We start from the raw sequence: 71,318 nt of genomic DNA on the forward strand, positions 1-71,318 counted from the left end.
GGGAGAAGATGGAGCAAGGGGATGGGCGTGTGATTTGAGAGGGAGGCGTGTGAGATGGGTTTAGGGTTAGGTTTTTGGTTTTATTTATAGAGTTAGGAAATAATATATCCACAATTAATTGAAGATTTGAGAGAATAAATCAAATAAAGATTTGAGAGATTTGGGGGGAGGGAAGCTTGAGTTATGGGGAGAAATAAGGGGAGGATTTTTGAAATCATAGCTATTTAATTAGCTTATGATTTAATTTGGTATTTCACGGAGTAGAATAAAATAATACGGAGTAGAGAAATTTGTAAAATCCTTCAAAAATAATGAGAAGTAGGCGTGTGGTTTAAGGTTCCTCCCACCAGAAAAATTTCCAAATCTTTAATAGAATAAAGTAAGGCAAGATTGGCTAGAATATTCCAATTCATTCATGGAAAGAAATAAGTAAGAAATCAATTATAGAATACTTAATTTCTCCTCTCCCAAAAATAGGAGATTTCGAAAATCATGGAAAAATAAATAAGAATATTTTGGTTTTGGATTTAATTTGGATAAATATCCCAAAATAATTAAATAAATCCAAGAAAGAAGATATTACTTCCAATAAATAGAAAGGCCGAAAAGAATTCGAATAAAGTGGCTGGCACAAATATGCATGATCCTATTTAATTAAATCCCCCATTGGAAAACATATCATATTATTCCACATAACTCTCAACCATTAATTTCACAACGTTAACACAATCACATAGAAATCAATTTCCAAAAAATCATTTCCAAATCAACCTTCAAATTATTAAAACGAAATAAGTCACAAATTTTAGGGGTGATACATTTTATTTACTGATACAGAAGAATGACTTGTGTATACATTTAATACTAGCACTGAATACACAAAATTATTGTAAAATAGGAAAGTGGAAAATATATACAGCTGCAAGCCTGCAACGTAACTTTATTATATACTACATATTTAATCCGTGTCCTGATTTTTGGATTTATTGGCTGGCGACAGCCTGTCAGCAACAAAACTCCCACTCTCTCTCCTGAAAGACTACTCTCCCCTACCTTTTATTATTTGATTTCTTCTCTCTCTCCCTCTCCTCTTCGCTTGCATTTTGTTTTCTCTCACTAGGGGTTTTCTGGCATTTCTCCGGAATTTCAGATTCAACGTCGTAGCTTGCCGGATCATTCACAACTCGTAAGCTTTCTGCACTTCCTCCTTTTTTTTCCCTTTTTTTTCTATTTTATATGTTCGATTATTGTCCCTTTTTAGGAAATTTTCTTCGAATTGAAGTGGCTATTTCTAGGTTTAGCGATTTTCACACGAATGGGCGGATGGTTTCGTGGCTGTGTTTTTCCTATTTGTTATTAACGTTTTAATTGTTGTTTGTAATTTCCTTTTTCCGTGCATGTTGCGGTCTTTGATTTCCTAGACGTTTTTATGTAGATATATTATTAATTCAGATAAATTTATAGCTTGGAGAGTTGGTTGGTTAATCCGTTGCTTAAAGAAGCCAGTATTCAACAATAGAGAGACTAAGTTTCTCGTTTGGCATTTTTATATTTGTTTGGATTGTACATGTACCTTTTGTTGTACAAACAGTTGAGGTTGATGCGCTCAGACTTGCAGCTGCAGGATAAAATATATGCATGTCAAGTGAATTTTGTAAATCGTTTTAATGAGTTGCCAATTTGTAATTTAGTTTGATTTAGGTGACTGCTGCTTTATGATATTATCTACTTTGGCTGTTGGTCTCCTGACCATTTTGCTGGATAATATTTCGGATATAGGAAATATATCAGAATTTTGTGTCTGGTTAGATCAGATTAGAGTTCAGCTGATGCTTAATGGATAATTCTATCTGATACTAGGCACTAGCTCAGATTTGGTTCTCATCACCTGTTGATACCAATGAGGAATGTCCAATTCCATTTGAAGGTTTCTGGATCTTCTCTCATTTTGTGCTTCATCTGCAGCAATTAGTTTATAATAAACAAATTCTCGTAAGATTAAAATGAGGTGGTCGAAATATAGCTTTATCTATTTGAATATCTATTTTTTTAGCAAAAGGTGTTTTAAATAAAAAAGAGTTATTGGAAAGTGTAAATTTTTCATATTTAGAGACACAGTTTCCAAGTGTAACCCTTGACAAGCGAAACCTAGTTTCCCATACTATCCATTGAACAACTTATCCTGGACTGAAAAGTTACTTGATACAGTAATTCTCTATTATGCTGATAGCTTAGTACTGGATCATGGTTTATGGCTCTGTATAAAGGTTTCCATGCTCTGTCAATCAGTCTTCACTCTTCACCTAGAGTATACTTAGGTTGAACTTAGCCAATGTCACTTGTAACTGTTTGCTAGGAGCTGAATGGTTTGTGTTTGTAGAGACATATGACATACTACTGATCAAATAAGCTGCAATTTCTGTGTTCAATTGTCTGATCACATGCTTGGTTTATCTCATTAATTTTTTTTTATATTAGTTCAGCCTATAAGGTGTTGCTACTTTTGTATTGGAATTTGATTTGTTGTCTTGGTGTCTGTTGACAAGTTACACTATCGTGTTTTAGTGGACTGAATTTCTGTAATCATCGTGGTGAAGTTTTCTTTACTGAATTGGTTGCTCTGGGATCTTTTGCTCACATTGCATTGCATTAGTTGACATGTTATATCTTCAAAAGCTCCCCCCATCTTTTATTCCTTTGCCATCTGCATTATTTGGTCAATGCTTTAAGATACTTCAAAAGAAGAAGTTATTCTTTATTCCTATGACTACTACAATTTTGAATAGTATTTTTATCAATGAAATCCGTGAAAGCTATTACCCCACTTGCCCTGTGACCTGTTGCTTGTATTTTCCTGAAAACTGCTTGCCAGTCAATGACTTCTTCCTGTTTGACTGACTTTGGTGTCGTTGTCATTATTGTTATAGTTGTTTCAGGTATTATTGACTTGTTTGCTGGTCCTGTGGAGTCCCTTACTGAATAGAAGATATTATTGTGTCCATGCTGGCGGAGAGCATGCGTGGAATCTGTGCTTTGGGTAATGCCCCAGTCGAGATTTGTTGCTGATGCACTTGGTGTGGTGACAATTGGCCTTGTTGCTGTGTTGGTCGTTCTGGGGTTGTTCTGTATCGTGTACTCATTTTACTTCCGCAGTCAGATCCTTGGGCAACGTTTCAGTCAGCTTAGTTATTTTAGTGGTCCTTGGATTATCAGAAATACATACATCTTCTTTGCAGTTTGGTGGGGTGTTGGTGAAATTATCCGGTTGAATTTGTTGAGGCACCATGGAAGATTCTTGGATGCCCTCACTTTGGAATGGCAGGAAAATGTCTGCAAATGCTACATCATTTCGAACCTGGGATTTGCAGAACCATGCCTGTTTCTTACACTCACTTTTCTTCTTCGCGCATCTCTACAAAGGTCTGGACCTTTAGGTCACAAGTGGAATGCCAAAACGACCGGTTTTGTTCTTGTTTATTGCATCCCGTTGTTCATTCTTCAGCTAGTAGTTATCTTAATTGGACCAAAGTATAAGAAGGACCATAATCCGAAATTGCCTTCTTATTTTGTCAGAGCAGCTTCTTCTGAGGCAAATCACGATTCAGCCTTCTGCACGTACCCTCTACTGAGTACCATCTTTCTTGGCCTTTTTGCTACCATCATAACTATCTACTTGTTATGGCTTGGTAGGAGAATTCTTCATTTGGTGATTAATAAGGGTTTGCAGAAGAGAGTGTACATGTTGATCTTTTCTATCTCCGGTTTCTTCCCATTAAGAGTTGTTCTGCTTGGTTTGTCGGTCCTAGCTGATCCAGAAAAACCTGTGTTCGACGCCATATCATTCTTGTCCTTTCTTTCCCTTTTATGCTGTGCAGGGGTGGGTATTTGCATACTCGTATACCTTCCTATAGCAGATTCTTTATCATTGAGGAATCTGCCAATAGATACAGAAGCTAGGAGGGGGGCTGCTGGTAATGAGTGGAATGATACAAATTGGTTAATTGCTAATCAGAGCCCAGTTGAAGGAGATCTTGTTAGTAGAAACTCATCTGCCTCCTCGGGAAAAGGTGGATCAATTTCTTTCCATGCAAATGAAACCTCAGGAGCAGCTTTTGTGGAACTAAGCCTCTTCAGTCCTAGCCAGCATTCAAGTCCACCTGGGTCTCCTAGAGTTGTCGGCTGGTCTATGGTTGCTCCCGCGCAAGGTTAAATTAGCTGCTGAGAGGCCAGGCCTGATGCCGAACATTTTTGCGCTCAACTCAGTACTGTCTGTAAAGGATGTAGCTCTTTAATAATGATTGCTAATTTTGCTTCTGGTTTTGAGATAGTTGTTTGCTTTTTTATGTTCTTTTTTTAGTTTTTTATCCACCTTCTTTTTCTTGGTGGCACTGTTAATCTGTATCTCCTAAGTTTGGTTTGTTGACGATTTTACATCTTCACTAATGATTGATATGCTTCTCAAGTTTCTGTTTCTGTATTGATGATCAAATTCGTTATCTGCCCAAGTTTGTTTGATCTTGTATAGAATGTTTGTCAGAGTATGTGACAATCTTTAAAGGGGTAATGAAAGTTGATTCATCTAAGTTATCATAGCAAACAGTGATGATTATATGTGGCAAATAAATTACACACCAAATTCTTAGGGCATCAATGGCGCCAGTCTCGGCGGAATTCGACCGGCGTGCCGGAATTCCGCGGCGGACGTCCGCCATTATGGAATTCTGTCGAGGACACCGCAGTTCCGCGGCGTTACGCGGAATTTCGTCGCGACGGGCTTGCGGACATCCGCCATTGCGTTGACTCCCACAGACTTCCGCGCGGAATTCCCGTTTATTGCATTAATTTTTTTTTTAATTTCTATATATACGGCTCGTTGAACTGCATTTTATTCGCACCACTTGTTTTAACAAGTTTCTATATATATATATATATATATATATATATATATATATATACGGATCGTGGAATTTTTTTCCCTATTTGTGTTGAAATTTTAATTCCGTAAATTGTTTAATTCCGGAAATTGTTTAATTTGTGAATTTGTGGTTTTTTTAATTGTGGGAAGTCCTTGGGGATGTACGCTACTGTGCAGTGGTAAGTTCTTATGACGTGGCAGTGCGGTGAAAAGTCCGTATGACGTGGAGTGGTAAGTTCTTATGACGTGGCAGTGCGGTGGAAAGTCCGTATGACGTGGCATGCGGTGTTTTTGGGAATTCCGCGGAGAATTTTGCGCCACTGCTGATGCTCTTAAGATTGAAGAGAAATTGGAACTTAAATTTTGTAATTATTAAAAATTGTGAAATTAAAATCCATTAGATCGTAAACTTCCTTCTACATTTAGCTGGTCGCTTCTCCATGAATCCCTCCACACTTGTCTCTCCCCATTGATTTCTTTATTTTATTTTTAAATTCAGAAATAGCTACATATTGCTTGAGATTTGTTAGGCGGTTGCACGGAAAAAAGCAACAACACAAGGAAAGAGCGATTGCTGAATCGTTTGAATGGCGACGTTCAGCGAAGCACCGGCTGGCGACGCGAAATCCGGCGAGAAGATCTTCAAAACTAAGTGCGCGCAGTGCCACACCGCCGAGAAAGGCGCCGGCCACAAACAAGGTTTCTCGTTCCACGCTTGCTTCATTAATTCCCATCGCTTATTCCTTTTTATTGTTCATGATACGCAATATATCATCAAATGTATGTATTATGTGTATGTGATAACCTAGATTATATTCGTGTAGTATCAGGCCAGGGTCTCTGTTCAGAATTCTTCCAATCACTTTTAAATCTAATGAATCGTTACTATTTTTTCCCCATTTTCTTCTATGGACTTCTCGTTAAATCGTAATGTGTCTCGAATTGATTCGCATCGCTGACCTCTTGGAGATCTATTTCCAGTTTCCATATAATTGGCTTCGATGATCCAGTATTCTCATTTCGTATGTATGGAATGAAATCTGCGTTTCTCTGCCCTTCTTCTTCCATGATTGTACTCCATTCCCGCGTTTTTTTTCTGAAATTCAGATTTCTACATAGAATTTCCCTGTAATCAAATAGGATTTGACATTGTAAGCTCGTTCATATATACAGAATTTTAAAAGTTCATCATATTACATATATATGTGCAAATATGGGCGATGATGGCTGTGGTTCACTGGTTCTTGTATGGTTTGTCATTGGTGTAACGTTGTGATCTTACATAATCATAAGCCGGCCACATATATATGCTTATTGGTAGAGGATTTACGTATATTGACTCATTGGAACTCTCCAGGTCCTAACTTGAATGGCCTATTTGGCAGACAATCCGGTACAACCCCCGGTTATTCTTACTCAGCTGCAAACAAGAACATGGCTGTGACTTGGGGAGAGAACACACTATATGACTACTTGCTAAATCCAAAGAAGGTATAAACACATTTGTGATGTGTTTTTTTGTTTAGTAACTTAGGGATTTACTTAATATGTGACACTATTCTTGCCTAAACTATCTGCTGTCTTGCTCCTCATCATGTTGCAAATGAAACTATGTTCTACACCTATGACTGCCATGTATATATGTGATCTTTTACTTCTTACAAAGAGGTGGATTCTTCTTGTAGTTACATGAAATAGTGCAGCCTAGTTTCATTATGCCTGTAATTCCACTTTGAACTATTTACTATTCCTTACTTGCCAGAGATGCAAAAAGATGAAATGTGTGCAGTTTTAGCTGTAGCTTAGCTTCAATCTTTGGTACTCTAGTTTGATATATATAAATATCATCATCAAACAGTAATGCTTGGATTTCTACCGGATTAGCTAATGTGATCTTACTTTAACCTCTTTGCTAATCTTGATGATTAATGCAGTACATTCCCGGAACTAAGATGGTTTTCCCTGGGTTGAAGAAACCTCAAGAGCGTGCAGATCTGATTGCATATCTCAAGGAGGCTACTGCTTGAGAACTCAGAGCTAGTGTTTTTAGTTTCCTGATGAGCTAAGAGATACATAAATTGTTGTTTTTTTCAAGACAAATTAAGTACTTAGTTAGATGCTTTGGTAGATGAGAGCATCATATTTTTACATGGCTTTCTTCTACATATTGTTCATGCGGAACCATTGGTGGACATCCATCGCAAAATATTATTATCTCTAAATTTAGAATATATAGCCTCTATTAATATGTTTTTCTGCGTTCACTTGTTTATGACATTGAAATATGATCATACTATAATTTACTTTGAAATTTTAACTATACGTATGAATTTTTTTCAAAATATTCAAAAGATACGTTCAGTTTCATGTATGGTACTATAAATTTTTATCTATTAAGCACAAACTTTATTTTTTTTGAATTTTCGTTTTGATATTTTGCCTATAGACTATAGTGGTAGGTGTTGCGGTCTCCTTGAAAAACATACTCCTACTTAACAATTTAAGTACTCCAGTTTTTCTCCTATGAGCCCATTCTTTTGCAAACTAAGTACATGCAAACTAAAATTTGCATCTTTACATTTTTAAATTTGATGTCAACATATAACATCAGTACAAAATACAATATTTAAACATATGAATGTGTTAGACATTTATGTTTATATTTTTCAAGTTGAAGTCATTTAAAAATATCAACCGATATTTAAACATATGAATGTGCTTACATTTGTGTTTATATTTTTTTAAGTCATTTGTAATACATCAAATCTTTAAATTTAATTGTCTAGATTTTAGTTTGTATATTTCGCAGGAGAGATGCAGTTTGCCGTATAGTAGGACCCTATACTATAATATAAATATATTTGGACTTTGGATTACTTCAGATTGCAAAATAACTATAAGTATTAAATTTTGGTTTGGTTCAAATCATATTTTTGAATCTTCTGATATTTTGCTCACCCCTATATATATATATGTCTGTCGTTATAATCTATGTTATGTTGCTCAAGAATAATCGAGATGATTTCAAACAAAAATGATGACAGACTACTAAAATATTGTAAGAGTGTCCACAATAAGGAAGCTCCGGCGGCGCCGCGGCTCCCTATTGCGGTGGACAGAAGCGCCGGGCGGGGAGGGGCGGAAAGGCCAGCGCTGAGTAGGCGGTGTGGACTGGGCGGGGTTGATGAAGGAGACGAAGAAGCACCAATGGAGAAAAGTAAGCCTTGCTTCTAAATGTGGATGTTGCGAATCACCGAGAGTGGAATCGAGGGAGCACTTATTTTTGCAAGGAGAAGTAGCAGGGGAAGTGTGGAGAAGAACTGCAAATTGGTTCCCTAACTTACCGAAATGGAATGAAAGAGTGATTGATTTCGAGGCTCGAATAAGATTTTGGCACCGTAGGCTATGTCAATCGAACAAGCTACATGTCAGCTCGGTCATCCCCTGCCTCATTCTATGGTTCATTTGGACGGAACGTAACAACTACATACATCGAGGAGTGAAGATGACAGCAGAAAATGTGTTCCAAAGAATCAAGACTTACTTGCAAAACATGATCAAAGCAGGTAAATTGGGAAGGAAGGAGTGGGAAGGATGCAACAATCTAGAGAATTTTGATACAACCATTTGGATCGAGAGACCAAGAAAGCTCATTAAAACAGTCAGACGGATTCCGCCGGACACGGGCTGGTTAAAGCTCAATATCAAGGGAGTGTGGACCCGGTCAGGCGCAGGGGCGGGAGGAATTTTCCGAGCCGCTAGCAGCAACATTGTCCGAGGCTTTTTTTGAAAAGTGACAGCAGCGTCGGCTCTTGATGCGGAGCTGCAAGCACTTTCCCTCGGCCTTGAGATGGTTACAGGTAGGGGTAGAAAAGTGTGGATTGAATCGGACTCTAAAGAAGTGATCTCCTTAATTCAACACAACAAACCCGGGCCGGCACATCTACGACATCAAACGACATTCATCCGAAACAAATTGAAGGAGGTTGTTGCCAAGTATTCCCACTGCTATAACGTCGGAAACAAAGCAGCGGAATATGCAGCGAAGCTAGGGAGTCCCGAGAATGGCCAGCAGGAATTTGACCGTGACACATCCCCGACGATGATCAAAGCGTTGGCAAGAATGGATCAACTCAACATGACGAATTTCCAATTCCTAAGGCACTAGTAGGATGGTGAAGTTTGGTGAACATAGGTTGACCTTACTGTAATTTTTGAGGTGGGTAATTTGGTGTCACTCACATGTGTGCGGAGGGGACAACAAATTACTCCCTACGTGGGCTCCATGTCACTTTTGGGCATAAAGCGTGTAAATGGTCTTTTATGATATGAAGGGATGAGGGACCCACGAACACTCCACCACAATGGTGTTAAAAAAAAGATGGAATTTTTGATTTTTTTTTGTTTTTTCGTTTTTTTTGGGTTTTGACTTGAAAAAGGGAGCTGAGTTAGTTCAATTAAAATTTTTATTCTAACTGAATTAAAATATGCTAATAATTGATAAAATAATGTGATATATAGCTTGAGAGTGTCCTCTATTACTGTGAATACTTTTTTTTTTGTGACCGTAGACAAATAAAAAATGGTCGTGGACAAAAAAAAAGTGGCTTGTCGTGGACACTCTAACATCGTTGCAAGGTTGAATTTGACATCTATTCGGCTTCATACCAATTCTATCGTAGACTATTCATGTTAGGGCATCCACAATGGGACGGATGTCCCGGCGGACATCCCGACGGGCTTTCCAAAAACACCTCCTGCCACGTCATAAGGACATCCCACTACACAATGACGGACATCCACAAAAAACAATAAAAAAATCGGGACGTCCGCCGGGACGTCCGTCGTGTCAACGCAATGACGGACATCCCGACGGACGTCCCGGAAAGCCGCGGAACTCCGGTGTCCTCAGCGGACGTCCGTATCCGTATGCATGTTGCCTAATGGCGGACGTCCCGCGCGGACGTCCGGCACGCCGGTCCGACGTCTGCCGGGACATCCGCCATTGTGGATGTTCTTGCGCGGGACGTCCGCCACGCCGGTCCGACTTCTGCCGGGACATTCGCCATTGTGGATGTTCTTAGTATAAGCTTTCAACTGTAGCTCAAAACTTTCGGATTTCACGCTAAACTGTCCGGCCAATCGGCTCAATTTTTTTTATATTTCTATAGATAAATTTATATCTATATAACTCAATTTTTTTTATATTTCTATAGATAAATTTATATCTATATAACTCACAAATGTATAAAGATAAAATAAAAAAAAAATACTCCATGATGTGTATAACTTTTAAATAATATTTTTAAATATATTTTCATTTGCATATAATAAAAATATATACGTAAAAACTATTTGGACTATGATATTCGATCCTGTCACATTGCACGCTATTCGATTTCGAGTGATTTTAATTGCTAATTATCAATGCCATCCCTGTAAAATACTCAGCCAAGAGTGAATTCTAGATTGTTGCGAGATTAAATGGAGTATATAAACATAGAATTTTATTTACACTGTAAGTCTATTCTGGAGCAGAGCCATAGACCCATAGATAAGCCTCAGAGCATCTCCAATGGCGGCGTCGGCACCGACACGCTGATTTTTCGCGGACGCCGGTGCTGACGCCGAACCATTGCGAGCGGCGTCGTCGAAATCGGCGTGCCCACGCTGATTCTTGGGCTGACGCCGATTCTCACGCCGATCCTCACGGCGCCATTGTAGGCACCGGATCGGCTTCAGACCGGCGTCGGACGGATACCTGCGTGAAGAATTGGAGGGGGTTTCAGAGGGATACCGGCGGGAGTAGCCGCGGCGTTGGTGGCGACGACGGAAGCGAGGACGGCGGCGAGGAGTGATTTTTTATGTAATTTTTTTATTGTACTTTTTAATTTTTGTACTTTTTAAAAAATTAATGTAATTTTTTTAAAATTATTGTACTTTTTTAAATTTTAATAGTATTATTCAATTTTCCCGTATTTGTCTCGTAAATTAAATTCTGTATGTTGCTACGATTGTAAATTAAATTATATAATTGTTATTAGTGATGTAGATAGACTATGGGAAGACTAGGTGAGGGCTATTGTATGTCCAGTTGCATGTCCAGATGATGTGGCATGAGGATTTTAGTGCTGATGATGTGGTGAGAAGGATAGGTGAGGGCTATTGGACGTCCCCAACCGTTGAAGATGCTCTTAGATGCTACTGCATTCCATTGGTATTTGAATTTCTCTCTCCTCTCTCTCACACACACATATACTCCTTTTGTGTAGTCTGTGTAAGAGGCATGCAGGATAAAAAACCCTCCCACATTTGAGTCAACTTAGCATCACAAGTAGTACTAGCTTTTTCTCCAAGGGATTTACGCGGAAAAGAACACGAATTTGTACCAGAAAAGGGCTGATGAGGAGCAAAGGCAAGGGGAAGAAGAAGAAGACAGTCGTAAACAAAGAAGAAAATGCGGAAAGCTGGTGCTTCGTTTGCAAAGACGGTGGAGATCTTATCATATGTGATCACGCGTGCGTGTTTTCTCAATTTCTTTTTCCTCCTTTGCTTACCTTTGTGTTCATTTCCCATCTCTTTTGCTGCCTAGAAATCCTGCATTCGGTTGCTTTGGAATTCTCCCTGTCGATTGGGGCTACTGCTTCTTTGTCGTTTTCTGTTTGTTTCTCTGTGTATTTTTTTTACCTGTTTTTCCTTTTTTTCAATTTGTTTACAATTAGTGATTTAATTTTATTCATTGCACATACAATAGAAGGTTACATAGTCCAATTGCATAAATCGAAGCAGCGATGAAAGGTGGAAGAGTTTTCAATAAATCATTTTGTTTGGACCTGATGTGAATTTAAGAACATTCGACTTCTTGCCATGTATAAACATTTGCATATGATGATTCTTCTGTTTCCAGGGGATGTCGAAAATCTTATCACCCTTCTTGCTTGAAGAATGATGACTCGGTTGTAGGAAGTGAAGCCAACTTTATTTGTGGTAAGCAAACTACCATCTCATTCATCCCTTAAAGCATCGCATTCATCGGGATCGAACGGATTAAACTAAGCATATATGTATGCCACTCTTCCGGATGACCTCTTACTAGAAATGTCTGGTTAGCTGGCTACTGCTTATTTCCTAGTGTTCTCCTGAAACTGCTCACTTAATCTGGACGGTGACTTTCTGCATAACTAAATGATTTTCGACTAGAAGCCGATTTCTGAAATAGCGATAGTTGCATCTATTTGCATGCTGAAACTATTTTTTTTTTATGATATTAAGAAAAATGATCCTCCATTACTCTACTTGTACGTGACGATGCAGTACTGATGGAATACGGTAAACAGATATGCGTTGCTGCATGGAAGCTAAGGTGGCATTCTGCATCATCTTAGCAAGAATATAGAGAACAAAATATGGAAATTGAAGGCTTGATATTTAGGATCTAGCATATAAGAATAGTAATTCAGCTAAAGAAGATCAGCAGAGCTACCTTAAACTTTGCACTGAAATATAGTTACAGAATATATAAAGGGGTTGGTTGTACAAATATGGATTGATGATGTATCCTGTAAATATGCGATACATAAGAAATAAATGGTACTATAAGTGATAGGATTGCCAAATATTTGCTATTGATCTATATGGAGAATGATAATAAGTATGTCAGATAAGTTTCTAGAATAGGACATGCAATTGAAGAGTCCTTTGAGATTCAAAGCTCCAATTGTTGGGAGTTGGTACAAAATTGGATTTAACAGTTCCAAACTCTATATCTCCGAAGTCATACTATGATATCAACACCCTTTACTTCTATATCTGACAAGATCATGCTGCATGGTTGTTATCTGTATCTCATTACATGTAAGTTTGTAACACAGTTTGTATGAACAAGAATTAATCAATCCTTTCAGATTGGCATACTTGCTCAATTTGCTGTAAAAGGTCCAGCAGCCTTCACTGTTATACCTGCACACGTGCTGTTTGTCGTCGCTGCCTTCACCATCTAGAAGTTTTCCGAGTCAAAGGAAAATATGGATTCTGCAAGCACTGTCTGAAACTTTCTCTACTTATTGAAGGCGACAAGGATTATGACTCTGATGGGGTAAGATTATCATTAAGTTTAAATTAATGCAAATGTAGTAGGATTTAGTGTACAGTGTTTCTGGAAACAATTTTTGAATGTCTATCATCGTGGACTCTCTAGATTAGGATACACGTGAGAGAAAATTTGATAAATAAGTTTGGCATATAGACCCACTTTTTATGGATGAAATATGAATGATATGGGGCCATTCTAGCATCATGAAAAGATTGTCCTGAATTATGTTAAACTGACATCCATTTTGATGAGAAGCAACCTAGTTGATGCCTCAGAGTTTAGAAAATATCTACAAGAAGATTTAACTGGAGTTGATTTGTAATCACTGATATTATCCTGATCTGGGTCAGTATTTCTCTTTGGGCCTGTTTCAGATCATGCTTACTTGACCTTTTTTTTTGCACTTGTTAAAGCATATAGTAAAAGGATTAAGTGCTACCTTCTATTGTTTCAACTTCCTTCGCAATATTTCTCTTCTGAGTATAGCTCTAGCCTCTAGAAAGTCATCTTATAGTTCACTTAAGTCTTTTTATGCATAGAAAGTATTAGCCTGTCTAGGGATTATGGCCCCAATCCATATGGTACAAACTACATGGACATTGTGTAGCCTTGTAGGTCATTACTTTGTTTTTAACATTTTGTCCATGGTGATAATATCATTTGCAGTTCATGTTGTATACATTGTGCACTTATATTAATCTGCAACATGAAGATGATTAGAACAATAGATAACTATTTCTCTCCAACCCAATGAAGTGGAATATGGTGAGAGATATAATTTCATAATTTGTAGTGAATATCACTAAACCTTTTTGTGAACCTCAGCATTTTACATAATGTGGTTACATAAGATATTTCTCTCTAAACTTTGTAGTTTCATTTTTCTCTGTTACTAGAGAGTCCCGATTTATGTGTTTATGCATGCATGTACTAATTATGCCCCATAGTACAATTTATCCTATTATGCATGGAATCTAAGAAATACAGGAATCTTGCCATCGATCAGTCGTCGTGATAGATTAATTTGGAGGCGTTATAGAACTTCTGTTTGGTTTTTCTATATGTATCATCTAAACTGGTAGATTATTGGAAATGATCAGGTGAACTGGCTTGTATTTTGCTTTCATTTAACATTAGTGGAAACCATGAGAATGCTTGTCCGCTTGCAGGAAAAGGTGGATTTTGAAGACTTGAATACAGTTGAGGGTTTATTTTGGGAATATTATATGATCATCAAGAAAGAAGAAGGATTAGAGCTTCAGGATCTTTATGCTGCAAAAGATGGGGTGAAGACTATGAATATATCCGAATCTAGCTCAGAAGAAAATCACGAAGAAGATGAGATATCTGATTATGATGGTGCAGAGCATGTTAAAAAATGCAGGAGAACATCCAGTGAAAAGAGATCTGGGAGAAAGAAGCTTGGTTTCCAGATACCCATGAAATTAAGTAAAAATGATTTTATTGGCTGGGGATCAAGAGCCCTTATTGACTTTCTCAGTTCAATTGGTAAAAGCACTGACGAACAATTGTCTCATGGTGATGTGACTTCAATTGTGTATATGTACGTAAAAGAAAATAAACTAATGCATCCAGAGAAGAGGAAGATGATATCATGTGATGCTCTTTTACAGTCTCTTTTCAGGAAGAAAACAATAACTAAGAATAAAGTGCATGAGCTTTTGAGGGACCATTTTGCAGAGTACCATGATGAATCAGAAGAAGATGGGATGGGATATGATTCAGAGGATGAAAATGCAGGCATTTCAGATGTATGTAAGAAACAAAGAAAACTCAACACAGAGAGAAAACCTCCAGAAAAAGAGCTAGTAGACGATGTGCCACTGGGTTGTTTTGCATCCCTTGTAGGCGAAAATGTAAAACTTGTCTACTTGAGGAGGAGCTTGCTAATTGATTTGCTGAAACAGCCTAAATCGTTTGCAGAAAAGGTTGTTGGATGCTTCGTTCGTGTTAAGTCTGATCCATATGATTATTGTTCTAGGAATTCTCATCAACTAATGCAAGTTAGAGGTTAGTCTTGAAATATTTATGTCGAGTCAATCCATACCTTTTAGAAATGAGTTTTGTTTTACATTATTTTGTTTGACAATTATGTCACTGTTATATGTTTAGTGATATACTCCCTCCGTCCCAGTTTAAGAGTCCTATTTTGTCATTTTCGCCCATCCCAGTTTAAGAGTCCCATTTAGAATTTACCATATTTGGACATAAAATTTAACCTCATTGTTGATGAAATTTACACTCAAATGCCATTACTTTCATAAAAATAAAACAAAACAAAATCCTAAACAACAAAAAGTCAAAAGGGTCCCACTTTCCGCTACCTCGCTTCAATTATTACACACTCCAACAATTTCTTAAAACCCGTGCTCTAACTAAATTGCACTCCTAAACTAGGACGGAGGGAGTAATATACTAATTCATCTATATTAATATTATAAAAAGTGTGTATTCTAACAACTTTAGGCTGTACCATAATATTAATTTTAAAAGATGTTTTGGTGTATTAGAATATATAGGTTTTTTTACATTCAGTGCAAGATAAGAATCTTGTTACTAAATTTGTGATAAGGTTATCTACCTTATATATTTGTATTTGAATAAATACTTTAATGTGTTTTGTGTACCAACCTGATGCTAGTTATATCTAATGAGCCATTGATTGGGATCAAGTATTTACAAGAGTAGTTTGGTTTTCCACTGAAATAAACTGAACTTCTTTGTTTGTTGTTGAAAAAGTGTAAAAAATTTTGGTGAAGATCAAAATGAGCTAAATTATTTGTAACTATGAAATTCAATGAAGTAGAAGCAGTTTCTGTTTTGCCCTGGCTCATGGTAGACAGTAATATTTTATCAGGAACTTTGTTGTTTTAGATGGATTCAACTATTCTATATATTAGAAAAAGCAACACTACAAATAACTTGTAGAAATTCAAGGATCTCTGGGCCTTAGTATGCATTTTTTAGATGGCAAGTTAGAGCTACCCAGCTAGGTTCACTATTATAAAGATTAAGAATTTAAGACTTATTTGTATAAATATGCTATAAAAAAACCTTAGTATAAGGTGCTGCATTTAAACTGCCAGATAAGAAAAATGAATAACAAAGTACAGCCATAAGAATCCTGCAAATATGGAGACAGCTCATCCAAAATCGTAATACGTTCCTTAGTGATACCATCCTTTACATAGAACTAGTATTTTGGTTCCAGGTGGTTAATGCAAGGGGATGCTGTTTCTACTCCATTCGTGAACTGAAAACAATTGTTATTTTTTCGCCATTCATCTATTCGTCATTTATTGACATGGATAAATACCTAAGTTTCAATTATTATTGTACTTTTTACTGTGCAACTTATTGACTTGATTTCCTATCAGAAATTCTTGAAAATTATCTTATATTAATACAAAATTTGCAGGTGTGAAAAGAGATTCAATTTGTCAAAATAATATTGAGGCAGAGGCCATCCTTCTAATCTCTGCTCTGCCTGGAGAAATTAGCACGAGTCAGCTTTCAGATGATGATTTCTCTGAGGTAATCAAGTTGATGCTTACTACACTTTCTAATCATAGTTATGAACATGGTGGTCTATAGGTAGTATACATATTTTCTACATACAAAAAAAGACTATGTCTATCAGTATGTTTATTGGTAACTACTACCATTAATTAAATGCATTTCAACAAGCCAATAGTCCATGATTGGTTGAATTCACTACTAATATTCGTCTATTCAGGAGGAACTATGTCTGTATGTTTATTGGTACCTACTATTAATGAAGATAGTCAATTGAACATTTCCTGTCATTAATAGATTGCAACTGCCTTATCAACAATGATATCAGCAGAAAGTATTTCCAGTGATATACTGGTAAAAATTTGGAAAAACAATCTAAGTATTAAGCAAAGTTGCCAAATAACTGCCATGATGGTGGCCGTTTTGGAGAATTCCACCACCACCAAGTAAAAACTGAGTTTACACAAAACCCAATCCATTTTTGGATAAAGTCTAGGGTTTAAACTTGAAAGGCTTACTGCCTCATCTTTAAAAAATCTTAGGAAACTTAGCGAGACTTGGAGACGACTATTGACGTGCAGCAGTCTCGGGTAATCGCTATTTCTTTTCTTAATGTATTAGGGATGAAGTAAAATAGAGAGGGTTTGATTATTACACTTAATTCAACCATTAAACCTTATTAAAATCATTCTTTATTCATTAAAAAATGTGGTAAACTAAGCAGCAGATCCAGTACATTAATTACCCATCCATCATTCTTTAGCAAATCAAATACTCCTATAACCTTTATTAAATCATTCTTTTATGCATTAATATGGAATCTATACCCATCTAGCCAGCTTAGAATACAAGAACTCTCCAACAAAGCATGTTTTGTATTAAATCAAACATCTTTTATAGATATTTTGGTATTTATTTCATTTCTTTTGCATCTAATTCTTTTTTTGTTCCTTTTATTTTTGAATTTTTGTCTGTTAGTGCATCTGATGATTTTAGCATAATTACAACAATGTCTACCGATCAAGATGATATTTCTTCAATGGAAATTTGTGTTCCATTTGAAGATAAAAGCACAATTTCTGCAGCCGTTTAACTTCTTAGTTCTTACTTGTTATGTACTCCTACTTATTATATATTTTGAGTTTAATCTGCCATAGGCCGCTATGCCCTCCGCCACAACCTTGTGGTGGATTTCAGTAAACCACTATAAGGCATCTGCCATCTGCCATTTATGAACGTACTACCTTGTGAAGTAACTTTCGGAAATTGTTGATCAAAGAAAACATTGCAATCAACCTATTATTGTAAATGATAAATTCTATATATTTTATTGTAATATATTATTTAGGAATTTCAAATGATCAATAGTGAAGTTTCAAAAAAGGAGTCTTGTTAGTATTAATTTGGTGATTACTGCTAAAGACCAGATCTCAATTTACCATCTCACAATTCTATGTGTCACATTCTCCAATAATTCTTAATTAATTCTTCATCCATCTTGTTTATTGGTATAAGTTTGGAGTCTTTAATTTCAATACTGGGAATACGGAGATGATTATAAACATGACCAATTAAGTCTTCCGTTGAAACATTTGAAGGGTGCAGATAGAGAGCCTGTAACCACCTGATTTCTTTCAGAGAATCCTAATGTACGGATGTCGCATTAGATGTTACTTCATGTCTATTAAGTCACATTAACTTTGTCTTTAAGCTATTATGCTCAAATTGGTAGCATATTAAGAGGACATTCTCTCTCCAAGACCAATTATAGCACCATACTCAGTACAGAATATTCTCAAATCTTGCACTTGACTAGAAAATAGAAAAAGTTGTTGATCATCATCCACTTGTTTCAGGAAGAATGTGAAGACTTGAGACGAAAAGTATTAGCAGGTCTGCTTGAAAGGCCTACAGTGGTGAGTACTACTATGACTTCAGTGAGCAGACCTACTGCAGTTGCACTCGCAGTATGTTAAAAGCTCTATATGCAAGACTTTGTGTAAATTTTAGCCTCTAAGTTAGAAGGAATTATCTTTTGGTCCCATCATAATAATGCTTTGGTTATAACATTTTTTCTAACCGTTAAGACTAAGATTTATATATGTGATATATGGTTAGTAAAGTTCGGTTGATGGTTTTATCATAGTTTTCATACTTTTAATCATGTTATTTTTCAATCTGCTTGACCTCAATCTGTACTTTACTTCATTTAGAAGATTATACTGTTGGATTTACAAAATGTTTTATTCCTCTGTTTTGAGCTAATCTTTAACATGGTTAAAATATATTGTTAGTTAAAATTATATTTAAAAAATACTTCGGTTTTATTGTTTTTGCTTGTCCACTGTGTATTTGCTAATTTTTGTGGACTGCATGTTCATGATAAGGGCCTGTAGCTGCCTCTGTCCTTAAAAAATGCATTGGTTGTTTTTTGACATATAAAACTCACTTGAAATAATGATATTCTGCCATTGCTACGTAATTCATAACTCTGTCTGTTACTGCATCCTTAAGCACTCCAGTAATGGAATAGTGGATTTATGATTTCTCTGAGTCATCTGTGCTGGTTCAGATTCTTATAGTCCGCTTAGTAGTAACAGTGGCTATAATCCAGAACAAGAAAGATATAAGTTTCTTGTACTTCTTTCTACTACATGACAGGTTGAAGTGGTCATTTCTAAACACATGACCTTATTATATTTATGTGCAGGAGTATCTTCAACAGAAAGTCAATATTCTTCATGAGGATCTGATGAAGCATGTATGTCTGGTCTCTTTATATTGTACTATAAGCTCTACAGTTATGATTGATCTTATTGGCTTTTATCGTAACATTTTAACTCTGTAGTGAATTCTTGAATTAAATTTTTTAATTTAGTGAATGTTATTGACTAGAGCAAAGGATAATCCACTCAAATAATAGAAAATTGGAAGAGAATTGTAAGTAAATGAACACATTCTCAAATAAATCAAACTATCAGAAGAGAGAATTTTTCATGCCCAAGCGCTACAAAATCCTAGATCAGTTTTATTGTAAGGAGAAGACCTCACACTAGGCCATACTAAGCCCACGAAAGGAGCCATAACTAAATAGAAACTGAACAAACATTAAATAACAATCTAAAAGAATCAGTAACGGTCCCAGTAGGGTTACATATGCACCTTCAACTGATGATAAACTCCATATGCAACATTACCCTAGTTATGCCAATTCAGTCTTACAGACTCTAAATTTGCAGTTGTAAAATTCCTATATCATATAGTTTCATCTTTCAGGATATTGATGGTGGTTCTGCATGCATGTGCCATCACTAGCCATGTATTGTGTTCCACAAGTTATAATCAGAAATTTATTAGTTAATATGGCTGAATGGTTGTTGCATCAGAGTATGTTTGATTTTGCTATTAGCTTTACTGCATCAGATATATTTCCTTCCTTAAACCGAGTATGGTTTCATTTGATTGGTTACTATATAATTTTTTGGTGCATTCTTCTTACATTTTTAACAAAAAGAAAATATTGAGCTTTGCCATAGATACAAAAATGACATCGAATTCCATCTCATCTTTCATTGTTTGATGATTTTAATTGAATTTAATGCAGTGGGTAATTAAAGAGTTAGCCTTGCTGAAAAATCTCATTGATCGAGCCAATGAGAAAGGGTGGAGACGCGAATATCCTTTAATACTATATGGGGGACTGGTTTTTAAGATTTTGGACAGAGCATGATTGTCAATATGAATTCTTAGTATCTTACATACAATTTCCACTTCCACCAGAAAATATTGGCCTTGTTAGGTCCTCAATTAAAAAGATAGTAATAAACTTTTTTGAAAAATTCAACCCGCAAGGTTTAAACTACATAGTCTGGTGATAACTGATAATATACTCAAGTTGAATGCACTGTGTTTTCTTTTATTCAATAAATTAATACTATGAATGCTAGTACTAAAAGATCAATAATACACAACATGGGAATTATCTTGAACAGATTTCCAACTTTAGGAAACTGCCATTTTTCTTTCTGTTTTAAAGTAATGAGTTAAAAAATTTAACATATCACGCTGTGTCAGTTTCTATATTTATAGGAACCTAGACATGCATATGAGTGATACCAAATTTAAGTACCATTTGTTCTCTGGTGACTACAATGAATCATCATCCTAATGCTTTTCTGCTATCCACTTTGGTTCTGCTTTCTTGGACGGAACTAACAATTGTTAGGCAACTCTAGAACATGTGACTTTCTGGTTCATGATCTTAACTCTATCTCTGCTACACTTTACGAGTACCTTGAGAAGAAAAGGAGACTACAAACTCCATCCGAAGTATCAAAATTGCTGGCAAGTGTTCCTAAAGTGATTCCTGATCGATGTGAGCTTCATCACAATCCCGAAGATACTGTAAATGACATGAGCATTGAGAAAGACTCCCCTAAGGCAAACCTTGAATGTAATTCCCCTGTTACTAATCATGGATGGCAGGATGACAAAGAATCAGGTATGTCCAATGGCTGAAGCTCCTTGAATTTATTTTAAAATCTTTTAAGTCCTGGGCATCCATCACTGCTTCCAAACTAGTGTTATTTCTTTGATTTGTGTAAAAACCTGATTGATCTGTTTATTGGAGAAAATTGTCTTCTTATGATTAGCACCATAAGTAGGGGACAAATCAGTGCTCAACTATTCTAATGTCTTATACGTTTAGGAGGCGTTTGGTTTGGTGGATGTTATAATAGGATTGATAAAATTGGAGGATGGTTAAATAATCAACCCAATTTTGAGGAGATAATAATCATTCACTTGGTTAATTAGAGTGCGGGCCGAGTAATCCACTACGGGCTGAATAATGCAAACCAAAGATTTGATTAAGTTGGATTATTTTATCAATCATGCCTTCTCACTCAAACCAAACGCCTCTTTAGTAGATTTGAATTTTGTTTTTCAGTTTTATTACATGCAAATAGTCATTAAATCCCCGTTTGCGTTTCTTTGACATATACAGTGAAAAGCTACTTGTTCATGCAGAGTGTTGTGCACTTATGCATGTAACTGAATGAAAGTTTTATCTACTACTACCAAACTTTAAAATGCAATGAAGAACTTGCAATATTTTTATTTCATATGTTGTATTTCTATGTGGATGTAGTATGAAAACCTCAAGGAACATTTTGTTTGTGAGATATGAGATGAAACTTTCAGGGGTATGCATATGCAAATGAGGCACACACTGCTCTGGATGCATGATGCATCCATCCTAATTCAATCCCAATTGTGATGCATACATCCTAATTAGAAATTACTAAACCCTAATTGGAGATTAGTGAACCCTAATTTGGATTGATACATGTACACAATTTCGTTTGCATAATAAATAATCTTGCAATATCCAAATATTTGCTAAATTTTGATGTACTGGCTGTGAAAAATATATGCTGTGAGAGAAGACCTACTGATAAAGTTTTGGATGAAGGCTGGCCAGCCGTGGCCCAAAACTAAGTCGAGCTGCAAAATGCTCTGCCCCAGCCAGCACCCAGACCAGAAACCCACTACCTCAAAACACATGTGATTAAACTTGAAAGCAAATTCTAAAATGTTAGGCCTAGGACTCGAATCATGTATCAAAAGGATGTTAGGTTAGCAGGATCACTGCATCATCACCAACAACCTTATATCTCATGGTACTCTGCAAGTAAAGCTCTTGCGGTATGTGTTACATTGAGTCATTATCAGAAGTTGATCTTGTGGTTCTACTTTTGCATGTATAACGTATTGCATAATGTGCCTGAACCATTGACCAATATAAGGTGTTACCAAATACTATATCAGCTCATATCAAGTTACTGGTTTGCAGCTAAATGTAGAAAATATGAATGCTGTCATATTATTACTTTGAACTTGTTGGCGTCAAATAAATATTGCCAATAATTATTTTGTTATATCCTCTCAAAAAAATTATGTAATATAACTAAACTGTAGTCGTTCAGGATTTGGTGGAACTGGTCTAATATGTTTCTGTTTCGGCGACAGATGAGAAGACTCGCCAATGCAATCCATCGCCTCCAGCAAGAAAGGAATCCATATTCAAAGAGCCTGAGGATGACAATATGACCAGTAGAAAGGCATCGCAACCCACTGGTGAGGCGAGACAAATTAAGCTGGGGGGAGAAGAATTGAAAACGTGCTCCCAGATGACAACCTCTCATGAGCAGGCAACAAGAACCGGCTGCAAGGCTTCGGACATGGCTGTTATTGAGGTACCCAGTGATGTTGATGAGGGTGGCGAAGCTACAGTTGTTCAGGAAGATGAGAATACTGATGACTCAGAATGGTGCCTTGAGACCCCAACTGGCGAGCGGAGAAAGTTCCAGTCGTCTGTGTTGAAAACTTGGAGCCAGACCTGCCTGTATGCGTCCAAATTCAAGGTGTGGAGGGAAGGTGAGAATGAAAATACTGCAGTTTGGTTGTTTGATGCCTTTCCAAAGAAATAGGAGTAGCACTTTGGACTAACACTATTGCCTTTTCTCTCTTACAATTAGAAGATTAACAACTGTGTGTGAATAGTATCTATTACCGCAAGATGGATTTGGCTCCCTTCCCTTCTAAGTTGTTAGGTTATGAATTTTCGGGCTGGAAAATTTTGTTTTTCTGCATTTTTGCATCATAAAGGGAAACAATCTGACGAAGGAAAATGAGGAGTACCAGAGTCCCCAGGGCAGAGCCAAAGTTTAGTTGTTAAGAAGTTTTGTATTTGGTTCAAGCCACATGATCACATGTGTAAATAGAAAATAATTGTTAATCCTATTTAAAAAATGTCATTTGGGATGTAAGATCTTAACTGGAGCCGGAGCCGCAGCCGCACAAATGCGTTGCGGGAATGGTTGTCAGTCCGGTCCGTAAATGGCGCACCCTTTTTTCCATTTCTTTTTCCTTTTTGTTTTCTTTTGTCCTTTTCATTATTTTGGGGGAATTTTTTATTTGAGAAATGGGAGATTTTTACTTTTTAGTGTTGGATAATACTGAGTGGTTTTAATTCGAAGGATGTAAATTGATTTTTGCAATATTCAGTGATTTATATGTTAATGTATTTTAGTTATAAAATTTATTTTGATTGTAATTTTTATAATTTTAATGAAATTGTTATTTCTATTTTAATCATGTAATTTTAAATTATAATTTCATAAGAGTACAAAATTAAGGTTTAAGTATGGTAGTTTGAATGCACTATCTAAGGATAGAAAATATGGTTAATCACGACGACTAAAGGTGATTAAAGAAATGAGAATGAAAGTGGAAAAAGTGGTACAACTTGACCATGGCTCAAAATAATAGAAGTAATTTGGATAAAAATCAGGGTATCATCACGTATGAAGACAAGATGCATCCCAACATTATCAAAAGACACCAACCAAAAATATTAGGTTCCTATAGGGTCAACCCATTAATACGAATCCAATAAAGTTTGACTGAAATCCACTTTGGAGCGTGCTTGTGTCGAATTTTTATATTGTGCCAAATTTTTACGTTGTGTTGTAATTGATGGTCTTAATTTAAATGCTTTGATGAAGTGGTGCCACATTAAATTACAATAATATTTAAAATTGTAATAGCTTTGAAACTCTATACACAAAAACTTATGTATACCATTATAAATAAATCGTATTCCTTTTTTTTTGTCGTTATGTTATAAGTGAATATTTTTTTACTATTAGAGCATTTTCAAAGGGAGAAGATATATAAAAAATGTATATTATGTATTTACTTTCTTAAAAAGTGAAATATTCCACTCGATAAAGTAACACATTCCAAAGGGAAAATATATATAAAATAGTAAATTACTTTTTAAAAATAAAATAATAGTACAAAATGAATTAAAAAATATAAAGTGTAATAACTTCTCAAATACCTTTCCCATTAGAGAAGGTTTTTCATGAAAAAAAGAAAAATGTGGTAGTTATAAGATTTTACCTCTCCATTGATGGGGAGGTAAAGATACCTCTTCAAAATGAGAAAAGGTATAATAACTTCTCAAATACCTCTCCCCTTAGAGAATGATTTTTCATGAAAAAAGGTAAATATGGTAGTTATATTAGTTTACCTCTCCCCTTGAAGATGCTCTTAAGTAGTAGTAAAAAGTAACGCATTTACTCTTTTAAACTTTTTTCACTTCTCTATTTTATTTTCTGTTCATATCTTACTCTATTATCTTTCTACTTATCTCATTAAACACTATGTTTTAATGCACAATTAATAAAGTAAAAGAGAGATAAAAAAATTAAAATATTAATATTAATGAAGAATGATTTAAAATAGCAAATTTTTAATATTAAACGAACTAAAAATAAAAATAGTTGCACATTTAAATTTTGTGCAAAAAAGAATGTTTTGGCTTGGGGCTTATCTGCAATACAACAATTTCCGAAAGAAAATTACGAGATAGATTTTGAATCACAATTTTATACACACGTGACACGAGATCGGTTGAAGAGGCCATGACCACACCTCTACCGCCGACCGCCATGAACAACGTTGCAGGCGCCGCTTCCACTAATCTCAAGACTGTGCTAATTACAGGGGTCAGCCGCGGCCTCGGTAAAGCCCTAGCACTTGAATTGGCCAGTCGCGGCCACACCGTAATCGGCTGCTCCCGCTCGCCGGAAAAACTCTCAGCTCTCCAAACCGAGCTCGCCTCCGCCTCCGACGGCCGGAGCAACGCTGACAAGCATATATTCATGAATGTTGACATGGTAATTCCTCGACTAATATGCTTCTCATTTCTCTAATTTTCTTATCTGCTGTGATTGTTTACTTCTTTTTTATTTTTTCTGTAATTGCTGTTAGTTAGAGGTCTAATCGTAGTGTTGAGGAGTTGGCGCGTGCTGTGGTGGAGAAGAAGGCTATTCCTGATATCATTGGTATGATGGGGCATTAACGATTTTGTTTGTTTTTGTTGTTTCAGATAGTTATTTTGTGGAATTGGTTATCTAGTTATGATATTTTTTCTTCGCTACAAACTAGCCTAGTTTGTTTGTGGATGAGTTTCTTATAATCTCCTTTTTTATTTTATGTAATGTAGGCTGAATACTATCATGGCATTTTGTATAATGCTATTGAAATGTCATGTTTTGTTATACTAAAACGCTTCTGCTATTTTTGAAGAACAAATAGTTCACGGAATGTATTGAAATGTCATGTTGCTAGATTGCTTCTCTCTTCCCTTCGGAGGGAGGGAAAGCGTCTCACTAATTGGCTTCCTTTCATCATCGGCAAACATTATGAAAGCAGCTAAGACAATCATCCGCCATAATTTGTTCTCTTAGTTGAACTGGACGTGTATCCAAACTATACATATACATATAAATTATACATATACATATACATATACATATAAACGTACGACTCTTATCCTAACTTGGGAGTCGATTATTGGTATGGCCTGGTTTATACAACATTTACCTTCATCACAAATACACATTACCCAAAATATGAAGCAATCAAATAAATAAGTCTCTCAGAAACTGGCATGTTTTTCACAACCGAACCTTAAAGGCTGTCTATTTGTGGTGAAGAAGCTCAGGGTAGAGCCCCAATACATGCTCCGGCATAAAATCGTGCCTTGTCAAGATTCCGACCACCGGATGTCTCTGCAAAATACCAAATATTGATGTCAAACAATCCAAAAAATCTAAACGATACAGTGGAAAAAGCAGAAGATAGTAGGTATTACTACCCCGGGCGTTTTGGGGATAACGCACAAGTGTCGGAGGGCGAGTTGTCGAAAGAGGATGGCAGCTTTGGCAAGAGACATGGTCTCTACAACCATGTAGGGGGATGAGTTGGTAATCGGATGGAGATCAACATACATCTCCATTTCCTCCGGGGTCAAGTCGATGTCGCTCACTTTAAGCCCCTTCCCCAACCCAGGCTTAGCAAAGTCGAAGGCGTCATACATCCTCAAAACTTGCCCTCCACACACCGCCCTGTTCTTGGTGAACTTCTTCTGGTTGAGCAGCACCAGTAGATGAGACCTCAGCACAAGGCCACACAGTTCCGGTGCATCCGTGAATGGAGGCTCGTCGATCACTGGAAACCCATTGTGTCCGGTCGTCTCCAGAGCATGCATTATGTTCCCAACCTTCTCAACACCAGAGAAGGTGATCAATGGACCGGAGCAAACGTCCCCAGCAGCCAGGTGCTTCATGTATGGCTCTGCATGGGCTTCCAAGTAGGGCAACCCCTTCATCTGCACAATTTGGTCGTAGACCCCGTGGTTGAAACTGTCCGCCACTGTTTTCGATATGAGGAGGACAAGCATTATCAAGGGGAGCATCAGTAGATTGTTGGTAAGCTCCAGGAGTATGACACAAAGAGACACTGTCATCCTCATGGTGCCACCGAGGAAAGAAGCAGCTCCCAGAACGGAGAAGAGGCCGAGGTCAAGGGTAGACAAAGAACCCAAGAGTCTTCCAACAAGGCGCCCGTACGTGGCTCCAGCAAGTATGACAGGAATGAAAAGCCCAGATGGGATAGCAATGCCATAAGTAACAATTCCTAGGAAATATGTTCCAGCAAAGAAAATGATCAGTGAGGAGATTTCAAACTCGTTTCTGTTTGTCGAACTCAACAGGTTACGGATGGCATCATCGCTGGTGTTGAGAAAAAGGGATGCCAGATCATTGTAGTGTCCAGGCTGACATTGGAAGCTCTTGTAGTTTCCAGAGCGACCAATTGTCGGGCACTCTTTCTCGGAGCCACTAGGGCATGGTATGCACTTTGCCAACCATGGCAGGCCGAAGGCGAAACAGGATGTCAGAAGGGTAATAACTGCGGCAAGTAGGACTCTGTAAGAAGGGCCTCTCCTGCAAGGAAGCGAATAACAATATTTGTTAGTAAGCTTTAGAATTGTGACTTATAATGGATCAATTAATCATCGACAGCAAGGACAGAAGCAGTTCTTTGTAAAGGTGGAAGAAAGAGAGGGGTCAATCAGCTAAATAGTAAGTTGTGCATAAAAATCAGTTAGCCGGAAGAAAAACAAGAGGTTATACAACTGTTGTTCAACAAGTATGACAAGAACGTTTATGATGATACTAAATTGATCTTTGAGCATGATTTTAAAATGTGATCAACAATAGTTTGCAAGGCATACAAAAATAGTGGAAGGGGAGAAGGCTGAAACATACTCGTTAACCAAGGTATATGCTCTCAAGACTTTGTCCACAAAAAAATTGTATAGGCTTCCCAAAAGACCTCCAAGAACTCCAATTAGTACAACTGCGAGCAGATCTGCATTGGTATAATTAGGAATTGCAGAATGCATTTCAAACATAATGAGTCCTCCTTGTCCGAAGAGTCCACAATTGCCACCGCGGCAAAAGTTTATGAGACTTCTTAATACAACAGCTACAATAGCAGTTGTGAAGAAGGTCCTCCAAAGTAGAGCACTCCGCCACCTGGAAAACAAAATAACAAATACAGATTACCCATATTATAGTGACAGAAGAAGGTCTTCACGAATGTTCCATATTATATGGCAAGTCAAGTTGTTTTACAAATATTTTCGGGAATTAAGAGATGCAAACAGAAAACAAATGGAGACTGAGAGATACTGTTACTATCCAAAAATACAGGCACAAGCTAATTCCCAAAGGAAAAGTACCAAATCATTTACTCTATTTTCATACTGAGCATGCATGCAACCCATCTAATTGCCTAAACATGATGAAATGCTTCATATGTACCCCAAATCAAGAATAGTCATTCACATTAGGTAAGGAACAAAGTAAGACTTGATATTTTCAAAGAAATTCATTATAACCTTCTCATAAGCTTCAGATATCACCAAAAATAGCATTAATCCTCAATACACTTTAACTTAGCAAGTTTATATATGAAATTCAGCTGTTATATCTCTGAAAGCGGAAGAGGGAATGATACCAAGAGGCAGCTTCTTCAAGGGCAAAAAGCACACCACCAACTGGGGCGCGAAAAGCTGCAGCCACACCAGCAGCAGCCCCACAAGTAATCAAATCCCTTCGGTCTCTATCATTTTTGAAGTATCTGAGCCACTTCCAAGTTAAACGGTATTTTCGAGAACCTCCTTGCCCAAGTAAATTTGCTATGCAGGCACCGGTATGTACCATTGGTCCTTCCTTACCAACAACCAATCCAGCAGAAACTCCCAGGATGGAACCAAAAATCTAGAAAATTGGAATGTGAATTAACACACCAAGAAGAATAAATCAAATTCAGAAAAAAAGGAAGAAGAGGCGTAATTCAGTTCCTTGAGATTATAAATTTGTAAGGTCACAATGAAGGTAAAACCATTATCTCGATTAAATCAGACAAGGAACCATACAATTTGTACAGACTTAAAAAACATTAGGTAAACACTAGAGGCTATTGTACAGTGAGCCATCTAGTCAATTAATTACAAACATAGATGATGAGCATGAGTAATTAAACTCATAGCTTTGAGCTTGCTATACATTTCATACAAACCTCACCATGGCTCCTTTTAGTGAATTGTGAAAAGGATCTTAAGCATAATTCCGATGCCTGTGCTTAGGACCAGATTTACTGGCATTAGGAAAGTGCAATTTTATATGCATCATTTATCAGAGTACATGTTATATAAATAAGATTGATCCACTATTCCAAGCTTTGATCACCGGTAAATCTACTCTCGCTCAAAAACCTATGCACAGATTCCTCATTTCCTTCGGTTTATCATTTCATCACTGAAAATCTGACAATTTACTAATCGGGAAAATCAAAGCAAGTCGAATTCAAACCTTCACAAATAGGGTACTTGGAGCGAGGATGGAATGAGCGTCAATGCCGTTAAGATAGGCTTTCACTTCTGGTATGCCAGAACCAGCTGCAGCAGGGGCAATATACGCACATAGCGCCCCAGCACAAATAGCCAGAATCACATTAGTACCAGCAAATGCAGCAAATGCCGGGAGATACCTGCAGTGGAATAAGTTAATTCAGGCTTATTATCAAATATTGATGGTGAATAAAGTATTCGTCAAACAAATTCAAAAGAGTTCATTTTCACACTCCCAATATCACACAAACATGATTTGTATGATATAATCAATATTGTGGGGGAACAATATGGAGGATTAGACATCAAACTCATAATAGGTCTTTGCTAACAGTTTCCATACCATGTACAGGCCAAGTAGATGAGGCCTAGGCTTCATCAGAAGTTTGGAAGTAATTTGTTAGTTGACACCAGAAAATAAGGTGAATACCAGCAGAATATAAGATTAAGATGGACATATTAGTAATAAATTGGACCACCGGGATCGACTTTTCAATATGTGACAGATGGCAATGCAGCTCTTGTACATCCACCAATTTTGGTAGGAAGCAGATGCTCTATGTGACTACTCACAAGATTAAATCAAATATGAATGGAATTAAAAGATCTCTGGTCAGAATTGGTCTTACTTATCATTAAACATCAAATCGCTAGTGATCACAAGCTTGTAACCAGCAATATTCTCAACCGCCATGTTATTTAAGAAACCAACAAGTCCTGTGCACAATCCTATGAGAAGAGCCAGTGTCCATTTGAGAAAAATATACTGAAAAATCTGAACTCGTTTCCTAGATCTCCAATCCTGCTTAAAGAGATCATTCTCAATCATCCTGCAAAAAGAGATTGCCAATAAGTGAACACAGATACTAGTTGATCATTCACTGTGCTTTCAGATCCACTAATTCAAGTAAAAAAAACTATGAGCACAACACTAAAATTTGTAGGTAGTCCTTTTACTGCAAAGTGCATTTTGCCATGGAAGTAGCCTAATTCATGAAGCAGAGTTGAACTACTAGGAAAAACAGAGTGGCATACATAGTTAACCAGTTCTAAAGCCATACTCGATATATAGTTGGCTCAAATGCATTGAAGATCGAAAAAGAAGCAACAGTCAATCCAAGTCACAGAAAACTCTCGATTGAAGAAAAGCTAAATCAATCACCAGGAACAAGGCAAAATTTACCACAACGATACTGATACATGAAAAAAAGTTCGAAAAGGAAATATTCATACTCGTAATCGAGGCTTTCGATTGGATACACCTTGGCGCCAACAATAGCAATCTGAGAGGTGGTATTGATTCTACTCTTGAGATTCAACAACGGTTCCCTCGCCTCCGTAAACGACGAAGCATCGCTGCCTCTTCCGTCGTTCTCTATGTCTCCTCCTCCATCAACGTAATCACTTTCAGGCTGACGATGATCCATCAATCAGACAGATAAATAACTGAATTAAGTTCAAAAAATCGCGATTCCTCGAAGAAGTCTCTCAAAAATCACGACGATCTCGTAGATTCTAGAATAGCAGCGATGATATAGACACACGGGAAGTACATGCTATATTTCTGTAAAGTAAGACGAAAGGGAGAGAAAGAGAGGGATGCGTGATAGTGATAGTGGTAATGGTAGAATGAGAAATGCAATGGCAAGAGCTTGAAGCTGCTATAATGGCGTCTGAGTCTCTACTTCAATAATAGTTGGCATTCAATGCGTTGTCTCAAATAGATAAGCAATAATTCATTGAATTGTTTGGACTTTTCGTAACTATATGTATGGGGAAATATCATATGAAACTTGCACAACTACTTTCCCTTTTTATCCATAAGATCTAGTTCAATTCTTACAGCAAGATCTGTCCCTCCGTTGCCAACTGCACAACACCCATGCAGGCAGATCTAGTTCAATTCTTAATAATAGATATCGACAAGATTTAATGTATCCCTAATTTTCGCAATATTTTAAAGATAATTCCCTCCATGAATAAAAGACATGTAAATAACACTATGAATTATGAAATTTTCAATTTTACTTAATTATTTTTTAATAATTCTTAAACACATTCTTTTGTTAAAATTAAAAAAAAACACTTATTTGTTATATTTTTTATATGGATGAGACAAATTGCAAAAAAAAATAGTAATTCATTATTTAATAGTATTCATTTTTAAATATTACGAAACCAAATTTCGTGGTTTGAACGACGTTTCTCTTTAAAATATTTTCTAGTAAGAATGTTGGTAAGACCTCTCATTCAAATGTAAAATAGCTAAAACCTATTTTTGATACTGATTGAAAATGAGGGAAAAAACTTAATATCTAGTCGTCAAGTAACTTCTTTTTTGTGAAATGGGGTATAAACTTACTATATTAATATACACTTATTTTTAAGGGCTAAATAAATTACATGAATTTTGAAGTGAATTTTGTTTTGTACATGGATAAACAATTTTCAGAAAATGTCAAATTCTTCATGTTTAAGTCGTTAAATTGCAAAACTTAAAAAAATTTATATGATAAATCAAAAGTTTATATGCAAAATTAAAATCAATTTTGGAGTATATATAAATGCGTGTATCCCTAATTTTGATGTGATGCTGTGAATTGAAAATTAGAGGCAATATTATTTTGAAACCGACAATAGTATCAACAAAAAACATGTAGTAAGATATTATTCTTTTATAACTCATTATATTTACAGTTGAAGATTGAGATATTTGAAATTATTAATTAGCAGTTCAAGATCCGTGATCCATGATTCACGGTGAAGTTTAAATTTCAAAGTCGTAGGATTTAAATTCAGTCGAGAGTTTGTTAATTAACTCTTATCCGTAATACGAAAGACCACGTTGATGAATTATGAATTACTGTGACAGAAAAAGGAAATTGAAATCATTCATAATTGATATTTGTATCAAATTAAATAGTTTTTCCTTTCTTACTTTTTTTTATATCTTTTTGTTTGTTGTGATAAGATTCTTATCTATGTGACAATGTCCTTTGTTGGTATCGAATTTTCATATGAATTGACTGGTTAGTAAGGAATAATTAGTACTCGACACGTACAATACTGATAATCAAATGTTTTATATGCCGATCTCATATGATTACCTTACGAATATGTTGTAACTTTTAAAAAAAAATTACCTAATAAAATGTCGAAAAGCACTCCAGTCTCCAAACATGGAAAATGAGCAATTTAATTTTTCAATTGAGAACCGGCCAATTTTATTTAACAGTGTAATTGATTAGTTGTTGATTAGCAAGATATATACTATTATCACTTAAATAAAATGGGTCGGTCGCCGCCAACAGCTCGAAAACTATTTACCAAGTACTCGCTATAATCGGTTCAAATAATATACATAACTCACGGGTTTCATTGTTGATGGAATAATCTAAACTAATAATTGTAATACAGCTATTAAAAATTTGAAATAATATTCAATTTTTTTTGGCTCAACTATTTCAACTTCCCAGGTGGTCGGCATTTTATGGCGAACAAAAGTCTGAAGGATTCAATAATAATAATAATAATATGGGAAGTATCTAATTGGAGTATAAATAGAATATAAAGAGACCAATAGCTGTATATGATAAATGTCACACAAATAATGTTTGATTTCGTGGCTCTCCAAATGAGGTCATCCACACACACACGTATTTATATGGTATATGCCATTCTACTTGAAAGGGATGGGTAGGTAAAGGGATTTATATAATACCTTCAATAAACGAATTATTTTGGTTACTAACTGAAGAATTAATAGTTAAATGCCTTGCTTTCTACAAAAAATAAAATCATATATTTACAAAACATGCAAATATATATAGAAAATTCTAGCGGATACTGCGAACACATGGGTTTTTTTCTTCTTTTATACTAGACTACATATATCATTCCTCGTTTGTACTGCAGTTTTTTTTTGTTCCGGATTTGGGAGAGACGCATGACCCTCATGCGTCACCCGTTAATGAAACGCATGACCGTGATGCGTCTATGGGTAAGACGCATGAGGGTCATGCGTTTTTTAATTTTTTTTATTTTAATTGAAAGACGCATGAGGGGGTAAAACGCATGACACTCATGCGTCTCTCCTACGAACATAAATTCGCTCTGTAGCTTAGTGGTAAGAATCATGTGTTGTCATTGTGGAGACCCGGGTTCGAATCCCAGCGGCCACATTGCTATTTTTTTTATTACTAGTACAAAATACTATTTAAAAATTGTAATTAGTAACAATTCAAAACGGTTACTAAATAAATTATTGGAACTTTTAATTAACATAAATATCTTAAATAATTATGTGCTAGAAATTGACATAAAATACTCCTTTTAATTAACTTTTAAATAATTATGTACTAGCAATTAATCAAAAAAAATGTAATTACTAGTACAAAATACTATTTAAAAATTGTAATTAGTAACAATTCAAAACGGTTACTAAATAAATTATTGGAACTTTTAATTAATATAAATATCTTAAATAATTATGTGCTAGAAATTGACATAAAATACTCGTTTTAATTAACTTTTGAATAATTATGTACTAGCAATTAATCAAAAAATTGTAATTACTAGTACAAAATACTATTTAAAAATTATAATTAGTAACAATTCAAACGATTATCAAATAAATTATTGGAACTTTTAATTAACATAAATATCTTAAATAATCATGTACTAGAAATTTCATAAAATACTCCTTTTAATTAACTTTTAAATAAATATGTACTAGAAATTTCCCAAAAAAATTGCAATGTGGCTGCTAGGATTCAAACCCGGGTCTCCACAATGACAACACATAATTCTTACCACTAAGCTACAGAGCGAATTTATGTTCGTAGGAGAGACGCATGAGTGTCATGCGTTTTACCCTAAGACGCATGACCCTCATGCGTCTTTCAATTAAAATAAAATAAAAAATAAAAAACGCATGACCCTCATGCGTCTTACCCATAGACGCATCACGGTCATGCGTTTCATTAACGGGTGACGCATGAGGGTCATGCGTCTCTCCCAAATCCGGAACAAAAAAAAACTGCAGTACAAACGAGGAATGATATATGTAGTCTAGTATAAAAGAAGAAAAAACCCCGAACACAGCAGTAGATTTCAAGAAAAACACAAACAGGCCAAGTCAGATCCAAGCAACAAAATCATCATGATGAGTTTCTCCTAAAAAATAAATAAATTATACTATCACAGATCCTAGTAGTCGTGGCACCACTCTCCCTGATCGCGAACAAAAACCACCACTTTCGCCTCACCAGCATGGCATCTTGGCTGCTTTAAAACAAAAATTGCTGGTCAACTGTTGGTTTCATCTCCATCGTCATTGACCATTTCCCGATCCCATCAGTAACCAGATTTAACGGTTGAAGAATGTTCTTCAGTGCCAACAGCTGCATCAGACAGGAGGAGCTTCCCAGATTTGACCTCTGCTATCTTGGGCGAGAGCCTCTTGGCTTCCTCGGTTGAGTAGATACTAGATATATATCTTCTTCACCATGGGTGCAAAATTCACTAAAAACATGACGAAATATTAGCAGCTGTGGAAGCATAAGACAAATAATACAGTATGTGTCTAGAAAACTAGATAACCCTTCCAGAAGCTGCAGACTAACCAAAGTTACACAAATGAGAAACAATGGGCATTTGGACAGGTATGCACATAGATCACAATGAATGCCATGTTTGAAAAGCCTGCAAAATTATGCAAATAACACAACTGCCTAGCTCAAAGAGGAACAGGGTGATTATCTGCTCATTCACATGATCTCTTCCATAGAGAAGGATAGGCAAGTTCAGACCATTGCAATATCAAAATGAACCCTAGCAGCATTAGGCTCACCGTAATATGACAAACTATACTAACAAACAGAAGATATTGAAAAGGGAGGTCATAACACAGCTTAGAAGTAAATCTAGACATATACTGCAAGACATTTGTTTAGTAAACAACACATCAAAAGAAAGGTGCAAGAATCAAGTAAATTAGACTCAACTGCCATGGATCATCTCCAACCATCATCATGTCATCCTCAGCATCTGTGTAGACAACTTGCCATTTCTTTGTTGACCCAGAGAATTCCCCTATGAGTTCAAACATCTCTTCAAATTTCTTGAGCAGATCCTCATAGCAATCAAACCTGGTCAAGTCCACTGCTCTTCCAACAGCAATTCCTTGCATGTAAACCTGAGAGATTTGTGAGCATATATCATTCAATAGTCCAGTAGAGGGATTTCCGAAAGAAGAAAATCAACATTTTTAACCAAGGAAAAGAAAGTCTACTCTTCAAAATATAATCATAATTTTATTTCAAGCAGGTCTATTATGCAAGTGTTTGTTAATCATGTGTTCACATCAAACAAGTAACAACAGCTGAAGCATCCTAGACGGTAATTACAACAATACTTTATCCAAAACGATAAAATCTTACTCCGCAGAACCATAACTAAACAAGAAGTGGCAGAATAGCATAATCAGACAGAAATCCAAGCATGCTACTTTTTCAGTACAACGAATATTCAATAAGGATCCAGGATAAATTCAGAAATGATATGAAAAACTGCCCAGCCACAAACCTCCACATAGCTGGTTTAGAATTAATCAAGTATTGGTCATTTCAGTTAATCTCATTGTTTACTAACATCTAGTGACATTGAAATAAGGCAGTCATAGTAAGATACCTTTGTGCAGCTGCGGATTTGCCTAGTGTGTGCATCATGAGGGGATCCAAGGCAAGACTTATCAGGATCACAACTGACTAAGGGAGCATCAGAAGGTTTACAGTCTGATGGTCCAGAATGTTGTTCATATTCAGCATTTAGAGGAACAAGAGAATCCTCAATAGCTGTTTCAGACTGAATGGCTGGTGATGTATCTTCAATATGAGACTGGCCAAGCAACTCGATTCCAAATAGCCTGCAGCCATTTGCCTGCCTTTTTTCACTTAGAGGAGCAAATGACTCTGCTGCAGTTGCTATTTGATTAGGCTGGTATACGGAGTTGCTCAAGATAGGTAGGAAGTTCTCATTAAAGTTGATTCCGCTAATTCTGGTTCCATCACTGAGCTTAGGCGATTGATATGTACCTCGACCACGTGATGGATCACAACCGGCAAATGCTGACGGGGAGTCAGCTGGTGACTTCCATATACCTATTGAGAATCAAGTAATTTCTTATAAAAGTCTATTCCAAATTTCCAAAATGTATAATTCATTATCATCACATCATCATCATTAGAGAGAGAGAGAGAGAGAGAGTACAAAGTGGAGATAAATCTTGCATTGGAAGAGGCAAAACAGGTGGCCGTGCCCGCTTATTCCTTTGTTGAGTCTGAGTGTTTGGAGGAGTTGCTGCAACTAGGGGTTCTATTTCCCATGCTGAAACTCTATCTGGACGTACTATTGCCGAAGGTTCGTTTCGTCCCACTGGACCTGGACATGTAAAAGTGAACAGTAAGTAAAAATTTACTGCCATAAAAATACAGAAGCCATCAACCCACATTATAGCTCTAATCATATAGCAGACGCAACAAAAGAACAAAACCTGATTGTCGTCTTTATAGATTACCCTCTGTCCGCGAATAGGAGTCCCATTTTTCCATTTTAGTCCGTCCGTGAATAGGAGTCCCGGTTCACTTTTACCATAAATGGTAATAGGGTGTCATCTTCCACTAACTCATTCCACTCACATTTCATTTAAAACTAATATATACAAGTGGGACCATGTTCCACTAACTTTTTTCCATCCACTTTTCTTTACATTTCTTAAAACCCGTATCGTCCATAAATGGGATTCTTAATGGCGGACGGAGGGAGTAATGTTTTATCAAGGGTCAAGATGACCAAAGCATGGACATCCCAACAAGCTACACTGATTGCTAATAGTTACCTTCAGTGATCTCCATGCGGAATCAGGCCATCGAGATGAAGAATTATTATCAACACCAACAATAGTCCACTGAACCTGTATGAACATGCAAGAATGAGTTCTGTCAAACTGTAAACATTACAACATGACAAGTTTATTACTAGTAATAATATTACCTTCTTTCAGGTACCTCTTCACCTTCAAATCTCATCTTAAACCTCATCCCTACCGACAGCTTGTGATTTTGAGCTTCAAGATAGTTGTTAACACTTACGATAAATTCAGATCGGCTAGTCCTGAACACAAATAATTGCAATCGATAATGTAATCATTGAAAGAAACCAGAGGGAAAGCAAAGAATGGATGTGGCAAGAGCATAAAATGCTGAAACGGTCAGACGTAACATCTATGTTATCTGACCAAGCTAACGATAATGGAAATGAGCATTTTATATGAAGGATCTATGTTTCAAGGCCAAGTATTATAGCTCCATGAAGGGTAGACTAGGGAACATGCTGTTTTTACCATGAAATATTCCATTTATCATCATTTCAGTGTGGTCTTACAAGTTACAATTTAGACAACAACAACATTAGACGTAATAATTGGCATGTCCCAATTAACCTTAGTTATTACTACCTCCGTCCACAAAAAATAGACAAGGTTTTGAGTTATAATGCACAATTGGTAAAGTAAGAGAGATGGGGGAAGGTGTTGGAAGTAGTGTTAGTGGATTGTGGGGTCCACTTTTAGAATGATGTGTAGAGTTAATATTTGTTTAAAACTTTCCATATTTAGAATTGGTCTTATTTTGTTGGACGGCCCAAAATGGTAAAATTAGTCAATTTTTAGTGGACGGAGGTAGTATATGATAGGACGAAGTACTGTTGCTCACAGCTCACTCCTAACAAAGCATCAAAAGTAAATGAGATGTTCTAATAACCTTGGTTTATAGAAGACTGAAAATAAGGTTCCGGTGGAGATGGCATGAGATGCAGTTGCAAGAACCCCAAGATGCATACTGTGACTTGATATAACAGGAGATGGCATGTTATTTGCTTGTATCATAAGCCTGCACACACCTACTTGGAGTTCCCCATTTTCTCCTCTGCCAAAATATAAAAAGGGAGACTACCACTTTCAGCTGCTGATTACATGAAAAGAAACATAACAGGAAAAAAATATTTTTAAAGTTCAATTTTGACATTGGGTAGAAAAGAATTATTGGAGGAATTATAATCTATTTACTTATTATAATAATTAATTAATGGATTTTATAATAGAGTCATTTTGGAAAAAGATGAAAGATTGGAAGAAATAATAAATTATTATTTTATTTCTCTTCATTTAATTCATAAAACAAAATTAGGTAAAATGAAAAGCTCCATAAATAGAGATTGTGATGTTCTAAAGATTACTAAATTAGCTTTATATAAACCTAAAATTAAATTATAAATATAAGGAATTAATAAAAATATGTTACTTATACAAATAATAACAATAGAAATAAACAATAATTGATGGAGTACTATAATTATATATTCGAATTATAAATATAAGAAATTAATAAAATATATTACTTATACAAATAATAAACAATAGAAATAAACAATAATTGATGGAGTACTATAAACAATAAAAAGTAATTTCGTTTCCCAATGTAAACTGACCCTCTATCTCTATCTCTGATCCAATGTAATTTCGTTTCCCAATGTAAACTGACCCAATGTAAATTGATGGAGTACTATAAACAATAAACAATAAACAATAGAAATAAACAATAATTGACCCTCTATCTCTCTCTCTATTCTCTATTCTGTCTCGTCTCCCCTCCCTCCTTCTTTTTCTGTGTAAAAGCAAAAAATATGCAGCCTACCGGCGAACCAGGGCGGACGGCAACAGGTAAGCGGCGGGGGCTTGGCCTACGCTAGTTCCGTCTCTCGCTCCAGTCGCCCCGACCGTCCAGAGCGCGCCCCGACGCCGCCCCACGTATCTCGCTCGGCTCACCCATGTTGGGGCGAAGCCGGCCTCGATCATGGCAACCCGCGCCCCGAGCGCGCCCCGGGCGCGTTTTTGACAACACTGTTTGAAACCAATTCTGTATGCCTTTGAAATTATGAAAAATAAAAAATGTATATCCTCACAGGAAAGAGAGTCCATCTGCTAATTTATAGCACAAGCTAACAACTCACATATCTTCACTTAGGATAAAAACGACATGAAAAACCCTTCAGCAGTGAGGACTGGACTTCCTAGCATTAGTTACACAAATCAGGTACATTTTAACAAAACTAAGAACTTAAAACCCAGATATGGTCTCTAAATTCAATCATATGTGTCTAATTCCCCCACCCAAACCATAGCCACAAGCATTGCCAAAATCTACTCCGAACCCAAATAAGGAGCAATTGTTGAACGGAACAAATGAAGTACTTTGATATGGAAACTCTTAAAGAATAGCTGAACAAGTAACAAATTAAAAGTCAGAAATTAGGCAACAGTATTTACATCGTGTTCCGGGAGAAGCGTTATTTGAGCATAGACCTCATCTGTGTCTGGTTCAGCCTGAAATTAAATAATAAGTTACTAAAAGTAGACACGTGGCAGAAATATAAATAGGCTAACTGGCATGCAGAGCAATCTAATACGAAGTCCAGTTGCAGGAACATCAAATTATTAGGAATTTTACCCGAAGTTGAACATTCATCACTTTGCTTAGGATTTTACTAGGTAAGTTGAATGAAGGAAGTTGCTGATCCAGTCCCTGATGTGTAGATGCTTTGAGCTATAAGAAAGATAAACACAAATAATAAACTATTTAGAAATAAATGATTGGCAAGCTTATACTGATACAGGATGGTGCAATTCAGTTGACACATTCTGAAGAGAACAATATTGCAATGAAGAGGATAAATTTGATAATGGCAGGGAAAAGCAGAACCTGTTCCATGTGACCTTGCGGAAAGTAATAAACTCGTTCATCTTCACGTGGAACGCTGACAAGTGGTCCAGCACAGGCATGCCAAAGTTCTTTAAACAAAGCTTCATTTAGGGGCCCTGAAATAAAATATCAAATGACAGCATAAATGAGAAAGATAGAGACAAAACAGTGCAATCAACTGAACTTAAAAACAGAAGCTAGCAAACTGTTATTATCAACGAGACTGGAAAAATTGTCTTTCCATCATAAGTGTATTACGCCCTATTAAACTCTGAACCCCATGAATTTATATTCCTGCACCTTCCACAGTTTTGAGAATCTTCCATCCACCATGCAGTAGTCATTATAACAGCACTATTTTTTTGCTTATAAAAGACTATAGTGCATGCTGCTAACCTTGTCAGATATCACCATAACATTCTACTTCGAGCCATACAAAGGTGAAGCTGTAGCTACCAAAATGGATGTTTCAGTGCACAGCATCACAACAAAGTCAATGGTGAACAAATATCAGCTTCACACCAACTAATAATGTAAAAACAATAAAGTAAATACAGACTATCCACCACTAGATGACATGTTGAAACATTAACGAGTTAATAAGGAACTACAGTCATATCTGCGTCCACATGGAGAAAAATGATAACCCTCTTGTGGCATCAAAATGTAGCAAAACCACCTACTAGACACATTAATTTTATACTTTCACAATAAGTGTACATAGTCTCATGATCAAAAAACCATACCTGTGGGTGGGAGCCCTCCAGCAAAATGATTAGCAGCAAGGTTGGCCATCATAAAAGTAACGAAAAATTCAAGTAATGCCACTGGCCAACTTTGTGATTCCTCTCGTTTGATATAGTCAAGATCGCATACACTGAATAACATTAATATCTTAATTGAAGGAAGTGGAAGATACATTTATTGCCGAGAAGATATAGATGGTTAGAGCCAATAGTGGATGCAGAATTTTTGGTTCGGGGTACGAATCGTGCGATAAATAATTACATAACACCAATAAATAGAATCTAATGCTAGAAGAGTTTGACATCATATATCAATTCTTTCAAACTAATGCTAAAAGCGGTTTGACATCATAAATCAATTCTTTCACTCTAATAACACATTAGATTTTAAAGAGACACACTGCTATTTAAATAAGATTTCACTTTTTTAAACACAAATACACAATTGTTGAATATCTAACTTTTCTCGTTCTTTTAATTTATTTTCTGCATATGTATACAAAATCATAACCAAAGTATAATAAAACTACTACACACTGGCCATCTAACTATTTAAACATTATTAACCATCTCACTCACACAAGTTTAAATTCCAAGATAATTTTAAAAGATCGAAACCATATAACAATTAAATAATGACATATATATAACTGAAATAAATCAATATAGTACTATTCATTTGCTTAGAAAATTAAACCATCAAACAAAGAAGAATATGATGTTCAAAGCTGTAAAAGTTGATAAAATGGCAATAAAAAAACAGGGCGTCAATTTCTAAGTCTAGCGATAATCAACATTATATCATTTTCCACACCATTTTCTAAGAAACCTTCGTTTTGTATCTTTTTCTCTAGCAATGGTGAATTGAAGACGGTGAGGAAGACTGGTTAAGAGGCGCTCCTGCTCCAAGTCGATACGGGTGTATTTTCGCTAATACTAGTAGGTTTTGCTGTGGTGGGTTTTGAGGATTAGGTTTTTAAATTCATCCTCTTTCAAATCTTTATTGATATTGTATTTCCTTAGTTGTAGTGTAATCTTTTGCAATTTGTGTTCAAAGACATATTTCTACTATATTCATTGACTCTTCTCAACACAACAATACTCTAGAAAAAACAGCTAAACTCATCTCATTTCACGCATAGTGTAACTCTATATTGAAGCAATTCTATACCTTCCATACGCATTAACCACATGCTCATTTTATTCATTTATTTTAGCATGGACGAGGACGAGTTTAAATCCAAACTAAAGAAAATTCCGATATCAAAAATAGAATTCGGCGATATACCGAATCAGGCGCAGCTTTGGCGTCAATGAATTTGATGCGCGCCACGGAAACCCTAGAAAAATCCGCCGTTGCCATATTTATCCTGCTATCATGACCGCGGGATTCTCCTTCACTGATCTTGCGGCTCGATAATCAGTTTACAAACCGAATTCAGCTCCGGATTATCTTAAGCTTAGGCTATTATTGTTGGTTTCTGGGGATTACAAGAGATAACAGAACCGGGCGTAATACAACCCAAAAGAAAGGAAAAGAAGAAACTGAACTTTAGAAATTACAACGTAGAATCGAAACTACTAAACCAGTATGATTAGCCGAGTCGAGGAGGCCTCTTCCTTCAAGACGAGATACACCCCGGTAGTGCTCTTCGGTTTGGCGTGTCGTCCCCAAAGGTAAAACGGCTACGTCTCTATTGATGCAGCACCGCAATCAGTAGAGCTCCGACGAACGGGATGGAGGAGAGGGCAGAGCTTCGACAGAAAACAATGCAGAGAGAGGGAGAGAGCTTATGATGCAGAATGCTTGTATGTGTGTCCTAATGCAGTGGTATGGCTAGCCTATTTATAGGCCAAGTCACCATGCAGGGTCAACCAGCCATTGAAGGCTCATCATGGCAATTCGTAACCGACGTCGGTTACAGGCGTGTGGCTGGAGTGTGCCACCCGTGTGTGGAGCGTGTGGATTTCTCACGTGGCAGCCGTGACTGTGCCTCGCTTGACGACGTGTCAAGCCACTTGGATTGCTGACTCGGCGGTAGTATAAAAAGAATAGTTTGGGCCAAGCACCAAGCCCAAAGACCACCCAAAGACCAATTGCCAAGATCCAAGATCCAAGTCCAAGATCGGGCCCGGGCCCGAGGCCGCGAGCGCGAGCACGAGCACGGGCAAGGGCGGCGGCGGCGCGCGCGTGTGCGCACGTGTGGGCTATTTCACCCATCTTGGTCCACCATAATTATTAAATAACATAAAGTCACTTAATTTATACACATTAAAAGATGTGTTAATCCTCCAATGTGGGATAATTAACACTAGTTAATTATTCCCTAAGCTCCAACTCCAAGCTTTAATTAAAAGCTAATTATGCCCAACTTTAATCCACTATTTCTCACTCACCGGAAATCGGATTTGAGAAAGTGAATATACTACATTTATCTACGTAAAATGTAGATCGACGATATGTCATTTAATTTCACAAAATTAAATGTTTCGTCACATTTATTATGTGGTCAAAATCCATTGACCGGGCATATTTATTACCATGATTTCTACAATCCCCCACATGAGTGGAAATAGCCGAATGCATATGCATGCAGACACAAGCTCAACCCTCGAGAGGTATATAAGCATAAGGATAGGTAGTTGTTGGCCTTGAACCTTCCATAGTCGACACCATCGGATACACATGCGGCTTAGTAGCGCGATGCTTTGAACTAATCCCCCACGGCGTGCACCGAGACAATGGTGTTAACGCTTAAACACCTCAACCTCATCCGTTCTCACGTTTTGTGTCCATTGCGGTCTTGGACACCACTTTTGATTCATAAGTGTGTTTTATGAAGCGACCACACTTCACACTTACATAGGTGATTCTTAGTCAAGTACCTTGCCATACTTGGTCTCTTTGAGAACTCCATCTCTTTGAGATTCTTAAGAACCATTAGAAGTCATAGACTTGGCCTTTACCACTAGGCAAGTTCTCCAACACTCTATTGCTCTCTAGGGAATAGATATAGTTGAGTGTTTCTCATGAACTCTCATAGCTTAGTTGTCCCTTTGAACCAAGTTCTTGGGATCTCCAGTCATCATGGTTGGGTTACCGCTATGATAATTCTTTAGTTTGTGGATTTCAAACCCATTCCCTCTAACAACTTATTCATTTGATCACGGTTTAACCCTTTTGTTAGCGGATCCGCTAGATTATCTATTGACTTCACATAGTCAATTGTAATCACGCCAGTTGTGATCAAATGTCTTACGGTGTTATGTCGTCGACGTATATGTCGAGACTTACCGTTATAGAAACCATTGTTTGCCCTTCCAATAGCCGCTTGGCTATCGCAGTGGATTAGCACTGGTGGCACTGGCTTAGACCAACATAGAATATCTTCAAGGAAGTTCTTAAGCCTCTCGGCTTCCTCACCCGCCTTATCTATGGCAATAAACTCCGATTCCATTGTTGATCGGGCTATACATGTCTGTTTTGTGGATTTCCACGATACAGCACCTCCCCCAATAGTAAAGACGTATCCACTTGTTGAAAGTGAGTCTCTATTATCGGATATCCAATTGGCATCACAGTACCCTTCAAGTACCGGGGGGTATCTCGAGAAGTGTAGCCCAAGATTTTGAGTATGTTTTAAATATCTCAAAACCCTCACAAGAGCTCTCCAATGCTCTTTGTTTGGATTGCTCGTGTAACGACTCAACTTGTTCACGGCACAAGCAATGTCAGGTCGAGTGCAATTAGTCAAGTACATAATGCACCCGATGACCCGTGCATACTCTTCTTGTGCAACGGGCTCGCCTTTGTCCTTGCTCAAGTGAACGTCGAGTTCAATTGGAGTCTTAACCGGCGCGTCATCATAGGCTTTGAATTTATTCAATATCTTCTCAACATAATGTGATTGTGTTAAGATGATTCCATCATTCGTTCTTAGAATCTTCATTCCAAGAATTACATCGGCTAGACCCATGTCTTTCATGTCAAAGTTTCTCTTTAACATGGTCTTTGTATCGTTAATTACTTGAGTGTTGCTACCCAAGATTAACACATCATCAACGTAGAGACACACTATAACATGACCGTTATTAGTGCTCTTGATGTAGACACATTTGTCGCACTCGTTGATTTTAAACCCATTTGATAACATCACATTATCAAACTTCAAGTGCCACTGCAATGGCGCTTGTTTCAATCCATATAGGGACTTTACGAGCTTGCATACCTTTTTCTCTTGTCCAGGTACTACAAACCCTTCGGGTTGTTCCATATAGATTTCATCTTCTAGTTCACCATTTAGAAACGCGGTCTTTACATCCATTTGATGAATCTCAAGATTGTGCAATGCAGCAATAGCGAGAAGCACTCGTATAGATGTAATCCTTGTTACAGGTGAATAGGTATCGAAGAAGTCATGTCCTTCCTTTTGTTTAAAACCCTTTACTACTAATCGGGCTTTATACTTATCAACTGTTCCATCGGCCTTAAACTTTCTTTTAAGAACTCATTTGCATCCTAAAGGTTTAGCACCTTCGGGCAAATCAACCAACACCCATGTGTGGTTTAGCAAAATTGAATCAATTTCGCTTTGAACAGCTTCTCTCCAATGCAGCCCGTCTGGGCCAGCAAAGGCTACTTTTATCGATGTTGGTTCTTCATCCAACATGAAAGCAATATAGTCAGGACCAAAACTTTTTGGTGTTCTGACTCTATTACCACGTCTTAGTACTGTATCTTTTGGATCGGGCCTTGCACGCTTGCGCGATTCAGGTTCCGCATTCGCTGATTCAGAACTAGTGGCTTCTTCTTCCAATTGTTTAGAACTAGTGGCTTCTTCAATTCTTGTCTCAGAATTGGTTGAGACTTTTTCTTTGTCTTTGCAAGGAAATGTATTTTCGAGAAATACAGCATTCCTCGACTCAATTGTTGTTCCTACTGTGATAGTCGATATTTCAGACTTGTGAACAACAAATCGATATGCACTACTGTTAAGTGCATATCCAATGAAGATGCAATCAACCGTCTTAGGTCCGATTGTAACTTCTTTGGGCGGAGGAACCATCACCTTTGCCAAACACCCCCACACTTTGAGGTATTTGTAGGATGGCTTCCTTCCCTTCCACAACTCATAAGGAGTGACATCTTTTCCTTTGAGAGGGATCTTATTCAAGATATAGTTGGCTGTCAAAACAGCTTCCCCCCACATGTTATGTGGTAATCCTGAAGTTAGAAGCAGTGCATTCATCATCTCTTTTAGAGTTCGATTTTTGCGTTCTGCAACACCATTAGATTGTGGTGAATATGGAGCAGTTGTTTGATGAATTATACCACTTGCGTTGCATAACTCCTCAAACGGGGCTACATATTCTCTTCCTCTATCGCTTCGAATCATTTTGATTTTACAACCAAGTTGATTCTCAACTTCGTTCTTATAATTTTTGAACGCCTCTATTGCTCCATCTTTACTTCTTAAAAGATAAATGTAGCAATATCTTGTGCAATCATCTATGAAAGTGATAAAGTACTTTTTACCACCTCTTGTTTGCACCATCTTTAAATCACATACATCCGTGTGAATTAATTCAAGGGGTTTTGTGCTTCGTTCAACCGAATGAAACGGCAACTTAGTCATTTTTGCTTCAAGACAAATTTCACATTTATCTTGGATATCCAATTCATTAGCCTTTAGTAAATCTAAATTTACTAATCTTTTAATGGCTTTTGAATTTACATGTCCCAATCTACAATGCCACAAATTTGAAGACTCGGTCAAATAAGAGGAAGTAGATGCTTTATTCTTATTTGCCAATGGCTTTGGAACACGCAGTGTTGCTACACTAAGCTTGAAAAGTCCGTCGGTTACATAACCTTTTCCGAGGGACTTCCCAAACTTATACAATGCAAACCTATCGGATTCAAATACAAGTTTAAAACCCTTATTCACTAGTATTGATCCCGAAACTAGGTTCTTCCGGATGTCCGGAACGTGCAGCGCATCCTTCAAGGTGATTGAGACGCCAGACGTCATCTTGAGGATTACATCACCAACTCCGAGGATTTCAGACGAGGCTTGATTCCCCATGTTTATCTTTCTCCCTTCAACGTTGTTGTAGGTGGAGAACATACTTCTATCTGCGCAGACGTGTGCAGTAGCGCCGGTATCAATATACCAGCCACCCTTGTTGTTGTTAACAAGGTTGACCTCTTCAGTGACCACAGCAATGAGGTCGTTCTCATCCCAGTCCTTGAACTCCTTCTCAACGACGTGGGCAGCCGGCTTCTTCTTCTTGCTGCGGCAGTCTTTAGCAAAGTGGCCTGTTTGCCACATTTGTAGCAGTCGCCTTCAAACTTCTTTGAAGGCTGCTTTCCCTTCGCTTTGTCGCTTGGACGGTTTGGGCGAGGGCGTTTGTTGGAGGGACCGCCCCGCTCCAACAGGTTGGCTTTGGCTTCATTTGGGGTGAATCCCTTAGCCTTTTGGTCGCTTTTGCGCACATCTGCCTCAATGCGCAACTTCACGATCAAGTCTTCAAAGGTCATCTGCTTTCGCTTGTGCTTGAGATAACTCTTGAAGTCCTTCCAAATTGGAGGGAGTTTGTCAATGATCGTGCACCTTAGGAACTTATCGGGCAAGGTCATCCCTTCAGCCACTAAGGAGTGGATGATCATTTGGAGCTCTTGGACTTGCTCCATGATGGGTCGAGAGTCGACCATCTTGTAGTCCATAAACTTGGATGCTACAACCTGTTCAGTACCTGCAGCATTGTCTATGCTATATTTCTTCTCTGGGCTCTCCCACATTTGTTTAGATGTGGTTACATTGGAGTATACATTATAGAGACTATCATCTAATGCGCTTAAAATAAAGTTTTTACATAGATAATCCCCTTTTCTCTAAGCCTCATAGTCCGCCATGACTTCAAGCCTAGTCTCTTGGTCGCTTGGCGCGGGCGGCTCGTTCTCCGTGAGGAAGTTGGCGACGCCCAATGTTGTCAAGTAGAACAACATCTTTTGGTACCACCTCTTGAAGAAACTTGGGTGGTTTCTCGGCCGGTGGCATCATTCTTGGTGCCAAAGGTGCCGCAGTTGGTCCTTGGAAGGAACCAATTCTGTTGCCCCCGAAGGAGCCAACAACGTGGTTGGCATAGAGCCCCCACCATTCACGTTAGGCATAGAGCCCGCCATGAACGTACTATCCCCGAAGGGACTAGCACTCGCATGAGACCCGAAGGCCCCAACATTCGTGTGAGGCCCGAAGACCCCAGCACTCGATCCATTAAAGGATCCGAAGGAACCACTAAAAGTGGAACCAACCGATCCACTCGAGGTGGATCCACCAGTGAGCCCAAGGGGGTTAACGAACTCCCAAGGGGTTGTTGATGAAGATGGATAGCGCCCGGGAGTGGGCATCATCGTTGGAATCGACGACGTGTTGACCGGTCCAGTGGTCACCATGGTGGAAGGAATGGCGGCGGTGGTGGCGGCAGCAGTGGTGTTAGATTCCGTCGACATCTCCAGCAAAGGTGTTTAAGTTTCGAAATTATTAAGTTCAGTTTAAAAGGTCCAAATCCCTTCAAAGGCAAGTTATCTCGTCTTGCGATTGTTGGTTTCTGGGGATTACAAGAGATAACAGAACCGGGCGTAATACAACCCAAAAGAAAGGAAAAGAAGGAACTGAACTTTAGAAAGTACAACGTAGAATCGAAACTACTAAACCAGTATGATTAGCCGAGTCGAGGAGGCCTCTTCCCGCAAGACGAGATACGCCCCGGTAGTGCTCTTCGGTTTGGCGTGTCGTCCCCAAAGGTAAAACGGCTACATCTCTATTGATGCAGCACCGCAATCAGTAGAGCTCCGACGAACGGGATGGAGGAGAGGGCAGAGCTTCGACAGAAAACAATGCAGAGAGAGGGAGAGAGCTTATGATGCAGAATGCTTGTATGTGTGTCCTAATGCAGTGGTATGGCTAGCCTATTTATAGGCCAAGCCACCATGCAGGGTCAACCAGCCATTGAAGGCTCATCATGGCAATTCGTAATCGACGTCGGTTACAGGCGTGTGGCTGGAGTGTGCCACCCGTGGGGATTTCTCACGTGGCAGCCGTGCCTCGATTGACGACGTGTCAAGCCACTTGGATTGCTAACTCGGCGGTGGTCTAAAAAGAATAGTTTGGGCCAAGCACCAAGCCCAAAGACCAATTGCCAAGATCCAAGATCCAAGTCCGAGTCCGAGTCTGAGTCCAAGATCGAGATCGAGATCACGATCGGGATCGGGCCTGGGCCCGAGGCCCGCGAGCGCGAGCACGGGCACGGGCACGGGCTCAGGCGGGCGGGCGGCGGCGGCGGCGGCGCGCGTGTGGGCTCTTTCACCCATCTTGGTCCACTATAATTATTAAGTAACATAAAGTCACTTAATTTATACACATTAAAAGATGTGTTAATCCTCCAATGTGAGATAATTAACACTAATTAATTATTCCCTAAGCTCCAACTCCAAGCTTTAATTAAAAGCTAATTATGCCCAACTTTAATCCACTATTTCTCACTCACCGGAAATCGGATTTGAGAAAGTGAATATACTACATTTATCTACGTAAAATGTAGATCGACGCTATGTCATTTAATTTCACAAAATTAAATGTCTCGTCACATTTATTATGTGGTCAAAATCCATTGACCGGACATATTTATTACCATGATTTCTGCAATTAGGACGCTGTTATGAATAATTTATTGATTTTTCCAAAAATAAACAAAGAGAGAATCGAACAGAGACTCAGGGATAGAAGGGACGTTGTAGGTAGAAGGCTTGCCTCGTTGAAGCCGACAGTGCTGGTTTATACTTGTAGGTAGGGATGTCAATCGGGCCGGCCCGTCGGGTTTCGGGCCAACCCTACTCGGGTTGCGGGTCAATCGGGTGCGGGCTAATCGGGTTGTGATTTCTTTCGGGTTATAAAAGCTCAGCCCTAACCCTAAAAGCTCGGGTTTCGGGCTAGCCCAACGGGTTAATCGGGTTGCTACCGATAATATTAACATGCGATCAACCCAATAAATAATTATTAAATTTACTAATATTCATGCAATGTAAAACATTTAATTATGATATATTTGAGATATATGCTTAAACTCAATCATAAACATGATCAAATACTAATATTTCAGATATTTCGTAGAATTTTAATGCATGTTTTAGAAATTTAAATATTTTTCTTGTGAATTTGAAGTTTTTAATTTATTTATCAATTATTATATTAATAAAAATTCAATATATAATTTGTATATATAATATAAAATTGAAAGTTATTTTTTAGTTAAAATTAATCAATAAAATGTCGAATTAGGAGTAAAAAAAATAGAATAATAGAAACGTTATCGGGTTTTCGGGCCAGCCCATCGGGTTTTCGGGTCTGGCCCTAATGGGTTGCGGGTTAATCGGGTGCGGGCTAATCGGGTTTTGATTTTATCGGGCTAGAAATTTCCAACCCTAACCCTATAAATTTGGCGGGCTATTCGGGCCAGCCCACGGGTTACGGGCTACATTGACATCCCTACTTGTAGGAGTACTGCTTGCTTTATCCGCGATATTTAACTTAACTTTATTTGTTTTCAATAGTTTAATTATATTTTTGGATCGACTATGGAGTAATAAATAAAGAAGGTAATCTTTTGATTAACTTATGCAAAATAAAAATAAAAATAAAAAATTCATACATTTTGAATTTCTTAATCTAAGTAAAGATACTCCAATATCCATACGAAATAATATGTACTGTTTCGACCATATTAGCCCATAAGAGCATCTCCAATGGCGGCTAGCGGACCGGCTAGCCGATTCCCGGCTTTCGCTCGCCGAACCATTGGAGTCGGCTAGCGCCAAATCGGCGAGCGGACGCCGATTCTCGGGCGCTGGCAGATGCGCTCGCCGATCGGCTGGCAGCCATTGTAGCCGAGCGATCGGCCATCACTTTTTTTTTTTTAATTTTCGAAACACTATATATACGCGATTTGCACTTCATTTTCATTCGCACCACTTGTTTTAACGAGTTTTCTCTCTCACTTAATTTCTGTACAAGAGCAATAAAGCAAAATAGAGAACAACAACGAGGGGTTTCCAGTGACGAGCGGGTCTCAAACTCTCACGGTACCCGTGGGAGGTGGATGGGGTCTGATGGTTGGGTACTACAACATGTACCCTTGGCAGCAGATGATGCCCGGGATGGCAGCCGGGCCGGGATGGCAGGGGATGCAGGGTGGGCAGGGGGTACCGGGGATGCAACCCGGGATGCAAATGATGCCGGGGTGGGCAGCAAGGATGCAGATGATGCCGGGGTTGCAGCCGGGGATACAGCCCGGGATGCAGGGGACGCCGTGGGGGGACAATGTCTATCGCCTCAGTTTTGATTTTTTGACTGCTTCTTCGTACACATCGACCCCATCGGAGACGCAGTTCACTGGGTATGAGACTTTCTCCTTAGAGGAGTTGGGGATAGATCTCGAGAATGCGGACACTCCCGTTCAAACGGGGGGAGTAGGGCGGGGTCGGGGCGCACCAAAGAAGAAGAAGGGCAAGGGGAAGGGCAAAAGGGTGGTCGGCGAGTCGTCGCAGCCGGCTGATGACGACAGCCCGACACGGAGGAAGTGGACGGATGCGGAGAACGTCGCGCTGTCCAAGGCTAGGGAGAGTGTTTGTGATGATCCCCTCCATTCGAACAATCAGAGGATCGTCAACTTGTGGGCTAAAATATCAGCAGCCTACAAGGCATTTTGCCCGGAGGGGAGGCCACACAGCGGGGAGGAGTGTCGGAAGGGTTAGGACCGAATCAGGGCTGCAGTCTCCCGATTTTCGGGCTTGCACACCAATGCCCTCCGCATGCAGACCAGTGGCCAACCTGACGAGGACTGCAGAAGGATAGCGGAGAAAGCCTTCCCCGTACCCGGGCTTTATAAGGAGTTCACCTACTGGAACTGCAATGAGGTCCTGATGGACTCCGAGAAGTTTCAGGTAGGTGTCGATGCTAGCTGGCCGAAGAAGCAGCGACTGAACTATGCCGGTGATTACAGTGGCAGCAGCGGCGGTTCCCACGACCTCCCCGAGGATGTTCAGGAATTCCCGTCCTCTCCATCGTTTACTCGCCGCACTCGCCCGGTTGGGCAAAGGCGGGCGCAACGGGTAGCGAGGGGGTTTCTTAGGGTCCCAGGAGGTCCAGTCGGCATCCCCCCTGTTGGCTCGTCGCCAACCGAGCTCGCCTTCTTCGCGCGTCAACAAACGCGGGCTCAGATGCACAGGATCTTAGCTGAATGGAGGGCGACAACTGACCCCGTGGAGAAGAGTTTTCTTCACTCAATGCTCGAGAGTATGCGGGTCGATTTGGATGCCGCCGCGGCACGGTTGGGGGGCTCAGGCGCGGGCTCAGATGCCGCAGAGGTGGGGGTCCCGGATAGCGGCGACAACGGCGACGGCCACGAGGAGTGAGGCGGATGCGGGGGCTCGTGTGTGGAAGAGGGGTTTTTTTTAATTAATGTAATTTTTTTATATTAGTGTAATTTTTTTGTAATTAATGTACTTTTTAAAACTTTACTATTATTATTGAATTTTCCCGTATCTGTGTCGTAAATTTAATTCCGTATTTTGTGTGATTGTTCATTATTTGTTTTTTATAATTTTGTTTATTGTGGTTAGCCTATTGCTTGTCCAGTTGCTTGTCATGATGATGTGACAGGAAGAATTTTTAGTGTTGATAATGTGGGAGGAGGAGTTATGGTGAGCCTATGACTGGCCTATTACCATTGTGTATACTCTAAATACTGCTCCATTTTCAACGTGCATTTAATAAAAGTTGATCTTTTTCGATAATTTGCAAATCATTTTGAACCGCATTTATGAATCATGTGACATGTTTTAATATTCCATTAAATTATACGGAATAAGCAACAATGGAGTTGTAATATTAAAATAATAGATATACATGGCCTATTAACTTGATGTATAGATTAAATTCTTTAGTATGTGAAATAAAGAAATGAAAAAAGTAAAGACCCTGAAATGGGTACAGTACAGGTTCCCATTCTCTACTCGTGTTTTACATTTCAACGGTAAGTATGAATATTGGAATTTTCAATAGTCTAAAAAATTTTGAAGACCCTCTGACTTCACGTGCTACTTTGCATTCCCACAACTGGCCAAATCATCTAATTCACCGGCACTCCCACAACTGGCCCAATCATCTAATTCACCGGGACCCTATTTGAAGACCCTCTAAGGCGGCGGACATCCCCGTATACATCTCAAAAATACCTCCTGCCACGTCATAAGAACTTCCCACTGCACAGTGGCAGACATCCCCAAGGACATCCCGACGGACTTCCCACATTAATAAAAATTCACAAATTCACCAAATTAAATAATTTACGGAATTAAACAATTTACGGAATTAAAATTTACGGAACGATTACGGAATTAAAATTTCATTAAATAAAAAAAGAAAGGTATATTTAAAAAAAACTAAAAAAAATACATTTCAACAAATAAAAATTTCATCAACGACAACCCATTCGCTGCCATACTTCTTCAATTATATCGTTCTGAAGTCGAATATGAGCTTGTTTTTGGAGCATGTCGGCAAATGCACGGACTCGCTCGACCTCGTCATGGGGTATCGACCGCTACCGCCCGCACCAAAACCACTACCACTACCAGTCATTCTGGATATATAAAAGAAACGTAGAGAGAGATACTCGTTAATACAAGTGGTGCGAATGAAATGAAATTCAACGAGCCGTATTTATAGAATTTTTGAAAAAAAAAATAAAATAATCGGGACGTCCGCGCGGACGTCCGTGGGGTCAATGCAATGGCGGACGTCCGCAAGGAAGTCGCGACGGACGTCCCGGGAACGCCGCGGAACTCCGGTGACGTCCGTATCCGCGTCACCTTTGCACAATGGCGGACGTCCGCCGGGACGGGCGCCATTGCAGATGCTCTAATTTCACGTGCTACTTTGCACTCCCACAATTGGCCCATTCATCTAATTTACTGAGACCCTATACTATCTTACATTATTAATGAGAGAAAACATGTTGCTTTCTATATTGAAAGTGTTCGATTTGCAAGATTGTTTCTAGAAATTAAAATTAAATATATAGTGTGTTGGTTCTTGAGATTCAATCTCACAACTCAATCTTATACGGATGATCATGAGATAATTAGTCATAGTTAACCCCTTCAACTAAAATAATTCCACAACTCAATCTAGATTATATCTTTGATGCTATTTTATCTATGAAATCGAACACCCCAATTGTGTATTAGTTCAATGGATTACTACAGTGCACCATCATATGCTATATTGTAGAAATGTGAATGCCAATAAATCAAAGAGGAATCATTTTTTTTGTCTATAAACTTTGTCAATGTATCAATTTTTTTGTATGTAATATTTGAAAATCTTTTGAGATCCATTAACTTCCACATAATTCTGTTTGAGCTATTTTTTTTTACTTTTTAAAACTTCTTTTGAACAAAAATAGTCTCAATCCCATTTCAATATACCTACACTCTCTTCTTCCTTAAAATATTTGATTTAATCTCTAATTCTTCTTTCCCCTTACTTCCTTCTTTTTTTCTCTATTCTTTCCAATTTTTCATTATCTCGTCTTCTCCATTTTATCCTTCTCTGTTAATCCAACGTAAATATAAATAGAAATGAATGAGTGCGTAACTAATTTAAAACGTTCTTCTAAGATGACTGAAATGCCCTTCATGGGTTTGAGAATATTTTCGTCAAATAAAAGTTTGAAACAGTTATAAAAATAGCTCAAACGATATTACATCGAAGTTAATGGACCTCAAAAAAAATTTCAAATGTTAATGACCAAAATTGATGATACCTTGGCAAATATCGCATACCATAAAAAAGGTTCCCCTCTAAATCAAATATACACTAAACAACAAAATAACAAAAAAGTAAAATGATGATATGGTAAAACTTCAGCTGAAGTGGAACAATTTATTAGGTCTTTGAGATTATATGATGCTTGATTTGTTATGAATTCATGTATTCATTTAATGAGCGCAACCGAAGGCATACATGCATATAGACTGCGATTCATAACCATATGTAAGTTAAGCAATGATACACATTATTTATAAATCTTACTTGTTGTGTTGTTCGATTCCTGCGACCTGCTTGTTGAATTCACAACTATTGTGGCTCACGCGTATTCCAAACCGTTGCATAAACTATTCCGAGTACAATTGCCTTGCAAGAGAAAACTAGAAAATCTTCATATAGAACTTTACGTATTCTCTCTGAAGTGACTTTTTTGTCTCTCTCGTTCTCCACAATGGAGAAGTATAAGTATATGAATGGCCACATAGGCTTTAGGTCAATGGGCTCGTGAATTAGTTGAATTATAGCCCAACTATAATTATCTAATTCATTTCATTTGAATGTGATATCAGTACTATTAGAAATTCATATATTTATTTAATGAACGGATCGAAAAAGTATGCATGAAAACCGTTGCTTTTTATATTGTGTATTGGTTCAATGAATTATAATGCAACATCATCTGTTGTATGTTGAGACGTGATAGATTTAGAATGATAATAAAAGAAAAAGTAAATCAAATGTACACTAAACAATAAAATAGCAAAACAGAAAATAATGACATCTTTCCGGCTAGACGAATGACATGATACAACTTCAACTACCGTATGTGGAACAGAGTGATCATTTCTTAATAACTAATACTACAATTGATATCTTTCATGCAATTGTTTCACTCATGTTTTTCATCATTTTCCTCTTCCTCCTCGTGAATGATGCATACATTAATATTTCATGCACTTGAAGTAACTTTTTTTTTTGTTTGTAAATACTTTGGTGTCCATGATGCACAATCTTCCCCAGGCAGTTTGTATTTCGTTATTTTGCTGCCTATCAGTAATGGTCATGTTTAGTGAAGTTATATTCAATGAGGCATTTATTGTTTTAAAAAAATATATTCTAATAAACATCTATTTCTTTTCTTTTAATTTATATTTAATTATTGAAAATCATTTGCTGTGTAGCAATGATGGTGATGGTGATGGTGATACTGATACTAGTTGTTTAAATATTGGTTAAGTGATTGAATCTCCTAATTGTTTAATTAAAATAAAACAATTATAAAAAATATAAAAACAGATAAAAATAAAATTTTTAAAAATTGTCACTTAGTCACTAACCGTCCTCTCAGGTATTGAGCATTAATAGCTATAAAATGAGATAATTAAATTAGCTTTAAAATATAATAAGAAAGAATATAATGTTACAGGAACGTTAAATCATATAATAAAAATATTATTATTTATAATAAATAGTTTCATTCTTTACAATTTTTAATTTTTAATTTTTATGTTGGTACATCCTCTTAAAAATAGAACTTTTTCTAAATTTTCTATTTTAAATATTTTGAACTACATATTATTCTTATACACCAATTTATTTACAACTTATATAACTGTAAATTTACAATATATAACTAATAATGTAGATTTACGATATAGTAACACTATTTCTAATATTTATCATCTTTCCTTATTTTATATTATTTCTTATATTATTAATTATGCATTAAAATCGTGCGATTTCAAAAATTTAGTAATTTTCAAAGACGAAATTAGTATATTTACTAAACTGCCATGCCCTAAAATAAAATGAGACTTATTAGGGCATCCACTACAGGGGCGGCGCGCCGACCGCCCCGCCGACCTATAGTGTAGGCAGCGTCCGCCTCGAGGCGGACGCCATTTCTGGGGCGGAAGGCCATCCGGCGAGAAGAGTGCGAGGACGCGCCGGTCACGCCTCACCGCGCCTATAGGCGCACCAGCCGCCCCTCGGAATTTTTTTATTTTCGAAAATCTATCATAATCTAAAGTGTCAGTTTAATGAAAAGACTTATTTGCCCTTTTGGCGGGAAAATTCAAAGCTATTTGATTTACCCTTTTCGTCATTTAAAAAGTGGCAACATTGGACAGAAAAGAGGCAGATATTATTGGACAAAAAATTGGTATAATGAAACACTAGCTTCTCAAACAAGATAAAACAGCTATACATACACACACCTTTAATTGAATCTGCATTATTATTGATTGATTTACTGAAAATTTTATTTTTGATTGCAGCGTAGCATGAATCTTGGAAGCCGGCGACAGCTCCGACGATGGGTGACGAAGGCGGCAAGGCTGATGGAGGCGGTGCAGTGGCGGTGACTGGCTACGAGAAAGTGAGCCGCCACTTCGAATATCCGATCTTTACCGGCAACGGCGGCAGCAGAGGCGTGAAACGAGCGGCAGGGAAGCCGGGTGGACGGGGTGACGGATGGAGGAAGCAGAGCAGAGCAGCGCTGCGAGGAAGGGATGCGTGACGGAGGAAGAAGAGAGCTCCGAAAAAGAGTGAGAGAGAAAGGAGGAGGTCGCCGGAGGAAGGGTTGCAGCGGCGATGCCGACTGAGAGAGAAAGAGGAGATGGGAAGGGAGAGTGCAATCGGCGCTGAGAGAAAGAGAAAGGGAGGGAGGCGCCGCATTTTTCTGTAGGGTTTGTAGGAAATATTAATTTATGGAGTATACTGTTATTTAGGTTTATTTGTGTTGAAATTTTAGTATAAGGAATGTATTATTTGGGCTTTATTTGTATTGGATTTTATGATTTTGAAAAAAATTATAAAAATATAGTTTTAAATTGGGTGTTACGTATATATCATTATATTTATGTTAAATTAGGGTTTAATTTTGAACTATTAATTTATTGGACTTTGTATAAATATTTTTTAATTTAAATTCATCGTTGTAATTAAGTTTATGTATTGTTATTTTGCCTTTTATTTGAGTTAAAATTGGAATTGTGCTAAAGAGTTTAAAATTGAAATTGTGCTAAAGAGTTTAATTTGCCTTCTATTTGGGTTAAAATTAAAATTTTATTCATCAACAACCTCTAAAGTAGGAGCAAGTATGGCACGATCATGCAAACAATTACTCAACTCTTCATGATTCATATAGGACGGATATATCGTTGAAACAATTGTTCTAAGAGGATCCCCATAATTAGACAAAACAATTGTAATAATTTCTTCTCTGAATTAATCTATAAACTAAATGGCAACACAAATATATCATTTAATTTTCATGCTATATTTATTTAATTTAAATATTTAATATTTCATCCTCATAAAAATAAAGACATTTTTTATATTCGATTCAATTGAATGACCGAAAGTTTTGATTATTCTTGAGTTTAACTGAATATTAAAATAATACTACTATTTTTATACGAAGTTGTAGTATGTCATTGAAGCGTGATTGCTCTATACGTATTATATATTTTAAAGTGTTTTAGTTAATATTTATTTTAAAATTTATAGTTAATTAATTAAAATATTTTTTGAATTATCTAATATGAGTATACTGTTATTGTACGTTTCTTATTCCAATTTCTACTCTTTGATCTCTACTCATACATATTTTCTTTATTTGTATATTTATTCTAATTAACTTATATTCTTTTATCCTTAGTTACACATATTCTTTTTGTAATTAATTTTATTGTTTTTACTCCACTTGGATCATAAATTAAAATTGTATATAAATAATACATTCATTAAGGAGTAGTACATTTTTGTATATCTTCACATTGCTTTGAGTTCTTCTTTTCTATAGTTTTATTATATTTTGTATTCATTATTTGAAACTTTTATGTCCCGTGCATAGCACGGAGGTTAATACTAGTTGTATTATAAATACCACTCCTCCACCACCCATTTTACACCATTTTCAAACACTCTCCATTAATTCACTATCTACACTTTCACTCTAAAAAAATGCACGGTGGAGACGACGAATCACCCGACACTGACGAATCGGGATATGGCGGCTATCCTTCCCAGCCCTGGGGTTGGAGTTAAACTCCCCCTCGTGGGGATCGAGTCCAACTCCTCATCCATCTCAGCCGTGGAGGTCGAGTCCCACACCCCAACCTTTTCAGAGGAATTTGAGCCGCTCGGCGTTTGGAGATTACAGACCCAACCTGGACGCGCATAACCATCCGCGGCCGGAGACCCCTTTCCATTCCAGCCAATCTCCTTTCACCGATGCATATTGAGACACACTGGAGACGATGATGGGTCTGCTCAGTCCGGGCGTACCTGATACGCCGACAGCACGCGTGGATACGCTCGTTCCGACGAGAGTCGGCGGGTGGAAGCAGTGGCGGTGGGGGCGGCGGAAGAGGCAGCAGGTCCAGTGGCAGCGGCGCCGACAGTGGCGGTGGCGGCTCAGGCAACGCAGCGGGTAGCGCCGGCAGCCGACGGTGTACGGGCGTGGGATGCCGTCACATCAGACCCCATAGTGGGCACCGATCAGACTAAGGGGAGCTTTTGGAAGCGCATCATGTTGGCATACAACGAGTTCAAACCTCGAGGCGCCAAACCACGTGACGGGGAACAGCTCCGCAAAAAGTGATATAGGATTCTGCATGCCACCAAGCGGTTCGCGGGCATATACGAGAACAACCTGCCCAGTGCTGAGAGTGGCCGAAGCGAAGCCGACGTGAAGGCGCTGTCTATGACCCAATTCAACAGGGAAGGTTGGCCGAAGTTCACCATGTGGGAGGAGTATCTTGTTCTCGAGCACTGTCCGAAATTCAAGGCCATCTGTGCGCAAGAGCAGGCAGGAGCTCCTAGGGGACTACAGCAGCGGCAACGGCTCGCAATCATTCGACCTCAACGACGAGTAAACCGAAGAGCCCTCCGCTACACACTCTAGGCGCCCACGCTTTCCGGGACAACATGCCTCTATCCGAATCGCTAGAGTGGCTGGAAGTTCCTCCCGTATATCGTCGGCCGCGTCTGGATCGCGCATCCCTCAGCCCGCCCCTATACCGCAACCCATGGCCCCTGATCCCCACGAGGTCTTGAGGGAGAACCTAGATGTGCAGTTGATGAAACAACTGCAGGAAAACTGCCGTTTCTACGAGACCGCAACCGACCCGGTCATCAAGGGTATATACTAGAAACTCATAAGTCGGATCCAACGCCGGCTAGACTTGTCTGATGAGGATTTGGCAGGGGCGGCCGGTGGCAGCGGGGGAGGCGGCGGAGAAGAGAAGGAGGAATCCGCCGCCGCCACCGAGTAGACGGTGGCAGCGTTTTTATTTGCATTGTTTTTAAATGTTCGTTGTATAATTTTACCGTTTCCAATACAACGAATATTCGGTCCCAATTAACTCATTTTTTAATTATTTACATTCCGACAATTTTAATTATAATTGATTTAAAATAAATGAAAAAAAATAAAATGAAAACTGGCTAAAAATTCAGGGCTATTGGAAGTGTACACCTTATAGCTGCGAATACTTTTTTTTTGGATGCGGATAAATAAACTGAGGCTGTGAACAAAAAATAGGCAGAGCTATTGGAAGTGTCGTCCACTATGCCTTATAGTGGACGCCCTTATTAGACCTCCGGCAATTTACTTATCCCAAGGAGATTGGCGCCTTCACTTTTGAAACTGTACCTGTTTATTGCCTTTTTCAATATTGAAGCCCTAATATTTGCTAGCCTTATGTTTCCCTTCCATCGGATCAAATACATATAGATGTTTACAAAATTGAGAAATTGAGCAACATAACTGAAGAAGATGATGCTCAGAACACCGCCGCCGAGGAAGAGGAGGGCAGAATCTCCGCTGCAGGAAGACAATAACAACAATAACAATACGACTCTGAGCCCCAGTTCCAGTCGGCAGCTGCTGGTTTGCGAGGACTTGCCGGTGGCGGAATATTCGCATGACCACTCCATTCCAACAAGCTCCGAGCAGATGCTATGCACCTATCAATGCCGACAGATGGTATGCTATTTATGTCCCTTTCATTTCCATAACTCACCTCCTTTTTTCTTTTCCGAGTATTTGGATCATGTTGGTTTCTTCCGATTATGCTTTTGTTCCGCTGTGATTCTGGAAATGAATAATTCATGTCCCGTGATTACATTTAGCGTGTTCTATTGCAGAACAGTGGCCTATGTTGCACATTCCGTCAACTCATAGTAATTTTAATGCATCTGTAATCTGGAAATTGGTTACCAGTTTTTAAAGTTTCTCAATCTCGTGAATAACAGTGTTTAAAGTTGGCTAAATTACTTGAGTGCCGGTCTCTTTGTTTGTTCCGATCTGATTGATGTCTTTAGCAATCATTTATTTACGCATTTTCATTCACTTTATTTGTTCGATTGAGTATGATGCCTGTTCTAAAGATTTGTTAGCAATTATTTTGGCTGACTGAACTTGGTCTTGCAGGTGAAATCAGAATTTTTCGATGCCCTAAGCAGTGCAGAAAAACAAGCACATGATTATCAATCTAAATTTGAAGCAGTCAATGAGGGTTTTGAAAAATCTGGTAAGATTGTAGTTTGTGCTTATGGTGAAATGTAGACTTTAAAGCATTTCTAAAATTTCCTGGATTTTAGATCAGTTTCTTCATGCTCCCCTTCTTGGTATGAGCTACGATTCCAATAAAAGAATGCCTGCATAATCTTCTACCATCCGACAGTTACCTTCAGTCACGATATATTTTGTACCTTACTTTGGTATAACTTCTAAAAAAAGGACGCACTGCTCTTTGTTTCTGAGGAAGCAGAATTTCAAAAAGCCAAATAAACGTTGTTTCCTCTTTATTGTTGTGGAATTGCTTAAGTATTGGAATAATAAATACCTTTCATTTTATTTCATCCTTATCTTGCAGATGATTCCATTGTTAACTCTATAATTAGTTTATGTTTGATATCTACGTGCCATGATCCCAACTTCAAAATAAAAACTACACCATTGAGAATGTCTACCATAAATCTTTCCATAAGACTCCTCTTTTAACAATGCCTTCAGCATTCTCAAGGGGTTTTCATCCTAAAAATCCCAACAAATTGTTTTATAGCAAGCTGGGTTTTATTACAATGGAGGTGTGTATCTGCCTATCTGGGTAACCCAATTTATTCATATACATAAATAAATCTTAAGTATATATGTTGAGAAAGCTTTGCTCTCTTTCTTGCAAGCTTTTTTTCCTTCACAACCTCACATACAGCATTTATAGTAATATTTCTGGAATGACTACCTTATATAGTCTTTCAATCTCGCATTCTTCGATTTTGATGGCTGACATGCATTTTCAAGTAGATAAATTGTGACTGTTAATCACTAATTTGATATTCCATACGTTTGTCTATTATCGGCTTATTCGTATGTCTTTTAAGATGTGTATCATTTTCCTTGTACTTTCTCGCACAATGTCTAGAAGACCATATAATGATGTGAATTGTATCACCCAAAAAAAACCTTGCTTCTTTCAGAATCAGAGAGAAAGAAATTACGAGATAAATTTTTCAACACCGAGCAGGAACTAGCTGCTACTAGAGGACGTGAACATATATTACAGGAGCAACTAAGGAAGGAGGTCGATTTTTCTCAAGAACAACTCAAAAAGCAACTACAGGCCTTTAATGAGCTTGAGGTATACAAGTAGTGGAGCATGAACCATTCAAGGTTCTGAATATTTATCCTACACAATCAGTTTCTTATTGATGTATTGTCATACTGGTTTTGCAAATGAATTTTAAGTCCACCACATAGAAATATAAACTGTATGTTTTTCAGGGAAGGGAGTCAGTCTACTTATTCGTGCATTGAGATCTGAATTTGAGTTACCATTGTCTAAGAGATTGACCATTATCTATTTTTAAGTGGAGTCTCCCTCTTCATAGTTCCCAGACCTTAGATACTGAAAAACCATTTCTTTATTTTTTTAAAGTGCCTTTTCAGGGAAACTTCTCTTTCCCACTATCAACTTTGGAATGACCCCATTTTGCTAACTTTTATCTTTTTTTACTGAAACTCTTTGCGAGTGGTAATATCTACTACCCCTTTTATCGGTTTTGTAAACTTTTTTGCCTCTCAATTTCCTCTAACTACTGCTCAGTGGATGTTCCCACGGATTTTAATTTGATTCAAGCTGAAGATTATAATGAGTGCTATCTTTATTGTAATTTTATATCATTCTCTTCTCAACCCCTCGCCCCCCATGACTAAAAAGAAAAGCAAAGAAAAAGGTAAAAAGAACAAAAAGATGAAAGAATGATCTTTGTTAATGCGAGTTTTTAAGGAGCAGCAATTTTTGTTAATTCTTTGTCAAAGTCTTGGTGTTTTTAGCTTTACTAGATAGTAGTTTTGCTTAGATGTATTTCCTTTATGATTTACTGCTCAAATCAAATGGGATTGTCCTATGGTAACTCTAGTCCTGGTTTAAGAGGCCAAGAACTGAAACCTGAGGAACTTAATGTTGTTAGTAGTTCCATTCAACCCATCTTGCTAATCTACACTCTACAGACAATTTTGATGAATTTAATATGCACGATTACTGCCATTTAATTTCTTAGGAACACTGTGTTAGTACATAGTACACTGGCTAGTTTTAATATGTATAAGATCTGTTCTGAATTCTCGTTCATTTTCCATATTAGGTTGCTTTCCCTTTGCTCTTTAGATCAAATTATGTACATGTTTGCCTGTTGACACATGGTGACCACAGAGGGTTGATTTTTGTTACTATTCATTTAGCACTTTTAAAACCCGACATTTTGTTTCTCTGGTCGTGTTTTTTTCATCATTATTTCATGTTTGGTTTTGTAGATAAAGTTTCAGAATGAGACGCGTCTGCGCAAAAATGCTGAGTCATCAGCTGCTAAAGCTGAAGAAAGAGCACAAATATTAGAGGAGAAGCTAAATACTCTATCAGAAAGCATAGATAGGGAAAAGGGCCGTCTTCAAAATGAGCTTGCTCAAATGAGAAGTGACACAAAGCTGTCTGTTTCTAGAATAAGTGCTGATGTCAGTAATCTAGTTTTGTTATTTGTTAAAAGGTTATCATGGATTCATGGTGATTTTGTCATTTAATACTTCACCATCTTTTTGTGCAGCTTGAACGAATGGAATGCAGAGCCAAAAATGCAGAGAAAGAGTCGGAATTACTGAAACTACAGTTAGAAGGACTGAAAGAGCAACTAGATAAGGTAACTATTTTATTGTTTCAATTATATGTAGTTTATGCACTACTCAGTATTATTTTAATTTCATGAGGTTGTATAATCTATAGTTTCTTTACTTAAGAATACATCCTGTAGTTTGAGGAAGCAGGATTTTTTCTGCATTTCTTGAGAACAGGGCTAAGTTTAAAAACACTGTGTTTCCTTATTTAGTAAAATTGCTAAATTTTAAGCAAAGTTTCTGATTTTTTCTCTGGGAAGTTGATGTTCTGGGGATGTCAAAATGCAGACTGCATATTAGACATAACATGGAGGTCTAGTGGTCTACATTAGTCATATTTCTTAGTTCAATATTGCACCAGACCGATTGGTACAAACTTAAGGTAACACTGAAGCATTTCTCGCTTCTGTTTAATATAACTTCTTTGCTTACTAGATCTATAGATGTTCATGCAGCATCTTTCTCTGATGTCATACCTCATGCTAAAATGCAAATATCCTCTTAATGAATTGTACTCCGTATTTATCATCATATAGCCTATTTTTAGTTCCATCGCTTCATAAATTCATATCCGCTGTAATTATCTGACAACTTTAGAATGACTGCCAGTCCATGCAGGAGAAATTTGAGTTGCAGAAAAAATTGTCCACGGAATCTTTAAAATCTCCTTCGAAAGACAATAGTTTGTTGGTGAAACATTTGCAAGAACTGAGGAACTATGTAAGTATTCTATTCCTCAGTATCAGGTATTAGTGCATTTAACTAGTCTAAATGTAGAAATCACCATGCTATTTGGTTTAAAGAACTGAAATACGAGAGAAGAAAATTAGATCTGATCAGGGCGAAAAACACAACCTTTTGTGTGCAAACTATAATATTGGTGTTTGTTTTGCAGCCCTAAGAGACCCGCAGCATTACCTTATAATGAACCTGTGACACTAATCCAGATTGATGAAGTGATAGGGTTTATTAGATTGCTTCCTACTAACATGTTTGGCTTACATGTGCTGTAGTCTTAAACTAGGAAAATATATTGACGACATGGTGGGTAGTATTGGGTGGCCTGTTTTCATTCTCTCATGGTTATTCTCTAAGCAGCTGTCAATATTTTCAGTATTAGAAAAGTAGCATAAAACTTGTGTGTTATAAGGAACAACTTTACCCCAAGTGATTGTTCCCCTGCCTTCTACAAGATTGTTCTCCTGCATTCAATGTGTAGTGAACTGAGATATCCATTTTAATCTTTCCTTTTGAAGTATATTATGTCCATAATGGACCTATCTCATTATATCAATAGGAGTCTGAAGTTCGTGAAGCTAGAAAGATTAAAGCTTCTCAGGAAGACATAGAATTATTGAAAGAAAAGTTGCATGAAGAAAAGAGCCGCAAGGAAAGGGCAGAGTTGGAACTACTAAAGTTATCCGACCTCAAGTCAAACATGAAGAATCTGGAGGATGAGGTGTCTACATGGAAATCAGTGATTAAGGAACTTCCTGGTGTGTCATCTGTAGATGATATACCTTCTGAATTTGCAGCTTTACAGAAGTATGTATCTTAGTCATGTCGTGCTTCTCTTTCTATTATCTAGAGTTGCAGTATTATACAATTGCTCGATTGATCTTTTCATGCGAGGTACTCATGCTTATTAGACTTTCGTAATACTGCATATTGCTAAGATAGAAATCATGCATAAAACTGTTTCAGAGGAAAACTGGATTTGCTTCATATTGCACTTTTCTGCAGGGAGTGACATAACTTTTCCTGCTTATGGTGTTTACGAGCTCACAAATACTGTGTGTCAGACTTAGGCTTCAGATTCTATTCGAGGATCTCTGACCACTTTTATTCATCTCACATAGGAAGGTGGTCGATAGGATGAAGAATGAAAGTGAGACCCGGGAAAAGGTCATAGAATTTCAGGTGGCTCTTGATAAGGTTATTCTTGACAAACAAAATGCAGAAACTGAGGCTGCCATGGTGAAAGAGAAGGCAGAGTCATATAAAGCAGAAATCAAAAGGCTGGAACTGATGGTTTGTTCTATTAATCGTATGCAAATAAAAGTCCATGTCTTTTTCTCCAGTATAACTACTATAATGATTTAGAAGTTGAAAATGATTGCGGTGTGATTATCTTCAACTCTTTTAGTACTCCCTCTGTCTTGCCTCAAGTGTGGCGCTCCTTTTGGGCACGGGACTTTAGAAATTGTTGTTTAGTGGTTAAATAAAGAGAGTATAAAATATGAGAGAGAAAAAAAGTAGGAGGGAAAATAAAGTAAGAGAGATAAAAAAAGTGTTGGATTTTTGCAAAAAAAGGAAATGCATCACTTTAGTTGGGACCACCCAAAAAGTAATACAAATCACTTGAGGTGGGACGGACAGTGTACTTAATTCCTCTTGGAAAACTTATTACTTGTAGATGAAAAACTTTGTAAGAAATCTCGATGAAAAGTTGTCAGTTTATCAACTAACAAGTCCATCCAATCACCAAAAAGCGAACTTGTTTAGACAAACAATCACTGAAATTGACAGTCATCAAAAGTAACATGTTATCAAAGCGAACTAATTTGTATATGCTTGATGGAGCTTGTTTGATCTTCCTTGCTCTGAATGCTCCTTCTGTCTCTCATAGTCATTTTAATGTTTTAACTTTATTATTTAGCTAGGTTTGATTACAGAGGAAAGAGACCGCTTGAAAGATGTTATTAAGGAATTAAAAGAGCATAAGGATCTTGAAGGTGGATCTGGATTGGTCAGTGGAACTATATTCCAGGTAAGAGATACCGAGATTCATATGCTTGCAGTTCTTTTAAGACCTTTCTGCATTCTTATTCAACTTTCATGTGGACAGGAGCTTGAAATATCTCTGGACAAGAAGGAAAACTATGTCAGACAACTAGAAAATAGCTTATCAGAAATAAAGGAGAGTAATAGTCGACAGCACAATGAGATAATGTTGCTCAATGAAAGGTTAACTAATGAAGGAAGACGAGTAAAGATGCTAGAGCGTGAAGGTGATCGCCTACGTTCCGAGATATCTTTATTGGAGTCTAAGGTTTGTGTTCAAGGCAAATATACTTTGCGTGCTGGGTGATATTCTGGTTTGTCTTTGCGAGCTGTTAGCAATTTTTTGTGCTTATAAAATTCATGATTATTACAATAGTTTCAAATGATTTTTACATGTGCCACGAGGGTATAATTTACAAGGTGAAAAATCAATCTTTTTTGGGGTAATTGCAATATTAAATTTAAAGATGATGCCTTGTTGGACTCTAACTTGACACCTTTGTACCTTAGACATTAACCATTGTACCGGTAGGCCACATACTCACAAAAACACATCTGCTGAACCTAGATATTCATAGATCATTACACTAACATAGTGAAATATTAGCCTAATGTTCTCTTACTACACAATCGAATTGGAAAGCTCAGGAATTTTGTTGGCATGGTGAAGCCCTCTAATTAACCTGAAATTTTTCGTGTTCATTTTTTACTGATCAGTTATAGAGATCTCCTTGTCATTGTAATTCATATTAACTCAATAGTTACATAACTATAACATTTCCTACGTTTTGCCAGTTAATCATGCTTAGTGGATATTCGAGTGTCACACAATTGATGAAGAAAGTATGTTCCCTAAATATATTCTGTGTTGAAGTTATAGCTTTTGCCCCACTGGTTTGCTGATATTTATACTGATATATCTGGTAAAGTCTCTGCTCACTTGATACGATCCCACATCGGTTTCACACGAAAGTGTGGAATAGCATATAATAGGGAGTCAACCCTTTACCTTTGACCATGGTTTTGGGTTAAGTTAGGGCTTCCTATCTTATATGCTTATCAATTTGGTGCGGCCATGGTCAAAGGTAAAGGGTTGACTCCCTATTATATGCTATTCCACACTTTCGTGTGAAACCGATGTGGGATCGTATCAATCCATCCCTCTTTTAAACCGGACGTCCACGGACGGCACACGCCACGGGCCCACCATCCGCTTTACGGCCCTTTTTCCTTTCGGGCCCACGTTTTTTTTTCGGTGGCACCCCTTGGTCACACCTACGGGTAGCCCCTTTCCGTAGGACATCCGGATCCACGTTCACCGCACCAAATTGATAAGCATATAAGATAGGAAGCCCTAACTTAACCCAAAACCATGGTCAAAGGTAAAGGGTTGACTCCCTATTATATGCTATTCCACACTTTCGTGTGAAACCGATGTGGGATCGTATCATCACTTTTGTAGGATCTTATTCCATTAAAAATCGATACATAATGTGCGCAAGTAGTATGATCTGTTCTTCTGAGTAGATGCTAAGAAGCAATATGCCATCTATTTAGTTACAGACAGCTTGCAAAGTGTGCAATTTCCCCCTGTAGTGAGTGTCATCTTGTACTTTGTTTGCAGTTGGGACATGGCGATTTTTCTTCTGCCAATACAAAGGTCCTCCGGATGGTTAACACTCTGGCTGTTGAGAACGAGGCAAAACAAACGATAGAGGCTCTGCAAAATGAGCTGCAAAAGGCAAAAGAAAAGTTACTGGCTGTAGAAGAACTTAAAAAACAGTCATGTGAGCAACGACACCAGTTAAATATGAATATATGATATATTATTCCTTTCCTGGATAACATTACCTCATAAGGCCACAAACCCACAGACACACATGATAGACAGTTAGACACACGCACACAATGAAAGCAAAACACACACACACACATTTTACACACAACACATGCACACGCCACACAAGGAGACACACATACACACTACGCACCCTTATATTGTATTTGTTGCATTTGATGGTAAGACATATTTGCTGACTCTTAAATTGATTTGAGGAAATTAATCCTCATCACTTTACTTTAAGAGTGTCTTGAGTTATTATTATTATTATGATACTTTAATTTGCTCATGGTAAATAGCTGATGCTGGCACACATGTTGACTCCTACGTTGCTGCGAAGATTAAGCAGTTGAAAGAGCAGATTGCAACACTTGAAAAACGTGAGGAGAGGTGAGTGAGCAATTACTAAGTTTTTATAGTATTTGCCTTGTTATAGCTTGTAATAATGTAGGTGGTGAATAAACAGGTACAAGACAGTCTTTGCAGAAAGAATCTCTGTTTTCAGAAGGGCATGTTGTGAACTTTTTGGTTACAAGGTATTCCAATCCAAATCTATTTTGTAAGTTATGGTTGATTATGCTTGAATTGAACAAACTTTCTTTCAAACAACTATCCAGATTCCTCACTAGAATATACAAATCAATTTCCATGCATTTTACTAAAACAAGAAGGAAAAAATAGGAAGAGTGGTCAAATATTTCACATTTCCAACTACATTTAATGTTTTCTAGTATGCTTGAAAGATTTTGGTTGCACATTTTAACTATGATGGAGCTAATGACATGGATGGAGTACAAACTAAATATAATAGTTATAAACTAATTGTGTGTTTAATTGGTTCAAGATTTGACCGATTGTTTTAATTTCATTCATTGTAGCATTTCAAAGAACACATTTCTATGATTGGCCTTTTCATCTCCCCTCTCCTCTCTATTAAGAGAGGACACCATATGTAATTATAGGTTTTAACAAATTATACTAGGTTCAAATCAACCACAACTGGAAATTGGAAATAAAAGCAAATGATAATAATTACTCTCGTGGATAAAGGAATGAGCTGAGAGTAATAAATATAATGCTTATACCATATGCCCTTGTTTTAAAAGTTAGAATGTTTTTTGAAATGTTGCATTTAAAAAAAACAATATTGGTTGCATATAGTTGTATAATAATTTTGATCAGTGTTTTACATATTTCTGCCCATTTAAAGAACTAGCTAGGGGGTGAAATTTGTGAAAAACACAAGCAAAAAGCGTACCTTAGTGTTTTCTTATTCTTACTTTTTAGAGGATCAATCCTGGTTTTCCATTTCCCCTCTGTGGTGACTCGAACCCTAACCCAATAGTTGAAGGGGAAGTGTCTTACCAATTGAGCAGTGCTTTGTCCTCGACTACCTTAGTTAATATTCATGGTTTAGTTTTAGAAAAGTTGGATGTTTGATTCAGTTTTTATTTTTCTTATTAGAGCCAAACCATTAAGACTACTATTTCTGTATACTTCCGTTTAACTTTCATGAGCATGTTCTCGTTTTAGCTTTCTTACGTGTATATTCTTTTGTGAAGTCTTGCAAACTATTAGCAGTCTTGTTTCATTATGTGTTATGCCCATTATACTAACATTAGTTATAAAAGGCTATTTAACTAAGATATTAAATAAATGTATGGAATAATTTGAATTGATATTCAAATTCTTTTTGCTTTTTTGAATTATCATTTTGGAAATCCATATATAGATGGGTAAAACATCTAGGAAGACTGAAACATAGTAGCAGGTTACAATGATGCCATAAGTTATTATGTTATTTGACTTTGGAATTGGGCTTGGACTCGGAGTTTCATGCCACTCACAAATTCCAGTGATGCCATAAGTTATTCTCTGATTTTAAGCTTGCTACCACTTTTTATTCATGGGAGAGATTTTGGATTGACTAACTGGCAATGTATGGCTTTAATTTCGTGCACTAGTTCATTTATAGTATTAATTTTCTGAAATTGCATATCTTGTTATCTTTTCAATGCGATTCAGATTGTGATGGATGATCACCAACGGCCAGATGGAATTCCAGTCACACGATTTACTCTGCATTCGATCTATGCACTGAGTGATGATGAGAAGCTTCAATTCGAATATGAATCAGGGAACACAAATATTGTGGTAAGCTGTGCACTATTATTTCTTTTTGTGTGGTTGAGGACTTGAGGTGAAGTGGTAGTAGTTTGCCTAAGGTCTGAATAAATGGATGTACAATGAAAATCAAAATTTTCATTTCTCTTTTGCTTATACTTACTTACATTTATGCATTTTTACTGAATACACTTGACCCTCTCTTAGAAGGATGCTTCTCAAGAAATCCCTACATGGTTGTTTATTAAAATGCATCCATAATTTAAGTTAATGCACCAGGAGAGAATGTAGCTTCTTAAGTCGATGAATATTGGAGCCTAGCAATTCTACCTTAGAAAGTTTTAAATATATTCTCAGTACGGGTAGATTTTTTAGACTATAGAAGAGTAAATGTGATACATGTTGAATATTGGAGGGAAGTAACAAATAGAAAAATCATCATATATTTCAGAAAAGAAGGTAGTGTTATCATAGGTTGCATGTGAGGATTTATTTTAAGCACTTTTAGGAAGGATTTACTTATATTTGATAAGTTGTTCTTTTAAAGGTGTGTCAAATAGT

General features: G+C 37.6%; 6 protein-coding genes and 1 pseudogene across 8 annotated transcripts in view; 5 read left to right on the top strand and 2 right to left on the bottom strand.

Annotated features, from left to right (window-relative positions):
• Positions 1–1,020: 1,020 nt before the first annotated feature.
• Positions 1,021–4,462, top strand: LOC121805964. Its single transcript, XM_042206020.1, has 2 exons — positions 1,021–1,186; positions 2,928–4,462. The coding sequence occupies exon 2, from the start codon at positions 3,041–3,043 to the stop codon at positions 4,208–4,210; it is 1,170 nt and encodes a 389-aa protein (XP_042061954.1). The 5' UTR covers positions 1,021–1,186; positions 2,928–3,040; the 3' UTR covers positions 4,211–4,462.
• Positions 4,463–5,324: 862 nt separating this feature from the next.
• Positions 5,325–7,165, top strand: LOC121802623 (cytochrome c). The gene is made up of 3 exons (XM_042202302.1): positions 5,325–5,614; positions 6,273–6,406; positions 6,850–7,165. Exons 1-3 carry the CDS (start codon positions 5,503–5,505, stop codon positions 6,940–6,942), a joined length of 339 nt encoding a protein of 112 aa, XP_042058236.1. The 5' UTR covers positions 5,325–5,502; the 3' UTR covers positions 6,943–7,165.
• Positions 7,166–11,159: 3,994 nt separating this feature from the next.
• On the top strand, positions 11,160–23,627 carry LOC121805978 (uncharacterized protein At5g08430-like). 2 transcript variants are annotated; one of them, XM_042206038.1, is made up of 10 exons: positions 11,160–11,433; positions 11,823–11,902; positions 12,820–13,010; positions 14,177–15,038; positions 16,447–16,562; positions 18,401–18,511; positions 19,255–19,305; positions 20,149–20,219; positions 20,825–21,045; positions 22,575–23,627. In XM_042206038.1, exons 1-10 carry the CDS (start codon positions 11,318–11,320, stop codon positions 23,033–23,035), a joined length of 2,280 nt encoding a protein of 759 aa, XP_042061972.1. In that variant the 5' UTR covers positions 11,160–11,317; the 3' UTR covers positions 23,036–23,627. The 2 variants fall into 2 exon arrangements, with proteins under 2 accessions (XP_042061972.1, XP_042061973.1); XM_042206039.1 differs by having other exon boundaries at positions 18,401–18,460.
• Positions 23,628–24,899: 1,272 nt separating this feature from the next.
• On the top strand, positions 24,900–25,683 carry LOC121805829 (NADPH-dependent pterin aldehyde reductase-like). Of its 2 annotated transcripts, none has more exons than XM_042205844.1 (2): positions 24,900–25,291; positions 25,390–25,683. In XM_042205844.1, exons 1-2 carry the CDS (start codon positions 25,037–25,039, stop codon positions 25,474–25,476), a joined length of 342 nt encoding a protein of 113 aa, XP_042061778.1. In that variant the 5' UTR covers positions 24,900–25,036; the 3' UTR covers positions 25,477–25,683. The 2 variants fall into 2 exon arrangements, with proteins under 2 accessions (XP_042061778.1, XP_042061779.1); XM_042205845.1 differs by having other exon boundaries at positions 24,903–25,291; positions 25,386–25,683.
• A 158-nt stretch (positions 25,684–25,841) lies between these two features.
• Positions 25,842–31,131, bottom strand: LOC121805828 (chloride channel protein CLC-c-like). Its single transcript, XM_042205843.1, has 7 exons — positions 30,610–31,131; positions 30,006–30,206; positions 29,339–29,516; positions 28,482–28,744; positions 27,728–27,997; positions 26,275–27,403; positions 25,842–26,188 (listed from the first exon to the last, which is right to left on the bottom strand). The coding sequence occupies exons 1-7, from the start codon at positions 30,801–30,803 to the stop codon at positions 26,099–26,101; spliced, it is 2,325 nt and encodes a 774-aa protein (XP_042061777.1). The 5' UTR covers positions 30,804–31,131; the 3' UTR covers positions 25,842–26,098.
• Positions 31,132–34,433: 3,302 nt separating this feature from the next.
• LOC121802533 lies at positions 34,434–42,390 on the bottom strand (annotated as a pseudogene).
• An 18,073-nt stretch (positions 42,391–60,463) lies between these two features.
• LOC121805831 (mitotic spindle checkpoint protein MAD1-like) overlaps positions 60,464–71,318 on the top strand; it is an 11,956-nt gene continuing 1,101 nt past the window's right edge. The window contains exons 1-14 of the mRNA XM_042205848.1: positions 60,464–60,823; positions 61,271–61,370; positions 62,320–62,480; positions 63,656–63,853; positions 63,943–64,035; positions 64,619–64,729; positions 65,307–65,554; positions 65,869–66,040; positions 66,669–66,779; positions 66,858–67,061; positions 68,418–68,580; positions 68,933–69,023; positions 69,100–69,169; positions 70,659–70,787. Of these exons, the coding sequence (XP_042061782.1) occupies positions 60,614–60,823; positions 61,271–61,370; positions 62,320–62,480; positions 63,656–63,853; positions 63,943–64,035; positions 64,619–64,729; positions 65,307–65,554; positions 65,869–66,040; positions 66,669–66,779; positions 66,858–67,061; positions 68,418–68,580; positions 68,933–69,023; positions 69,100–69,169; positions 70,659–70,787 (2,061 nt within the window). The 5' untranslated portion in view covers positions 60,464–60,613. The remainder of the gene's footprint in view (positions 60,824–61,270; positions 61,371–62,319; positions 62,481–63,655; positions 63,854–63,942; positions 64,036–64,618; positions 64,730–65,306; positions 65,555–65,868; positions 66,041–66,668; positions 66,780–66,857; positions 67,062–68,417; positions 68,581–68,932; positions 69,024–69,099; positions 69,170–70,658; positions 70,788–71,318) is intronic.

This window comes from Salvia splendens, chromosome 5 (assembly GCF_004379255.2).
Source record: "Salvia splendens isolate huo1 chromosome 5, SspV2, whole genome shotgun sequence".
NCBI lineage: Eukaryota > Viridiplantae > Streptophyta > Magnoliopsida > Lamiales > Lamiaceae > Salvia > Salvia splendens.

Excerpts from the sequence above, each read along its gene's own strand:
- LOC121805964 (XM_042206020.1), top strand. The coding sequence starts at position 3,041 with ATGCCCCAGTCGAGATTTGTTGCTGATGCACTTGGTGTGGTGACAATT.
- LOC121802623 (XM_042202302.1), top strand. The coding sequence starts at position 5,503 with ATGGCGACGTTCAGCGAAGCACCGGCTGGCGACGCGAAATCCGGCGAG. Across the intron at positions 5,615-6,272 it reads AGGCGCCGGCCACAAACAAG|GTCCTAACTTGAATGGCCTA; the intron begins GTTTCTCGTTCC and ends GGAACTCTCCAG. Across the intron at positions 6,407-6,849 it reads ACTTGCTAAATCCAAAGAAG|TACATTCCCGGAACTAAGAT; the intron begins GTATAAACACAT and ends TGATTAATGCAG.
- LOC121805978 (XM_042206038.1), top strand. The coding sequence starts at position 11,318 with ATGAGGAGCAAAGGCAAGGGGAAGAAGAAGAAGACAGTCGTAAACAAA. Across the intron at positions 18,512-19,254 it reads CTACTGCAGTTGCACTCGCA|GAGTATCTTCAACAGAAAGT; the intron begins GTATGTTAAAAG and ends ATTTATGTGCAG. Across the intron at positions 19,306-20,148 it reads ATGAGGATCTGATGAAGCAT|TGGGTAATTAAAGAGTTAGC; the intron begins GTATGTCTGGTC and ends AATTTAATGCAG.
- LOC121805829 (XM_042205844.1), top strand. The coding sequence starts at position 25,037 with ATGACCACACCTCTACCGCCGACCGCCATGAACAACGTTGCAGGCGCC. Across the intron at positions 25,292-25,389 it reads TATTCATGAATGTTGACATG|AGGTCTAATCGTAGTGTTGA; the intron begins GTAATTCCTCGA and ends GCTGTTAGTTAG.
- LOC121805828 (XM_042205843.1), bottom strand. The coding sequence starts at position 30,803 with ATGGATCATCGTCAGCCTGAAAGTGATTACGTTGATGGAGGAGGAGAC. Across the intron at positions 30,207-30,609 it reads ATCGAAAGCCTCGATTACGA|GATGATTGAGAATGATCTCT; the intron begins GTATGAATATTT and ends CTCTTTTTGCAG. Across the intron at positions 27,998-28,481 it reads CTTGAAGAAGCTGCCTCTTG|GTGGCGGAGTGCTCTACTTT; the intron begins GTATCATTCCCT and ends TTTGTTTTCCAG.